A 72,089-nucleotide genomic window follows, 5' to 3' on the forward strand; every position below is an offset into this window, starting at 1 on the left:
TTGTGAGTATGTGATGAAAACACCTTAGCCAAAAAAGGCAAAGGCAATGACAAGGTTAGGAATTGATGATAAAATAGGTAAATGGATGGTGGAAGTTGCGAAGCCAAAGGTTGATGGAGAAGCATCCAAGCTTTCTATTGATAGTTACCACGTGGAAAAAGTTGAGCTTGGAGTTGCTGATGTTAGGTCCCAGAGACAAATGAGAGGGGGGATGAATTAGTTGTGAAATAATTTCAAACCAAAACTAACTTAACCAAACTTAATGCATAATACCGGTAAAACAAACTTTATGTCGGTAGATAGTTTAATAGTTAGTTGCAGTACCGGTAAAGTTCAATGCATGAAATAGAAAGGCAAATAGCATCCACAACACATAACACAAATATTTGTATGTTGAAACACTGTAAGGGGAAAATACACGCTGGGAAACCTTACCCACAATTAGATGACACTACTACAGATAGTATGTGTGTACAATATGGGATCTACACATGCGGAAAGGACAACTACCTAGAGCTCACTGCTTAATCACAAAATGAGAGTCACACTAACTACAATTGGATGGTTAAATCCAATGATAATGTACTAGTCAAAATAGCATCTTCATATGCTGGATTTAGTACTGGTTAAGCTCTGATTTGCCTTCTTCAAAACCTCCTTGAATTTTGAATGATCTTTGCGTGTATAGCTCTGCTTATATTCACATATACCTTATTATATTCCTCTTCCACAATCTTATTAATATCACAAATGAGATATTACATATATACCAAAATCTAAGACCAAATGAGGAGGTCGACTCACTAAAATATATTACAATAAAATCAATTACAAACGAATCAATATGTGATACATCATGTCAGCTCAATGTATTTACAATGATAACAAATCATCTCCATAATGTGTCATGCTGATCTGGAATAGATAATGCTTGCCGGTCCATAACCTAGACCTATTTGCCAGTAACAACAAATATTTAAACCCGATTAGATCAATGACCAAATCACCAAAACAAAGTGTCCAAACATTTTCTTCAACATAACCAAGTAATCTCCAAGTCATGCTTAGTGTGGGTGAACCAGATATCGGTGACTGTGCATAAGACACTAAACATGCCAATGAACATAACCAAGGATCTCCAAGTGCTAATAAGTGTTGACAAGTGTTGACATCAATGACAAAACCAATGCAACACATCCAAAATACCAACAATATCCCCCTTTGGCATTGAGGGAAACATAAGATTGAAAAACCATCTAAATGCCAAACAGAAATGCCAAAAACCAAAAACCAATGATGTCCCAAAGAGATCATTAACCAGAAATCAAACTACAGATACAGAGAGTAACAATCTCTCCCCAATGAATAACGTCTCCCCAAATGTGTTTTTCCATAGATATCTCTCCCTCTTTGACATCAAATGCCAAAGCAATACAAAAACTAGATTCAAACATTTCATAGATTTTTTTACAAAATACCAACTTATCCAATTTATCTAACTACTCCCCCTGAGAAGTAGCTCTCCTCATCAAAGCTGGAAAAAAAATCTTTGTTAATTCTGCCATTTTGATGCCAAGCATTAACTATCTAAGTCTCTACCGGTGGGGGTATTTTTAGGTCCTAGAGACAACTGAGAGGGGGGGGTGGGTGAATCAGTTGTCAAATAAATTTAAACCAAAAATAACTTAACCAACTTAATGCTTAGTACCGATAAACTAGTTAAATATGCCAGTAGATAGTTTTAATAGTTAATTGCTACACCGGCAAGGATTAGTGCATGAAGCATAAACACAAAGTTATCCACAACACATAAGACCAATATTTGTACGTGGAAACCCTCTAAGGGGAAAAACCACGGTGGGAAACCTTACCCATAATCGGATGATACTACTGCAAATAGTAAGTGTACATAAATGGGGCCTACACATGTAGAAAGACCAACTGCCTAGAGCTCACTGCTCAATCACAAAATGAGAGTCACACTGACTACAGTTGGATGGTTAAATCCAATAAGAATGTATTGCACAAAATAGCATCTTCATATGTTGGATTCAGTACCTGTGTAATGCTGATATGCTTTCACAAAACTCTAGCTTCACCTTCAAATGATGTCTGCGTGTATAGCTCTACTTAATCTCGCATATACCTTCACACAATCATTTTTCGCATTCTACATTTGATCTTACAAATAAGATCTTACATTTATACCATAACCTAAGACCAATTTTAGTAGGTCGGCTCTACAAGATATTACAATAAAAACATTTTACAACCAATATAATATCTGATGCAATAACTGATTGAACATGTCGTCTTAATGCATTTACAACAATAATTAATCATCTCCATAGCGTGCCATGTTGATCTGGTAAAGATAAACCTGCAGGTGTAACCCTAGACCTATTTGCCGGTAACAACAAATATGCAACTATGAATATACCAATGAACAAAGCTCCAGGACAAGATGTCCAAATGATGTCTTCGACATAACCATGTGTCTTCCATGCCATTCCAAGTGCTGGTGATCATTATATCTTGCCGGTGTACCAGATACCGATGACTGTGCATGAGTCACTTGCTTGTCGGTGAATGTTGCTAATTCTCCAAAGTGCCAGAGTTGATAAGAGTTTAGTAGGTGTTGACATCAATGACAAAACCATACCAAAATATGAACAATCTCCCCCTTTGGTATTGATGGAACACAAGATGGAAAAACCATCAAAGTGCCAAAACAGAAATGCCAAATATCAAAAACCAACAATCTCCAAAAAGATTATAACCAGAAATCAAAATATAGATATAGAGAGTAATAATCTCTCCTAAACAACAATCTCTCCCCCTGAGAGGAACATGTGGTTTCCTTGTGTTTCTCAAAGTTTTTCCATACCAATCTCTCCCCCTTTGACATCAAATGCCAAAGTTACAATAAAACCAAGTTCATATACAAAATACCAATCAATTCAATATACCAACTACTCCCCCTGAGAAGTAGCTTCCCATTAAAGACCGGAATAAAAGATTTCTCTATTAGTTATGTTGAGTGATGACAATCATCAACTGTCTAAGTCTCTACTGGTGGTGGTATGACTCCAAGATGATCTTTGAGATATTCAAAAGTCTCCTTAGGCAAAGGTTTATTGAAAATATCTGCAATCTGTTCTTTAGTATTCACATAAACCAGTTTTATCTCCTTTGCTTCAACATTTTCCCTTAGAAAATTCAGTTTGATAGAAACATGTTTGGTTTTAGAATGTAATACTGGATTCTTAGATATATCAATTGTTGCAGTGTTATCACAATAGATAGTAATAGGTTCCTTGCATTTTACCTTTATGTCTTTCAACATTTTCTTAAGCCATAGTACTTATGTACAGTTAGTTGCTGCTGCAAAATATTCTGATTCCGCTATTGATAAAGATGTACAACTTTGTTTCTTGCTCAACCAAGAAACTAGTCTATTTCCAAGAAAGAATGCTCCGCCGGTGGTGCTTTTTCTATCATCCACATCTCCTACCCAATTTGCATCTGTGTATGCACATAATTCAAAGTTTTCATCTCTAGGATACCATAATCCAAGATTTATAGTGCCTTGTAAGTACTGAAAAATCCTTTTTACTATTGATTCATGATTTTCTCTAGGATTACTTTGAAATATTGAAACAATACATACTGCATTCATAATATCAGGTCTGGTTTGTGTCAAATACAGTAAACCTCCTATCATAGATTTGTATATAGTTGGATTAACAGGTGTAGATTCATCCCTTTGTGATAATTTGTCATTTGTTGTCATAGGTGTGCTTACCGGTTTAGAGTTCTCCATCCCAAATAACTTTAGTAACTCTTTTAAGTATTTGGATTGACTCAAGAATATACCTTTATCAGTCTATGAAATCTGCAATCCTAAAAAGAATTTTATTTCTCCAATCATAAACATTTCAAATTCTTGCTACATTTTAATAGAAAATTCCTTACATAATCCATCTTCTCCTCCAAAGATTATATCATCAACAAATACTTCTATAATCAAGATGTCATCATTAGTTACTTTATAATATAAATTGTTGTCTGCATTTCCTTTAGTAAAACCAATCTTTAAAAGATACTTATCCAATCTTGCATACCAAGCTCTTGGAGCTTGTTTTAGTCCATATAGAGCTTTTCTTAACCTGCACTCCATATCATTGTCATCTGTCAAAGAAAATCCATCAGGTTGTTCAATGTATACTTCCTCTTCAAGATCTCCATTCAAAAATGTACATTTAATATCCATTTGATAAACTTTGTAGTTCTTGTGTGCTGCAAAAGCCAAAAATAATCTGACTGCCTCAATTCTAGCTACCGGTGCAAAGGTTTCATTGTAATCAACTCCTTCTTTCTGAGAATATCCCTTACACACTAGTCTTGCTTTATTTCTGACAACCTTACCATCTTCATTAAGTTTGTTTCTAAATACCCATTTGGTTCCAATTACATTTTTATCTTAAGGCCAGGGAACTAATGTCCAAGTGTTGTTTTTCTCAAGTTGTTCTAATTCTTCTTCCATAGCTTTAATCCAAAATTTATCTTCACATGCCTCATTAATAGATGATGGTTCAATTTGATAAATAAGACATACCTCTTCATTTTCCAATCTTCCTCTTGTCATAACTCCTTTAAACTTGTTTCCAATTATCTGATCTTCAGAATGATTCAATCTTACATACCGGGGTGTCTTTGTTTGTTGTTGTTCCTCAATTACTATGGAATCCTCAAATGATACCTAGGTAATTGGATCTTCATTTTGTACCAGTGGATTCAGAGTAGGTTCATTTGTCAAAATTTATGTTGCCGGTTCAGAGTCTATATACCTTGAAGTTCCTCTGAATTGTTCATCAATCTTTACATTTGTACTTTCAACAATTTTCTGTAATCTTTTGTTGAAACATCGATATGTCTTTCTCTTAGATGAATAACCAAGAAATATTCCTTCATCACTTCTAGGATCAAATTTGCCAATATACTCATCTCTTCTGATATAACATTTACTTCCAAAAATTCTGAAGTACTTAAGAGTAGGAATATTACCAAACCATAGTTCATGAGGGGTCTTACTAGTTTCACCTTTGATGTGAACTTTGTTAAATATATAGATCGTTGTATTGACTACTCTCCAATATACATGTGGTAGGTTTGCTTCTGATAACATACTTCTTGCTGCATCCAAGATAGTTTTGTTTTTCCTTTCAACAACTCCATTCTGCTGTGGTGTTCGAGGTGTTGATAGCTGTCTTCTGATTCCATTCACTTCACAGAATGTATTAAATTCCTTAAATGTAAATTCACCTCCTTGATCTGATCTTAAACATTTGATTTTCTTACCGGTTTCATTTTCTACCATTGCTTTGAACAGTTTGAACTTTCTAAGTGCTTCTGATTTTTCTCTGAGAAAAGTAACCCAACACATTCTAGAATAGTCATCAATAATTAGCATGAAATATCTATCACCTTGTAAGCTTTTAGTTCTAGCTGGACCACATAAATCAATGTGAATCAAATCAAGAGAATTATTTGATTTTTCTGGAATACTTTTGAAACTAGCTCTAACTTGTTTTCCAAATTGACATTCCTTACATACTGTATTCCGAGGTTTGACAATTTTAGGTAAATCTCTAACTGCCTTAGTAGTACTGATCTTTACCATGCAATCAAAGTTTACATGACAGAGTCTCTTATGCCATAACCAACTTTCATCTATATGTGCAATTAAGCATGTCTTTTCATTGCTATTCAAATGAAAGATATTACCTCTAGTCTGATTACCGGTTGCAATTTCCAAACTAGTTCTATTCATGATTTTGCATTTTCCATTTTTAAATTGTAACTGAAATCCTTTCTCAACTAATTGACCAACACTCAAAATATTATGCATTAATCCTTCAACATAGTATACATTATCAATGTTATGCTTACCATCAAGAGATATTGTACCCTTACCTTTGATTGAACAAGCTTTGTTATCTCCAAATCTCACTAAGCCTCCATTGTATTCTTGAAAGTTCAATAATTTACCTCTGTCTCCTGTCATATGATGTGAGCATCCTGAATCAATGATCCATTCATCCTTTACTTCAACTTTAGCTGCTTGAGCCTATACTACTGGTTGAGTAGTAGGTGCCAGTTGATCTTCTGTTATAGCAACAAAAACCCATCCATTGTCTACTAGATCCTCATCAGAATCATCAGTCACACCTTCATCAACAATGTAACAAGATTTGTCTTTATTCTTCTTAAATTTGTATCTCTGATATTCAGGGTTAGGCTTGTATGTTCTTCTAGCTTCTTCTCTTAGTCTAGCATGTCTATCAAGGCATCTTGAAGCCATATGACCAATCTTATTGCAGTTAAAACATTTAAAAGATGCTTTACCTTCATACTTACTTCCAACTGGACCTTTAGGCATTTTCCTTGCAAATAGTGCTTCAAGTTCTTCATTTTCTTTCCTACTTTCTTCAAGTTCTCTTGCATAAAAGGCTTTCCAATCAGATTTGTCAAATGATGGAGCAGATGATGTTGATGCTTTAAAGGCCAAATCTATCTTTATAGTACCAACATGACCAAATTCTTCATTTTGAAAAGCTAAAAGTTTCCCAATCAATGTATCCCTAGTAATTGATGTATTAGGCATTGTTCTTAACTCATTTATAGCAGTGACTTTCATTTTATATGCCGATGGAAATCCTCTTAAAAATTTTGAAACAATTTCATCCTCACTTAAGGTTCCTCCACAACATTTAATACCCAAAACAATTTCATTTACTCTTTCCATAAAAGCAAAAATCCTTTCATCTTCTTCCATTTTCAGATGTTCATACCTGACTCGAAAGCTTTCAAGTTTTGCAATTTTGACTATGGAATCTCCTTCATTCAGTGTTTCCAAATGATCCCAAATAGCTTTAGTAGTAGACCTATCTGGTAGTCTCATGATTTGTTGATCTGATAATGCGCTCAAAAGTACTTCTCTTGCTTTGCAATCATTTTCTTCATCTTTAGTCAAGTTAGCTGGACTAGGCTAACCTTGTACAACAATAGTATAACCATTCTTTGTAACTTCCCAGATGTCTTTTCCAATGCAATTCAAATGTGTCTCCATTCTGATCTTCCATATGCCATAGTTGGTTCCATCAAGTTTAGGACTGTCCTTCTTGATATAATTAGTAGACATTGGATCTCCTTAAGATGTTAAACTTCTGCAAAAGAGGACTAGGCTCTGATACCAATTGTTAGGTCCCAGAGACAACTGAGGGGGGGGGGTGTGAATTAGTTGTCAAATAAATTTAAACCAAAAACAACTTAACCAACTTAATGCTTAATACCGATAAACCAGTTAAATATGTCGGTAGATAGTTTTAATAGTTAATTGCTATACGGGTAAGGATTAGTGCATGAAACATAAACACAAAGTTATCCACAAGACATAACACCAATATTTGTATGTGGAAACCCTGTAAGGGGAAAAACCATGGTGGGAAACCTTACCCACAATCAGATGATACTACTGAAGATAGTAAGTGTACATAAATGGGGTCTGCACATGCAGAAAGGCCAACCGCCTAGAACTCACTGCTCAATCAAAAAATGGGAGTCACACTAACTACAGTTGGATGGTTAAATCCAATAAGAATGTACTGCACAAAATAGCATCTTCATATGCTAGATTCAGTACCCGTGTAATGCTAATATGCTTTCACAAAACCCTAGCTTAACCTTCAAATGATGTTTGCGTGTATAGCTCTACTTAATCTCGCATATACCTTCACACAATCCTTTTTCACATTCCACATTTGATCTTACAAATAAGATCTTACATTTATACCATAACCTAAGACCAATTTTAGTAGGTCGGCTCTATAAGATATTACAATAAAAACATTTTACAACCAATATAATATCCGATGCAATAACCAATTGAACATGTCAACTTAATGCATTCACAATAATAATTAATCATCTTCATAGTGTGCCATGTTGATCTGGAAAAGATAAACCTGTCGGTGTAACCCTAGACCTATTTGTCGGTAACAACAAATATGCAACTATGAATATACAATTGAACAAAGTTCCAGGACAAGATGTCCAAATGATGTCTTTGACATAACCATGTGTCTTCCATGCAATTCAAAGTGCTAATGATCATTATATATTGCCAGTGTACTAGATACCGGTGACTGTGCATGAGTCGCTTGTTGGTGAATGTTGCTGATTCTCCAAAGTGCCAGAGTTGATAAGAGTTTAGTAGGTGTTGACATCAATGACAAAACCATACCAAAATACCAATAGGTATAACCCCAAGCTGCTCTCTGAGATATTCAAAAGTTTCATTAGGCAAGGGCTTGGTAAAAATATCTGCAATCTGCTCTTTAGTATTCACATAAACCAATTTCACTTCTTTTGCTTCAACATTCTCTTTTAGAAAATTGAATTTGATAGAAACATGTTTAGTTTTTGAGTGAAATACCAGATTCTTAGATATGTCAATTGCTACCTTATTATCAGAGTAAATTGTCATAGGTTATTTGCATTTTACCTTTATGTCCTTCAACATTTGCTTAATCCATAATACCTGGGTACAATTAGTTGTTGTTGCAACATATTCTGATTCTACTATTGATAAATATGTGCAACTCTATTTCTTGCTCAACCAAGAAATTAATCTACTACCAAGAAAGAATGCTCTGTCGGTGGTGCTCTTTCTATCATCTACATCTCCTACCCAATTTTCATCTGTGTATGCACATAAATCAAAATTTTCATCTTTCGGATACCATAAACCAAGATTTATAGTGCCTTGTAGATACCGAAAAATCCTTTTTACTATTGATTGATGATTTTCTTTAGGATTACTCTGAAATATTGAAACAATACATACTGCATTCATAAAATTAGGTATTGTTTGTTTCAAATATAGTAAACCTCCTATCATAGACTTGTATCTTGTCGAATTAACAAGTGTTGATTCATCCTTCAATGATAGTTTACTAGTTGTAGTCATAGGTGTGCTTACCGATTTAGAGTTTTCCATGCCAAATTTATTTAGTAATTCCTTCAAGTACTTAGATTGATTTATGAATATACCTTTATCAGTCTGTGAAATTTGCAATCCTAAAAATAATTTATCTCTCCAATCACAGACATTTCAAATTCTTCCTGCATCGTTTTAGAAAAGTCTTTACACAATTCATCTTCTCCTCTAGAGATTATATCATCAATAAAAAACTTCTATGACCAAGATGTGATTATTAGTCACTTTGTAGTATAAGTTGTTGTTAGTATTACCTTTAGTGTAACCACTCTTCAAAAGATATTTGTCCAATCTAGCATACCAAGCTCTAGGAGCTTGCTTTAATCCATATAAAGCTTTTCTTAACCTACAAACCATATCTTTGTCATTTGTTAAAGAAAATCCATCAGTTTGTTCAATGTAAACTTCTTCTTCAAGATCACCATTCAGAAATGCACATTTAACATCCATTTGATATACTTTGTAGTTCTTGTGTGCTGCAAAAGCTAAGAATAATCTGACTGCCTCAATTCTAGCTACTGGTGCAAAGGTTTCATTGTAATCAATTCCTTCTTTCTAAGAATATCCCTTACACACTAATCTTGCTTTGTTTCTGATTACCTTACCATCTTCATTAAGTTTATTTCTGAATACCCATTTAGTTCCAATTACTTTTTTGTCTTCAGGTCGGGGAACCAATGTCCATGTGTTATTCTTTTCAATTTGTTCCAATTCATCTTCCATAGCTTTAATCCAATGTTTATCTTCACATGCCTCATTAACTGATGCTGGTTCAATTTGAGAAATAAGACATACCTCTTCATTTTCTAGTCTTCCTCTAGTCATAACACCTTGATGCTTGTTCCCAATTATCTGACTTTCAGAATGATTGAATCTTACATACCGGGGTGTTTTTACTTGCTGTTATTCTTTAGTCACTGTGGAATTTTCAGATGATGCCGGTGTGACTGGATCAACATTCTGTACCGGTGTACTCATTGTAGATTCATTCGACATTATCTCTATTGCCGGTTTAGAGTCCATGTACCTTGAATTACCTCTAAACTATTCATCAATCTTCACATTTTCACTCTCAACGATTTTCTGCAATCTCTTGTTAAAACATCTATATGCCCTCCTCTTAGATGAATAGCCAAGAAATATTCCTTCATCGCTTCTAGGATCAAATTTGCCAATATACTCATCTCTTTTGATATAACATGTACTTCCAAATATTCTGAAATATTTAAGAATAGGAGTATTACCAAACCATAGTTTATGAGGGGTCTTACTAGTTTCACCTTTGATGTGAACTTTGTTGAATGTGTAAACCGATGTAATCACTTCTTCTCTCTAGTATACATGAGGTAGATTTGCTTCTGATAGCATACTTCTAGCTACATCCAGAATAGTTATGTTCTTTCTTTCCACAACTCCATTCTGTTGGGGTGTCCAGGGTGCTGATAGTTGTTTCTTGATTCCATTCACTTCACATAAGGTATTAAATTCCTTAGATGTGAACTCACCTCCTTGATCTGATCTCAGACATTTGATTTCTTACCGGTTTCATTCTCTACCATCACCTTAAATAGTTTGAATTTTCAAAAAGCTTCTGATTTCTCCCTGAGAAAAGTAACCCAACACATTCTAGAATAGTCATCGGTGATTAGCATAAAATATCTATCTCCTTGTAAACTTCTAGTTCTTGTTGGACCACATAAATCAGTGTGAATTAAGTCAAGAAAATTATTGGATTTCTCTGGAATACTCTTAAAAGATGCTCTAACTTGCTTTCCAAATTGATATTTAGGGTTAGGCTTATATGTTGTTTTAGCTTCTTCTTTCAATCTTGCATGTCTATTAGGACACCAAGATGCCATATGACCAATTTTATTGTAGTTAAAACATTTAAATGGTGCTTTACCTTCATACTTACTTCCAACTAGACTTTTAAGCATTTTCCTTGCAAATAGTGCTTCAAGTTCTTCCAGTTCTTCATTCTCTTCTCTCATTTCTTCAAGTTCTCTTGCATAAAATGCTTTGCAATCATATTTTTCAGATGATGATGATGATGTTGCAGATGATGATGATGCTTCGAAAGCTAAATCTATCTTAATTGTAGCAACAAGACCAAATTCCTCAAGTTCAAAGGTTGAAAGTTTTCCAACCAAAGTGTCTCTAGATACTGATGCATTAGGCATTGTTATCAATTCATTTATAGTAGTTACTTTCATTTTATATGCCAGTGGCAATGCTCTTAATACTTTAGAAACAATTTCATCTTCAGTTAAGGATCCTCCACAACATTGTATACCCAAAATAATTTCATTTACTCTTTCCATAAAAGCAGAAATCCTTTCATCTTCTTCCATTTTCAGATTTTCATACCTGACCTGGAAGTATTCCAATTTTGAAATTTTGAATGTGGTATCACCTTCATTCAATGTTTCCAATTTGTCCCAAATAGCTTTAGCAGTAGATCAGTCTGATAATCCCATGATTTGTTGATCTGACAATGTGCTCAAAAGTGCTTCTCTTGCTTTGCAATCAGTTTCCTCATCTTTAGCCAAGGTTGGTGGATTAGGTTGACCTTGAGTAGGACCAACATAGCCATTATTTGTAACATCTCATATGTCTTTTCCAATGCAATTCCGATGTGTCTCCATTCTGATCTTCCATATGCCATAGTTAGTTCCATCAAATTTCGGACTGTCCTTCTTAAAATAGTTAGAAGACATAGGATCTCCTCAAGGTGTTAAAATTATGCAAAAAGAGGACTATGCTCTGATACCAATTGTTAGATCCCAGAGACAATAGAGAGGGGGGGTGAATCAATTGTCAAATAATTTCAAACCAGAACTAACTTAACCAAACTTAATTCATAATACTAGTAAACCAAACTTTAAGTCAGTAGACAGTTTTAATAGTTAATTGCAGTACCGGTAAAGTAAAATGCATGAAACAGAAAGGAAAATAACATCCACATCACATAACACAAATATTTGTATGTGGAAATGCTGTAAGGGGAAAAAACATGCTGGGAAATCTTACCCACAATCAAATGATACTATTGTAGATAGTATGTGTGTACAATATGGGGTCTGCACATGTAGAAAGGCCAACTGCCTAGAGCTCACTGCTCAATCACAAAATGAGAGTCACACTGACTACAATTGGATGGTTAAATCCAATGATAATTTACTGCTCAAAATAGCATCTTCATATGCTAGATTCAGTACCGGTTAAGATTTGATTTTCCTTCTTCAAAACCTCTTGAATCTTGAATGATGTCTGTGTGTTTAACTCTTCTTATATTCACATAAACCTTATTATATTCCTCTTCCACAATCTTATTAATCTCACAAATGAGATCTTACATATATACCAAAACCTATGACCAAATGAGTAGGTCGGCTCACTAAAAGATATTAAAATAAAATCAATTACAAATGAATCAATATGTGATGCATCATGTCGACTCAATGCATTTACAATGATAATAAATCATCTCCATAATGTGTCATGTTGATCTGGAATAGATAATGTTTGTCGATCCATAACCTAGACCTATTTGCCGGTAACAACAAAGTTAGACACATTGGCTTGGAGGAGTAGGCGTAGTTGAGCTGAGTATGTGTGGATTAGTCTATTTCTTGAAGAAGAGGAAGGACAAGCAAATCATCCAATGTTAGTGCTTGAGAGGGTAGTGTTTCTGAGGGTTTTCTTTGTACAAAATCCTAGACGCTTCATGCCATGAGTTATTTTTAAGCTTGATTCCTTGTAGGATTTTGTTGTTTACACTGGAATCTGGACCTTATACTCATTCACAGAGGAGAGAAGATTTGGTGGATCCCATCTTTCAAGAATTACAAAACCTTGATTTTTCAAATCCCTTTCCGTCGCATAGATCTAGGAGTAGACCCGCATCCCCTCCTCCAAAGAAAGCCACATCTCTGATTTGCCAAGCTTTAACCTTGCATGGTACAGTTTTTCCAATTGTAATAAAATTTCAACAAGTAACTCACCAAATGGCTAATAATCTGTGCGAAGCTACAGTGGGACCTTTGAATCTTGTAACAAATAACAATCTTCTTAAAGGGGCGAGGGATGTATTACCCAAGTTTAGTGGAGATGGTAAAATTTCATTCGATGAACATTTGAATGCCTTTAATGTGGGCTATGGGATATTAGCTGAGCAACATGAGGGTGTAGCTGTGAGATTGTTTGTTCAAACACTAGTTGATGGTGCAGTTGACTGGTTCTACCACTTGCCCCATGGTGTAATAACAACATGGGATGATATTAAAACTCAGTTTGAAAATAGAAATAGGACTACAGAGGATGATCATACCTTGTTAGTCCAATTAACTCAAATGAAGAAAGAAATACATGAACCAATGAGAGAATTTGTGGCAAAATACAACAAATTAATTCATAAGATTCCTGTTGCCAAAAGACCAAATGATGAGAACCAAAAGACTCTCTTTCTGAATGCAATGCCCCTAGATATAGGTTTTCATCTTAGAAGAAGTCCCATAGCAAATTTGGCAGCGACACAGAATAGAGCAATAAGTTTAGAGGATGACTTAATAACTATTGGAAAATGGAGGAAAGATGTACAAACTCCCAACATGCAACCATCCACATCCTCAGACCCTGTGATACAATGCCTTATGAATGATGTAATTTCTCTTAAAAGACAATTACCAAAGACTAATCCAATATACCAACAACCCTGTCAAGATATTGGGAGAAGGTAGTTTAATTAGCCCAATTTAGGTAGGTTACCCCAATTACCTGTAACTCAACAAAGATTAGCCATTGAAGCCCCACCTGGACAAATAAGTATGTGTGTATTTCATTTGACAACTAACCATGATGGAGCTACTTGTCCTAACATGAAAAGGTATTTGCAAATGGAAGCTACCAAAGATACTTTAGGGGAAGTGACAGCAGAAGAGAGAGCTTCTGGAGTGCCTAGTGACTTTGGAACTTACTTGAATATGATTCAAATTCTGAACAAGGAGGTGATATATTGGTCACTTTGGAGGACCCCTCTTGTGCTATTTTGATGAGGAATTAGAAGTCAACTAAGACACCGTTTAGAATGGTTTCTTCTATCGACTCAGCCCATGAAAAAGACAAGTCGACTCAAAAGACTCTTGAGGATCCTAAGTCTTCCGATGTTAAAATTCTTCCAAGAGGTTCTTTTCCTTCTACTTCCCTATCTTCTTCATTTGATATTGTCGAATTATGTAAAGCATCTACTATTCAGATATCTCTTGTAGAATATTTGAGATTAAATCCAAAGGAGCTAGATAAGTTGGTTAAATATGTTAGGGATGGGAGTTAGGAATACACCAATGACCAAAAACTTGTTTTAGAAAGTTCTGTGAGTATTGAATTACCTTTTCATGATTATAGTTTACAAGACGAATCCAGTTCTACTCAGGGAATTTTAGGTGAACCTTCTCAGGCTTGTGAAGACAAACCCAATCCTTTCTATTTCTCACTACTTCTCAATGGTCATAAACTAAGCAACTGTATTATTAATTCAGGTGCCTTTGATAACATTATGCCCTCATATGTAGCTAAAGCTTTAGGGTTAACCTTGACTAAAACTTTTGGGAGATGCTACTCAATGGATGGTAAACAAGTTCTTCTCACAGATCAGGTTAAAGACGCCCAGGCTGTGTTGGTAGCATATCTTGATAAAAGGTTGAAATTAACAATATTAGTAGCTGATATACTCACCAGCTATGGTATGCTTCTTAGTAGAACATTTTGTAAAGACCTTGGAGGAGTAATTAAGATGGATTGGTCTAAGGCAATTATCTTGGTTGGTAAAAAGTGAGTTAAGTTGGAGCCTAAGGTCAAGAACAAATTTATAGTCTTTCCTTCAGATAATCCAAAGGATCAGATATTGTTTGAGGAGACTCAGTTTGGAAATTATCTGATTCTTTCAACTGATGAAAAAAAGGAGAAGGAGGAGTCAGATATTACTAACGATAGCCTACGAACCATGGAGTTTGATGGAAGTTGTGCTAGCTCAGGTTCGGGTGTAGGTGTGGTTCTGATTTCTTCACAAGGTTATATTATTCCTTTTTCTTTTAGATTGGATTTTAAGAATACCAATAATATAGTAGAATATGAAGCATTATTATTGGGTATTTCAAAGGCTGAAAATAAGGGTATTAAGTTGTTAAGAGTGAAGAGTGATGCTGAGTTAATAATGAAGCAGGTTAGAAATGTCTTTTCAGTTAAGAATGAAAGATTGAAACACTACAGGAATACGGTGTGGGATGAAAGAGAATTCTTTGATGCCTTTTCAATCAAAGTCGTGCGTAGGGAACAAAATACTAGAGCTGATTCTCTATCTATTTCCGCCTCACTTTTATTGCCTCGTCCATATTTTAAGGAAGATGCATATAGGGTGGAGATGATTTACCGACCAAGTGTTCCTGACAACATTCAGAACTAGCAGGTTTTTGAGGGAGATGCACAAATAAGGGATTTTTTGGAGTGTGTCCGATCTTTTATTCACTCTTATTTTAAAGGTTCTGAGGATGTGTGTAAATAATTTAGTCATGATCCTGGGATTGAAGTAGACAAAGACGTTATACAGCTTAAGGGAAATAAGATCCCAAAAGGCTTGGTCACTCTTTAGATTTTTTTCTCTCAGAATGATGTGTTTACTAGTAGTAAGAATATTCTGAATAAAGAAGATGGAAAAGGAGAATGTGAGAAAGTGAACATTGGGAGTGAGGAAGATCTGAAATTGATCACTATTGGTAAATGTTGCACTCTGGAGGAAAAACGTAAACTTATAGAACTTCTTAAGGAATATATTGATGTATTTGCCTGGTGTTATGATGACTTAAAGAAGTTTATAAATGGGTGTTTTTGACATCAGATTCCTTTGAACCCTAGCGCTACCTTTTAGACAGAAGTTGAGAAGTTTCAATCCAATGGTTGCTGAGGTGATTTTCAAGGAGGTTGATAAAATGCTAAAGGCAAGGATAATTTATCCTATACATCATTCCACATGGGTGGTGAACATAGTTCTAGTAAGGAAAAAGAATGGTGAGATCAAAATCTGTGTAGATTTTAGGAACTTGAATCAAGCAAGTTTATAGGATAATTATGCTTTGCCCAATATGGATCATATCTTGCAGACTGTTGCTAGTTTAGAAATGATGTCATTGCTAGATGGTTTTTCCGGCTACAAACAGATTGGAGTTGATAAATAGGAGAAACATAAGACTACATTCTTAACCCCATGGGGAACTTTTGCATACAATAGAATGCCTTTTGGTCTAATTAATGCAGGTGCAAATTTTCAAAGGGCAATGGTTTCTTCTTTTAGAGATTTCAGAGACAGGGTCATAGTGATTTATTTAGATGATCTAACACTATTTTCAAAAGAAAGGAAGAATCATCTCAAAGATTTGAGAGAAGTCCTTCAACGTTGCAGAGATCATGGAATTTCTCTGAACCCGAAGAAGTCAGTTTTCTGTGTTAGAAAGGGAAAACTGTTGGGGCATATAGTTTTGAAAGAAGGAATTAATATTGATCTTGAATGGGTTAAGGCGATTTAGCAGCTTAGATTGTCGTCAAACCAGAATGGGGTAAGATCATTTTTCGGGCAAGTAAATTTCTTAAAAAGATTTGTTCTTGACTTCGCAAAAACTACAAAGCACATTGTTGGGTTGATGAGTGAAAAAAATCCTTTCAAATGGACTGAAGAGGCTAGGGAAGCATTTGAAAGAGTTAAAATTTCAGTTACTGAGGCTCCTACTCTTATCACTCCAAATTTTAAAAAAAGATTTTACTATGTATTGCTATGCATCAGAGCACACAATGTCTAGGATCCTATTGCAGAAAGATGATGCAAGAGTTGAAGAACCTATTGCATTTATGAGCGTTCCTCTCAAAAAACATGAGCTTAATTATTCACTTTCTGAGAAGCAAGCTTTCATAGTTGTTAAGGTCGTGAAGCAATTCAAATATTACATTCTGCACTCTCATTCTATGGTATTCATTCTAAATACTATGGTTAAGATTATCTTAACCTAGCAAGAAGTTGGACTCAATAAGAGGGCTACATGGGTGACAAAAAATTCAAGAGTATTATCTAGACATACATCCTACAAAATTGGTGAGAGATCAGGGATTGTGCAAATTGATTGCAGAAAAAAAGGTAGAAACAGAGGAAGAATTTCCATTAACCTTGTTTGTTGGTTTACAAGACACCTTGTTTTAATCTGGTAGGATATTTTGTATAAGAAGGGCTTAGATGGTACTTATTTGCGATGTGTAGATAAAGTGCAACAACAAAAGTTATTGCACGCATATCATAATGAGGCATGTGGTGGACATTTTTCCTCAACCGTTACTACATTTAAAATTCTCTGAAGTTGTTTCTATTGGCATGGCATGTTTAGGGATGCATATAGATGGGTTGCGGAATGTGAAAAATGTAAAATGTTTACTGGGAGACCTCAATTAGCGGCTCTTCCTTTGAAGCCAGTTGTTGTAGAGGAACCTTTTAAGCAATGGAGTCTTGATTTTATTGGTCTAGTGAATCCTTCATCAAGTGTAGGGCATTCATACATATTGACAACAACCAACTATTTTACCAAATGGGTTGAGGCTATACCAACCAAGAGAACAACCACAAAGGTGGTTTGTGATTTTATGAAGAACAACATATTGGTTCCTTTTGATGCACCACAAAGAATAGTGACAGATAATGCTTCATATTTTACTTCTCAAGAGTTAATGATGTTTTGTTATGATCATGGCATATCCCTAGTGCATTCATTTGATTATTATCCATAGGGAAATAGTAAGGCCAAGTCGAGTAACAAAAACTTGGTCAATATAATGAAAAAATTGGCTGATGAGAATACAAAAACCTGACATAAACATCTCTATGAAGCTCTGTGGGTTTATCAGATAACTCTAAAGAGATAAATTGGTATGGCACCCTTTGAATTAGTATATGGTATTGGGGCTCAAGTGGTGCTGCCATTGGAATTGGCTGCTTTCAAACTTCAGACTGTGATTGAGGATCAGATCTTCAAGGATTCTATTGAGAAGCGGATTATGTATCTCACCAAGTTAGAGGAGGAAAGAGAAGAATTGGTTGACATAATAACTCTGCATCAAGCTCATGTTAAATAGATATTTGGCAAAAAGGCAAGGCCTCAGAAGTTCATGGAGGGTGACGAGGTCCTTTTGTGGGATAAGCATAGGGAGCCGAAAGGTGCACATGTCAAATTTGATTCTCTATGGAAGGGCCCATTCAAGATTCATTAGGTATTAGGCCCGAATTCTTTCAAGTTGTCATATGTTGATGGTATGATCTTGCCCTTGTCATACAACGGGCAAGATCTCAAGCTTTATAGGTTCTGAAGCTGTTCATCCTTTGTATATATATTTTGTTGTTTCGTTTTGTTTTTGTCTTTTTTCTGTGCCCATTTATCCCTTCCTTAGTTTCAGTTACGCGGAACCAGAGTTTGGAGTTCTATGTATTTAAGGCATAAAATCCAGTCCCTAGTCAGAGCCGATGTTGGCAAGAGTTTGACTATATCCTAGGTTTTGCCGTCATCTTTCAATTTTTGTGTTCTAGTTCATGTCATGATCAAGGTTCATTTTAGGCAAGTTAGTTCTATGGTAATTTGTATCCTCGTCTTTAAATGTAAGGTCGACAGTTTATAAAATGTGTACTCTATTGAACTTATGTGAACCTAGTTGAACTAGCATGAACTGCCTTGTACTTTTTGTTTTCGTTCAAGTTGGTTATTTCTCCTTTCTTTTTCAGTATAGTCGGGAGTCTTTCTTGATAAATACATAAACATGGTTGAACATGTGTGAACTATCTTGAACCTTTGTGTTCAATGGGTTCGTGGGGTTCAATAAGGGAATGTTATGATTCATTTTAAACACCTAGGACTCTTCTTTCAAAGACAACAGCTGGCGCCGACTTTTTCAAGGCACATGATTGGATGTTTGTAATCATGGAAAGTTGAGTTAATGACACGCATCAAAATAGTTGCAATGATTGGAATGAGTGAGGTGACGAACATTAAGAGATTGCATTTAATGCTTGTCATATCAAAATCTTCGGTATGTGTGAGGAGGATTTGTTTCTCAATGAATTTAAATTTGACATATGGCACCGTTATAAGTGATGATTTTACCAACAACTCAGTCAGTTTTTTATAAGACACTGGAGGTGGCGAGAGGTAAAAATTTTCTGCAAGCATAGGGATTTTAGGAATTTGTTGACACAAGGTGAGTTCAGTTCTTCCGTTTTCCCATTGGCTTTTACTTCTGGTTTTGTTTTCCTGCTTGGGGAATTGTATTTTAATGGTTGAGTCAGTGAAAGTGAATTCTACATTTCATTTATTCAGAAATGCTGATAGTCTAGAATGTATGCATCCTGAATTTAGTGACACTGCCCTAAGATATTTTGACATGGGCGACCTGTTAAAGAGGTTAAAAAGTCAAATGTCAGAACCATTCATGACTGAGATAGCAAATAGTGGTTTGGTGGAAGCTGGAGCCTTTCCTTTAGCAATCACTTGTCCAGAATTGGTGAGGGAATGGATCAATAGGTTTGATAATAGACACCAGTGTATAAGCAAAGATGATGGTTAGGTCTTGTTAATAGTGAACCGAGAAACAATCGTCTCAGTATTTAGAATTCCTGAGAGGGATGCATACTCTGAATTTACCCCATCTCTCTTTGTTACAAGATTTCATGAGAAGGAAGACAAACATAGAAATGCTATTTCTAGAAGCTGGTTGATTAAACCTCAGAGAGGTGGTTCTCGCTTACTCAAATCCTTGAATAGAGATCATGTGAAACCTTACATTAGGGATTTGATAGTTTTGTTGTATAAGGTTAAGGGAGTGGCTGATTATTATCTGTTCACAGAATGGATGTATCATTTCATTCAATTCACCTTAGAAAGAGCCTGCTACATTGATTAGGGTGAGGTTATTGCAGAAGTGCTCTAGGATCAATTGAAACAAGCGTAGTTTGGGGATAAAGATTTCTACATGTCTTCATATCTTATATATTGTCTGGCATGCACAAAAGAATGGCAAGGAGTACCTTGAGCCCCAATGTTTGAAGGAATTTGGGTTTTTGAATTCTATCCCTATTTTCAGAGTGAAAAGGCTTTGGAAAACTATAGGCGGGTTCATGATGTTTTTACAGGAAAAATGTTTGCAGAATTGATAGGAAATCTGGAAAGAAGGATTTCTAAAGAGGCTCAACAATTAATCAGAGTATACGGGAGATAATATATTTAGTATCCCCACTTCACTTACCTTCAGGTGGGTGGTTTTGAGGAGGAACCCATGAAATTGCCTTGGTATGCTTTTGATTGTTTTCTGCTAACTGAGATTTGTAGGCAATTGGCCCATGTGATTAAAAAGTATGCAGATTTAAGTGATCGTGAAGCCCTCTTTCCCCTTGAATTAGGTTCTTTTTCTTGCAAGTCATTTGCAGATGCAGCCAGTTTTGGAGTTGATTTAAAAAATTTCAATTTTGGTTTCTATCAAGCTAGGAATAGTTTTGATAATAAACTCTTTGTTGTTCAGACCTTTAAATTAGGAAAAAGTTATGCTCCTTCTGCCCATTTGGAAGATTTTTGGGAGGACTGTAAAGATGAGTTTGAAGTCAGGTTAAGAGACTATAGCATATTGAGGATCCAACAGATTATAGATTGGAAGTTGGAGGTGAATGTTGAGGGGGTTACAGATCATGACGAAGACGTCCTTGATCCTGAATTTGATAGAATCAAATCAAAGCCTTTAGATGAGATAAGTTGGTTTGAGTATGAAAGGGATGACATCGATGTCAAGGCAATAAGCATGATTCAAAGAAACATACATTGGCTTTCTAGAATGAGACGATTGGATGCTCAGAGTTCAGAATCACAAATGATTAAGCAAGCTATTTTTAGGGCTCCTAATGCTAACATTTTTGAAAAATATTTGTCTTGCACGAACAGAAACAAAAACCAGGAAATCTTCTCACCATAAGAAACTCACCTCTATAGCTAAAGAGGCTATTAGATCACCTGTTTCTATTCGTCTGACTAGATCAAGAGCCAAAACTGGTAGGAGCGAACTGCAGGTTGCATAACATTTTATTGATCTAGACCTGAGCGAAGAAGGTGAGAAGGATAAGTTGTCAGAAGTAAGTAACTTGTCAAAGATGGATCACTTCGAGGATACTATTGATTTGGATTTTTCTGAAAACCTTGACACTTCTCTTGGTTTTAAATAACAAACTTAGGAGAAGTCTTTAATCCTTAAGGATTCTGTTGTTAGTTCTCCCCAATGGCTGGTGTCTTCTGTGAACAAAAGGAAAAATATTTTTCCCATCGCCTTACCAATCGATGATGTTGTGAGTAAGTATGTGATCAAAACACCTTAGCCAAAAAAGGCAAAGACAATTTCAAGGTTAGGGATTGATGATAAAATAGGTAAATGGATGATAGAAGTTGCGAAGCCAAAGGTTGATGGAGAAGCATCTGAGCTTTCTACCGATACTTACCATGTGGAAAAAGTTGAGTTTGGAGTTGCTGATGTTAGGTCCCAGAGAAAAATTAGAGTGCTGGAAGATTACATTGATGCAATCAGTGGTGTATCTTCTTCTCGTAAGACATTAGCTCAATTTTCCCAATCTTTTGATCCCACATCACCTACTAGTCAAAAGTTATGGAGTCAGATCCAAAGAGGAAAGGCCATCGTAGCTATTTTTGACGATTGGGTGAATCCAGTCATTAATGAGGGTTCCAAATTTATTCAAGAATCTAGAAAAGTGTTTGATGAAACCTCACTATTAATAGCGGACATTCAGTCATAGGTTAAAATGTGGGAGAGTGAAGAAACTAAATGGACATCTGCCTCTTTACAGATTTATGAAATTCAAAGGTATGGAGTGGCTAAGTTTCTAACTGAAAAACCACTTAAAACAGTTGATGAATCACTCTTGTTCACTGGTAAGTGTAATATTGATTGGAGGAATGCAACACTTAAGACAGGATGTGTGGAATTCTTCAAGTGGGAGAAAGAATTAAAGGGAATATGTCAGAATTTGGCAACTGAATTAAGACATATTCATACCACTTATGTCTAGGGCAATGGTCAAGTATAAAAGAGCATGAATGTGGTTGTAAATTTTTTTTGTGATGCTATGAATGAAGTTAAGAAGGATGTAGCACCCACGATAGCTAATTTCACAAAAGTTGCCAGAGTTGAAGTTGTATTATACATTTACGCAGATTAGTTACCTAACTATGTGGATAAAATCATGAAGATATGAAGTCATAAGTAGCTTGAGTTGCATGCAAGTAAATTAGATATGAAGTTATATAGTATTTGAGATCTATCTTTACTTTTTGCAACTACTCATCTAGATTATCACTTATCATTATTCCTCGTTCTATAAACTTATTTATTGCAAGAATGGTTTTTATAAAGAACAACATCCATGGGTGAAATTATTTAGCATCTAGAAGTACCATAATCCTACTGTGGAGAGTCACATAGTCTTATGCAATAATATGTAGATAAGCTCGATGGATAACTTTAATCTACTCAAGTTGGGTTGGCTTCTTTGACTTTTCCATCTAGTTCTCATTTATAAATGCACGACAAAATAACCTAGTCAAAATATCCTATGACACAATATCTCACTGAAAATAACCCATGTAAAAATAACCCCATGTCATCCTAACCTAAGGCAAAAACAATCCCTAGTAAAAATAACCCATCAACAGGATATCCATGTAAGATTATAGAGGAATGGAAACAAAATTTACAAATTACATGTACATTGCCTAAAAAAATTTATTATTTAAATTTTCAATTAGAGTGTCTAATTATGAGTGATACCTCTTAAATAATCTAAAATATTATGGTTGTCATAACCATTAGCTATCCTTTTTATTCTTTCTTTGAGATTATAATATTTTTTATTAACGAATTGCCCAGTGAATTTGGTCATATGTTTCTCTATTTTATTCTCTTAGAGACCCTATTCTTTTTTCATTCTTTGATGAATTTACAAACTAAGTTGTGTGATTCTTGAAGCATTTCACTAAATCCTTTGTGCAATCCTGCAATAGCATTAGTGGTTTTGGAAAGGTCGTCCTGAATAGTTGAGTAGTAATTCAACTTTGTGATTGGAAACTTTGGTGATTATCTACTGTCTCTTTTGGTTAGTTTGCTAATCTAGGCGTCTTTAAAATAATCAATCATGCCTTGTAAATTCTCCTCATTTTTGTACAATAAGGAGATTGTAGAAGTGTTTCAAATGCATCAATTAAGTAAATCCGAGGCACATAAGATAATGCAACAAGTTTATTGATCTCAAATGCAAAGAATTATCAACATTGTAACATTTTTGTAGACCTTATTGAATTTTCCTCCATAATCATTGAGAGAAATGGAAAAACATCTCTGAATATCGACATTTGGAAAAAATTTAGATATAGATCCCATGAAACCTAATTCAAAATCAATAAGTATACTTTTTTGAGTTTAGATCATGTTGAAGCTATTTTAATTCTGCAAGTATTGTCTATAAGCAGTTCTTGTTTTGTTAGTCATAAGAATTTAAATGAGTAAAAATATTATATCAATTTTCAAACCATTGATTGTGTACAAGTATTGAATTTAATAATTGGCACTGTTTTGAGTGTAGCATCATTGAGCTATTTTTTAGATTCTTTCAATAATTGCAAATTTGTGTGGTGGTGATTATTAAAAAGTGATTCTCATCATTACTGTCTTGAAAAATAAACTTTTCTACTCTATCAGTAATTGTATATTAAAATGGTAAGATAAGATATGTTGATGTTTGAGGATTTGGTGTTGGTTCTTCAGACATTAATCTTTTTCTTTGAATCATTCTGGAAAATACATTAGTTAATGGTAATGCTCCAACTGCGAGTAATGAAATATTAAAACATGAAGCATCAATGATATTTCTTGTAGAATCTTGAGTCGAGCACACCATTTCTTTCATCTTGTTCAATTTTTGTTTGACAGTGATCATCTCAGGTTTTGGAGCATGATTATGTTTTGTATTACTTAGCACATCACTGAATTTTTTTTTATATCATAGTAGCACTAACTTGAACATTTGTTTGTAATATAATTTGTACAATGCCAGATCATTTTATTTGTTCTTCGTTGACGAAGAAAAAATGTGTAACCATTTAAAACAAGTAATTTCTTGTCTTTTTGGCTTATTAAAAACTTAAGAGGCATCATCACTAATATTTTGATAAAAAATAGCACACACACTGATTAAAGACTTCATCAACACTGATTAATAGAACACACTTACTAAATACAAATGATTATCATGTGTCAACTCTCCTTTCCACCATTGAATATGAGGTAATTAACATAATGTTATTATGAATATGGGATATTATTACCCTAGGACATTTTGTGATTGAGTTATTGTGTCTTGGGTTATTTTGCCTAGGATTTTTTAGTGGGATACCCTCATTTATGTACCCCATAGGATCCTTTTTATCTTCAAGTAGTATTGTTCTCCCTGACTAATTGTTAGATGTGCATATGTATCATAATTTTGAATATGGAATACATCTTCAATGGTGTTAGGAGAAATATCCAAATGACATCTCCCAAATGACGATATACTCTCCTTTTACTATAATTATATTTAGATGGACAATGCAAGATCAAATTTGGAGATTGAAGTGCTACTAAGAATCTTGGTACTTGAACCAATCTTGACCATACAAATGAGGTAGCCAAATTGCTTCTTCCATATGGCTTGGTCATTCTCTTCAAAAACTCTTTGAGGTCTACATTGTCAATTTCTAAATCCATGAACTCCCTATCTAGGGAATGCACTTTTTGTTGGCACGATTGTATTGTGATGGCAAAACCCATTTGAATCAGAACAATGTGTTTGTTGGTGAAAAGGTGAGTAAATAATATGTGCTTGATCAGAATTAGTTTGCATTAATGTTATGTTAGGAGATCTATTACAAGATGTGACCATAGGACGATAGGAGTAAATGACTGCAAAAGAAGTTTGATAATAGGACCTATAGACACCTAAAAATGTCTCATTGATCATGTACTAATTATTCATCTAATTGATTAAATAATTCTCTAATTAATTTAATTAACTATTTCTTCTAATTTCATATTTCCTCATCATCTTACTAATTATTTTATTTTCTATTTCTATCATCATTTAATCATTAAAACCATTTTCTAAATATTAATTAAATGTTTATTATTTAATTAATTCCGATTAATTCCCCAATTTAAATCATCTTTATTATTTAAATAAATTAATTCTCGATTTCTATCTCTAATCATCTTTATTATTTAATTAAAATTTCATTTCTAAATAATTAAATAGTTTCTTTAAATTGTTTAATTAACTAATTAATTCTTCAAATCCAAATCCCCAAATTCTAATTTCATTTAATTTCATATTCTTCTAAATTCCTCCAAGTTCAATTACATGTGCATGATTTCAAAAATAAAATTGAAAATCAAAGTCAAGTTCTAAATATATTCAAATACTAAATTGAATTAAATGAATTCAATTATTTGAATAAATATCATGCAAAGATTAAATTCAAAATCTAGGTTAAAGTGCAAGCACATGCTAAATTAATTAATTAAATCAATTATCTCTCCAATCTCTATTTCAATCTTCTAGTTTTCTTTGTCATCCTCTTTATTTCCTCCAATCATTCTTTTTCTTCTTTCAGTTAGCTTTTTCTCAATCAGTTAACTCAATTAATCTATTCAATCTATTATGTTTCACCTCCAAGTCAACACTTTAACTATCAATTTTCATTTGAGCTCACCTGTGTTAGGATTAATGACAGTCCCAAAGATACTAAGAGGGGGGGGGGGGTGTGAATTAGTATCTAACAAGTTAATAGAATATTTGACCTTATTAAGTATTTTGCATTCCAAAATAGTATACTGGTAAATAAGAGTTAATGCAGTAAATAAGAACAATACAGACAACATAGAAAACACACCATAACACAAGATGTTTAATGAGGAAACTCGGTGTGGGAAAAACCTCAGTGGGATTTGTGACCCACAATATTCACTCACTCGCCAATGAATGGATATTACTTACAATATGGTGCCTACACACGTAGGAAGGCCAACCGCCTAGAGCTCACTGCTCAATTTACAAAATGAAAGTCTCACTGACTTACAAAATGGATTGTGAGAATCCTATATAATGTACTACTATAATTCAGCATCTGCTATGCCAGGTTTAGTATCAGTTTAAGTTCATACTATAACCATAAACCTTATACAAAATCTGCCTTATGCATTCGCATATATCTTTCTTAATATTCGCTCATTCCTCTTATCTGTCTATTATCTTATGTCAAAATGATTTACAAGATCTCATACATATATGATTCTATTACAATATGCAATGTCGTCTTTACAAAAGATATTTACAATTAAATACAATAAACAAAAGTTTGTTCCTGTCGTATGCATTGTTGTTGCTGCCGGTGAAGTGCCTGTCGATTCCAGTGTCGGTGCTTGCCAGTGGTTTACCAGATGAATGCCACAAGGTTGCCATAAATGACAACACCTTCAATTCTCATTAGAGTGTATAATGCCAACAACCTGAGTTCCACCTCTTGATCAATCTGTTCCACCTTTTAGTCAATCTCATCCAAAAATCTATAAATTGAGCAATCAATCTCCATTTTCTATCCTCCCCAATCCTGGAAAATTTATTCTAAATCACAAACTTTGAATCTTTGTGTCACTTGTAGGTTGCCAGTGCAATATCTGAGAGCCATCATACCACAGAGAAGAGAAGAGAAATGGAAGTTATACACAGTCATAGAATAAGGAGTCTTTAATTGATTTCATTTATAATTCCTATTTTGTTTGATTGTATTATTTCATTGTCTGTTTGTTAGAATTATTTGATTAGATAGGGATTCATGATTTCCCTTTGTTTCTAATTGATATTTTATATGATGAATTTTACATGCTACATTTTGGTGAACTTGATGTTGGCTCCACTCCATGACACACACTTCTCGAGCATGCCAGTCTCTCTATCTGTTCATTTTATCTCAGTATTTCGTAAGGGCCTCATTGAATGGTGTCCACTTTTCAGCCTAAGATTGCATTCTCTTCTTTTTTATGTATCGTTGTGTCAGACTAGTATTGAGTCAGTCCTTTGGGCTATTTCAGACCCTATCCTACATATCTTTGAATTCTTTGAGATTGTTTGAAAAACCAGTTCAGTCGGTTATATTTACCTCCAAACAATTGTTCTCAGACTTGGAAAACCACAAAACTTGTCCTATAGACGGAATTACTGAAAATAAAGTCCATTTTTGAAATGTCAGATAGTCCTGAAAACTCAAGGTTTTACATACTTGTGACCACAGGTAGTCCTTGCATAGTCCTCATATATGTCCTTAGAAGTTGCATAAGTCCTTGCATCATCCCCATTTACATCCTTATTATCATCCTTATTCCTTGCATAGTCCTCATTTACGTCCTAAGTCCTTGCATATTCCTCATTTACATCCTTATTATCGTCCTTAGTCCTTGTCCTTGCATAATCTCTATTTACATCCTCATATAAGTCCTTATCCAGACGTCATATATGTTTGTCTTAGTCTATCATCATTTGCATAATCATCCTAGAAAGTCATACCCCAAATGTCCAAAACACAATCAGAGGATCAATCAAACTCAACCTCAACTCAACCTCAACTCAAACAAGTTGGTCAAGTTCAATCAAACATTGTCACATTCAAAGAAATGGAGAAAATATCTTACATGTTGTTATCCTAGGTCCAAACCAAACAAGCAAACATCATGGATTGGAATTATACAATTCGTAGGGAAGGTGGAGGATTCATCCCTTCCATTCCTATTCCATCTCCATCCATAGAAATATTAGCTCAACAAATCAAAACTTTGCAACAACAAGTGACAGACATGGCTAGTTCTGACAACCATAGGGGGTGGTTAGAAAATATAATGAGAGAAGTGATGACCATGAGGGAATCAGAATCAGGCCAACCTTCTTCTTTTGGTGAGATCATTCAAACATGCCAACCTTCATTCTTCAACAAAATCATTCCTACCTCAGTTCAACCAACATTAGAGTCACGTAAACTGAAGTACCCCTGCCCTAATCAATTTCTAATCTCGGTTTAATCTTGGTTAGTTTATCTTAATATAATAATTATCGTCAGATGTGTTGATTTAATGCATAGTTGTTGATGTGGTATTCACACTAGTTGTATGCAAGTTGTTTAGTATTCCTATTTCGTGGTATTAATATCAGGCTAACGCTTTCATTAAATTTTATATATGTATGCATGTATGACTCTTGGTTGCAGGAGATTTTAGGTACAACGCCACATGAGTGCGAGGTTCGTCTTCACCTGGATTGGCAGGTTTGAGTGTACCTCTTTAATCCTTAGAGTTGGATTAGGTGGTCGTAAGACCCTAGTTGACCTTAGTCATGCTCAGGTGAGCATCGCCAGTCATCGTCGGTAATCCCTTTTTGTTTGGGTTTGTGAGTCGTCTGTTTGGTTGACCTTCTCGGTTTGCATGCTTGGTGTGTATGGATAAATTGATTAATTAGCCCTTAGTAATTATTTTGATTATATATGTGTTTGTACATTGAAGATTAATGGACTAAATTAATCGGGATTTCGTTATGCGATTATCGTTGATTTTGGATTGCTTGTTTTAAATTGGGAGCAAGTTCAATTAAATAGTTAATTTAAATATTAAATGCATTTTGGATATGCTGTTGAAAAGAAAGTTTTGTATTTAAGTGCAATAGATTTAATTGTATTCTGTTGGCTTTTTAAATTTGAAAGGTTAAATTTCAGTTGAGTGAGAAAATCAATTTTAAATGGGAAAAACAATTTAATTTGTTGATATAGTTAGAAAAGAATTATTTTTGGGAAGGTTATTTTAAATAAAAATTTTAATTCCAAAAATGGAATTTTGGTCAACTCTTCCTTATAACCTAAATTTTTGGGAAATTTTGGAGGATGGATGTTTTTGGAAAAATGGTTGTTGGAAAATATTTTTTGGGGATGAAGTTTGGGGGTTTTGGAAGGAGAAGGAAGGTTTTGGGAGCTGGAGATTGGGGCTCTTCAGCAGATCTTGCCAGGAATGCGAGATCAGGTAGGATCTCTTTATCAATTTAGTTCTTGGTTAAAATAAAATAAAATTGGGGGTTTGAATGTTTTCATACTATCTTGGTTCCAAATTCTTCATTGATTGCCAAGATTAAGAACTGTGGTGGCAATTAGTTAGTTTGGTAGATTGTTTGTAATTTTGTATGATGGATGAGTTCCTCTTTGTCCCAAATTGGTTATTTTGGAGGGTTAGTTAATAAACTCCTCTAAATTTAAAAACCTTATCATGCTGGATATAATATTTTAAGTCTCAGTATGAGACTGTTCAAATGGGGGTTTTGTTGTTTTGAAAGAAGTTTATAAAAAAAAAAAAAAAAGAAAACCCCATTTCAATAATTTAAAGAAATCAATTTTTTTTGTTGTTTGGGTAAAACGAATAAAAAAAAAAATAGAGAAGAGTTATTTGTTTATTCCGGAATTTCATTTGAATCGAAATTATTTAAGCAAGATTATGCATTTGGGGTTGGAGGGCGGGGAGCGGAGCTCCACCCGCCTCCTCCTCCCCTCCCCCACGCTTTGTTATTGTTCACGGTGGTTGCAGGCTCATTGTGGTGGCCGCAGGGGCCGTGGTGGCCGCAGGGTGCCGCGGAACCTACGGGCACCACAGTGGTGCCACCCGCATGGGACATCCCTGCGGTTAGGGTTTTGGACGCCCAACCCCCGAGTTGGGAGGTGGGCCCGGCCGTCGCCGCCCCATATAAAATGCTTGTTTTTATTTAGGTTTTTTGTAATATGTTTTTTTTAATGTATTTTTTTTATTGTTCAAAAAAAAAATATATAATATTTTAATATTATCAAATGTTAAATTTTATTGAGTTTTAATTATGATTAATGTGGCGTGAGTTTATAAATAATGATTAATTGGATATTAAGCAATGGTATGAGGGAATATTTACGTTAAATTAATATTCAATTTCATTGTATGATTAATGTACTGTTTCAAATTAAATTCTAGAGTTGCCAATTTTCGCAATTATATACTAATAGGTTATATTTTGATTAATCTTGGAGTAATAGATACATACCTTTATTAATAGCTCATTTGGGTATTTGTCTGATTGAGGAAGTATTGTTTAAAAATAAAATAGAATAATATGTTGTTGGAAAATTGTTGAAATATGACATATTTACTAATTGATAATGTTAAATATTATTCAAGAACATATCATTTGAGTAATTGAGAAGTAAGTGAAATATTTTTATCGTAGGATATTTTGATCATTTAAATGATGTGCTTTTGGAAATTTAATTAAGTACCATTTGGGAAAATTGTTAGTTACTGATATTCTCATTTAGTAAAATGAATGGTTAATTTATATTTTTCCTCTGTTTGAGAAATAGACAATGGTACTATTGCTTATTGTGGTATTGTACTCACTTGGTAACGTTGATTTTCCATTAGTGCATTTTGAAAACTTAGATCAATTAGAGAATTGGATCAACTGTTAATGCTTAAATCAATTTGAGAAAATATTGTCTTTTCCGATTATTGCCTATGCGAGTTTATTTTCTGTATTCGCTTTTGATTATGAAATGGCAAGTCATGCTTTGTTTGCTAGATCCCTGTCATATGGAATGATTTGGGGTACCTGTATCAGTCCTCGGTCCCGAGTTGATTGTGGTTTTGTGGTGGTTTCGTATTTGGTCATATCCTTTGTGTAGGTGTCGAATGATGATTCGTGTTTGACCAAATGAGGGATGTTTCCTCCTTGAACTCCGTTCGTCTGACCATGTCTATTCCTTGGTTTTTGAGATTGTCTGAGTTTAGTCTAGTGTCATATGGGAAAGTGGCTTTCGATTGGGGGCCGCACCCAAAGTGGCTGCTGGGTAACCCGTCGAAAGTGAGTATAATAAGTGATAACCTTTCAGTAGATTAGAATGTAATCTCTAAGTAAGATAATTGTGCCTCACACATGGGACGAGTGCTAACATAGACTCGACATGCTGTGGGAAGGCCTGAAATGGCAAACCACCATCCTTGTCTTCACGAGAGGATGTGTGGGTCCACATGAGGCTTGGATGGGCCGGAAGCTCAGATTAGGTTGCCAGGGTAACCCAGTGTATGGGGTCGGGACCTATGAAGACTTGCCATGGTAACCATACCAGGTTGTGTGATGACACTTGTCCCTACGTTCGCTAGTGTGTTGTCATTTTGTGCTATTAGGAGTACCTTTGTGGGTCGTCCTTTTGTCTCTGCCCTTGTGAGTATCGGTTTCATGTTAGACCTTGGGTGGTGATGGCTCAGTTTTGTGGATACTCCAATTGGACCGTTGTCTTAGCTTTGATTATGTTCAGCTAGATCCTTTTCTTTTCAAAGATCGTTTATGTATTTATTGACCGATGTGGTCGTTTGTATATTGTTTATATTTCGCCTTGATGGTCGGATTGTAATGGTATAACCTCTTGTATTCCTAACTTTATTATTTATCAGAGGGGTCTTGCAGTTGAGCAAACCCGGAGATGTAGCCCTTTAGGGGTGAACTCCAAGATCATTATGGTGTTATGTGATGTTATTCTCTTATGTTCGTCTATTCAGCTTTATCATGTATGATTTGCTTACGTTAGAATGTATAAGTGGATAAGATGGAATTAACTTTAAATGTTTTTATGCGGTTCTTTCTTGAATGCCATTTTGATCGAATGCATAAGTGGTTTAGATGAGATTTATTGTAGATGCATGTATGCAATCATCTTTTAAAATGTATTAAATTGGAATATGAAAGAATGTAACTTAGAGTAATGGAATATATTCAGTTGTTGTTAAGGAAATTAAGTATGCTTGAAAAGATCTCATATGTTTATGATGAAATTCTAGTGTGTTAGAATAGTAGATGTTTGGCTTCTATTTTTAATGAAAAGCTTGAATGAAGATTATGAATAGATCTTAATGGTTGAATCTTTGCTTGTGATTAATATTTCCATCTTGTGAAAGAAATTATCCTGATTAAGAATCATCTCGTTATTAAGATAATCAGCTTATTGGACTAATTGTGTGAGTTAAGTGAATTGTGAAATTTAAGTAATCTCGTTGGGAAATTCTTTAGGTGTTAGTTGATGTCTTCCTCTATGTAAATCTGAATCTTTGATATCTTGTTGTATCTTAATGTGGTGTAACTTTAAAAAAAATAAAAATTATTGCACTCTAATCTTTTATTTTGGCTTATCCCTTCGGGGTTTCCTGGCGGGGCATTACATAAACCTTATTTTTCCTTAAACCCACTATATCAATCATACCAATCATATTAGCCCAGCAATCAAACCCCTTTCAACCAAAATCAAACCCCATTCAACCAAAATCAAACCCCATTCAACCAAATTCTAAAACAAAATTCACATCAACCCAACATTCAAATTACCTCTTTCAACCAAAATCAAACCCCTTTCAACCAAAATCAAACCCCATTGAACCAAAGTCCAAATCAAAATTCAAACCTCTTTCATCCAAAATCAAATCCCTTTCAACCAAAGTCTCAATAAACCATATCTATCCACCATTATATCATCCCTTGAAGTCACACAAGACCAACCCATGCCATCTCTATCCAATAACACAATCTCCCAAGTGGTATCCATAGCACAAATCCAATCTAATCCAATCCAAGTCATTATTAAGAGAGTCTCATTCAAAATCCTTTCTCATCAGGCCAAATGTTGAAACATTCCAAGAATCTCCCATGCATTTCCAAACTCCTTCCCCATGTCAAGAGGATGATCCAAAATCAAAAGAAATGAGTCCTGAAATAAATAAAGATCAAGAACAACCACTTCCATCCTACCCAATTTTTGATCAAGATCCCACTGACCAAGAATCTTTTGATGATCCCATCACTCTTTTCTATTCCATTCATAATGACACCCTTTCATCTCAAGAACAAAGTGTCCTTTTAGGTCCCATCCAACATCCACCTCTTAAGCAAGATCAAGACATCACTTCCATCCTCCCTAATAATCCCTTTACAAACCAAGATCAAAGCATACCTTTACCTTCATGTCCTAAACAAGATCCCATTATTTCTCCAAATCTTGATCAAGGTCCCTCCATCCCTTCATCTCCATGTCATAATCCTCCATGTTCCTCACAAGGTTCCCTCTCAAACAAACTTACCATTTCTCCTAGTGATCCAAATCCCTCTCCATAAGTTGTTCACGAAACCCTTATCAATGAAATCACCAATCTAGGTCATACTACATAGAGAAACTTGTCAATAATTGTATGTGAGTCATCATCAAATGCCAATGTAGTGACAAAAAAACATAACACCGGCTAATAAGATCAACACCTAGTTGGTTTCATCATTCTCTTCTAGTGTATCAATAAAAACAAGCATAACACCCGCTCATGTCATAACTTCGAAACCAAAATCAATTTACCTCATATACCCACACTTGAAAGACTGGGGGAAAGAGAACCTACCATAGTTGGATTTTAAGGCTATATCTGAATTCAGGGGTTCCAAAGATGGATTTCCCTTTGATGATCCATAAAACCTAAAAACTAAGGAAATCAACATTGGAGATAGTGAACATGTACACTTATTTGAGTCCTTATATCCTATCAAAAAAGACATCTTTATCCGACTCTTCAAACAAAGACCAGTGAACTATCTACACAAAACTCTCTGACCCTATGAACAACATGCACCTTAAATGATATTACATCTAAGGGTTGGGTTAGTTTACGTTTTACTTTCTACATTGCATATCATTTTATTCAAAGCACTGCATCACATATAGTTTATTTTTTTAATGCATCGCATTCTCAAATTTTTTGCATTTTCATATAGCACCATCAATAAAATAAGGCAATTGTTCAAGTTTATCATCTGTTTGCATTTAAGAGAAGCAACGATCATCTCCTTTCTTAGATATTTGGGGTCTTTGAGATCCTAAGGTCATTCATTTTCAACATCACCCTGTGACGACGCTTTACTTATGGTTGAGTAGTGATTTCACTATTTGAGACTTGTTAACCCAAAATCTATCAATTGCTATATCTCAAACATAATAAATCTCTAATTCATTCTAGACACCTAGTTGATCATATGACTAGTGAAAAATCTAAAATTCTACTTTAGCGTTGTTGTAATTGTCACACCCAAGTAGGTTTAATTTCTTACAAGTCAAGGGAAGAAAACAAAAATAAAAAATGCTATGCCAAATATTCATCTCAAGGAAAAAGAGCAATGATATATAACTCAAATATCACACATATGAGTGCGATAAAAAGCTTGACTATGGGAACATGCAAGTAACTCCATTAGGGCTATGAACACCTACTGGAAATGGAGCAATATTTGAGAAATTATAGTCTATAACCTCGTCGGAGCTCTCAAGGCTTGCTAGAAGTGAGGCTCTATTCAGGATGCTTTTGAAGTTAGGATAATCCATGTAGCTAGTCATATAGGATGCTAAGGGTCTTTGGTGAATACAAGATAGAGAATTAACTCATCTGCACACACATGGGCAAAAGAAGATCAAAGTTTCAAGAACTAATGGGGAAGTTTTCCGCGTCTCCATTTATAAATCCTAGTCACTACGTGTGTTAATTTGGATGTTTCAAATAACCTTAAAGATGGATTGACTGCTTATCTATGAAATGTTTTGCACCTCTATTTCAATAGGTTTCTTACTAATGCTAAAACAAACACAGTCAACCTTGTTCAAATAGGAAATGCATCTTCATCATGCATATTGCATTAACATAGGTCATGTTAAAAGTTCATTGTCTCCACATGCATTCTGCAGATCATCATGTCACATAGGTCTCCACACTAGGGGCATAACTGAAAAAATCCTAAAAATCAAATAAGATCATGAAGAAATCCTAAAAATCATATACGATCATGAAAAAATCCTAAAAATGCAATACGATCCTGAAAAAATCCTAAAAATCCAATATGATCCTAAAAAAATCCTAAAAATCATATACGATCTTGAAAAAGTCTTAAAAATCATATAAAGTCCTGAAAAAATCCAAAAAATTCATATAATGTCCTGAAAAAATCAATCAAAAACATTCAAATATCGATCTACATAATCCAAAAACATTGGAAAAGCTCTTGGAAAAGAACTAAAAATCGACAATCAATCAATTAGAAAAACTTGCAATAAAATGTCTTGTGAGAAACAAATACCATAGTAGATATCCAACAAACACTTCGCATGAAGTTAACAAAGGATATGACTATCCAGTCAAACATTTGCAATCAACTAATCAAACTGTTATCAATCATATCATATTCATATCAAAGTGATCATTATCTTGTCTTAAACAGAAGAGGATATACTCGAAATCAAACAAGTCAGTCTTAAACGGTCCGCAACTTTTTGAGATCAGACATTATCAACCATCATATCAAGCAACTGGGAACAAAGGCACAAGGTCAGTATAGCTACTAAATTTTGTCTGGGTCAGTCTTTATCTTTTATCATTAGGCGACAGATTATGTTCCTATGCTACTCAAGGATGTCCGCAAGTGACTAGAGGAGCCATGATGGGCATTATCTTTTTCTTTTCTTGTTGCTTGTCTGCTACGTGTTTGTTTCTACCATGAGATATATTTACATCTCGGTTCCTTATACCCTGGTGTGCTAAGCTTCATTGTTCAATAATAAGGCTCAGTGATGCATATATATTGCAAAATAAAATAAATGCCACAGGTTCGTGATTCATTCAATTTCATTCTCATCTCATTTGTTTATTGCTAGTTTGCAGATTCTTTTCTCGTCATCTCTTTCTAAATCATTTTCAACCTATCATCTTCATATCAATAATCTTCAATTGCTTCTAGTTCTTTCTAACATAATTCTATTTCATTCTAAGGTTCATTCTCTCATATTCTATCTCAATATCATCTTCACATCACCTATCTCTATCTCTAATCAACTAACTATTATTCTATCTAACATTCTTCTTTTTTCGAGAGATCATTCATGTCTTTAATGTACAAACAATCTCTCAAGAGGGCATTACACCCTAAGTATCACTGGGGCATACTCAGGCATAATTTTCATTTTTCTTTGAAACAATATCATTCTGACACTATCTCAAAGAGGGGAAAATGTAGACACCTAAAAATGTCTCATTGATCATGTACTAATTATTCATCTAATTGATTAAATAATTCTTTAATTAATTTAATTAATTATTTCTTCTAATTTCATATTTCATCATCATCTTACTAATTATTCTATTTTCTATTTCTATCATCATTTAATCATTTTAACCATTTTCTAAATATTAATTAAATATTTATTATTTAATTAATTCTGATTAATTCCCCAATTTAAATAATCTTTATTATTTAAATAAATTAATTCTCAATTTCTATCTCTAATCATCTAATCATTTAACCCTCTTCTAAGCATTTTTTTTTTTTTGATCGGTAATTGGCCGAAGCCTGAATAGCTTTTGACTGGAGCTATGAACCAGTGGGGACATAGTAGGGGGCCCCATCCCTATTACATATCTTTGAATTATTATTATTATTATGTTTGATTAGATTGACCCCAAGACCTTCCCCATCCTATGGAAGGCCAAGAGTCACAACTTAGAATTCCACTTCAGATGTCCCTATTGGGAATTAAACTTGGGTCTCCATAGTGAGAACCTAATGTTTTAACCAGTTAAGCTCAACCCCTTGGACAACCCTCTTCTAAGTATTAATTAAATATTTATTATTTAATTAATTGTGATTTTATCTTTTCAATTAAATAATCTTTATTATTTAATTAAAATTTCATTTCTAAATAATTAAATAGTTTCTTTAAATTATTTAATTAACTAATTAATTCTTCAAATCCAAATCCCCAAATTCTAATTTCATTTAATTTCATATTCTTCTAAATTTCTCCAAATTCAATTACATGTGAATGATTTAAAAAATAAAATTGAAAATCAAATTCAAGTTCTAAATATATTCAAATACTAAATTGAATTAAATGAATTCAATTATTTGAATAAATATCATGCAAAGATTAAATTAAAAATCTAGGTTAAAGTGCAATCACATGCTAAATTAATTAATTAAATCAATTATCTCTCCAATCTCTGTTTCCATCTTCTAGTTTTCTTTGTCATCCTCTTTATTTCCTCCAATCATTCTTTTTCTTCTTTCAATTAGCTTTTTCTCAATTAGTTAACTCAATTAATCTATTCAGTCTTTTTTGTTTCACCTCCAAGTTACAGTTTAACTATCAATTTTCATTTGAGCTCACCTGAATTCCACCTCTTGATCAATTTGTTCCACCTTTCAATCAATCTCATCCAAAAATCTATAAATTGAGCATTCAATCACCATTTTCAATCCTCCTCAATCCTGGACAATTTATTATGAATCACAAACTTTGAATCTTTGTGTCACTTGCAGGTTGCTAGTGCAATATCTGAGAGCCATCATACCATAGAGAAGAGAAGAGAAATAGAAGTTATACGCAGTCACAAAATAGGGAGTCTTTAATTTATTTCATTTATAATTCCTATTTTGCTTCATTGTATTATTTCATTGTTTGTTTGTTAGAATTCTTTCATTAGATAGGGATTCATGATTTCCCTTTGTTTCTAATTGATATTTTATATGATGAATTTTACATGCTATAGGACCTATGCTCATGAAGAAGAGAAGATCATTTGTATTGTGCAGTTGAGTATGGTTTGGACAACATGTCTTTGAAATCTCATACTTAAGGTGTATGTATAATTTATAAGCATGAAGATGTGTAATATACATAAGTGCAGAGAGAAGTAAAAAATATGTTGGTTCTAAAAACGGGGGCTTCACTTAGTGAGCTTGGGTTATAGCATGTGCATTTATGACATACTAAAGAATCCCCCTATTTTCAAAAAAATATTTCCCTAAACTCCCTTTTTGTCACCCCTTTTCAATACATAGCCTGAATTAAAAACCCCCCTACTTTCACCAAATATTGTATTTTTTCATAGAGAATATTAAAAACCCCACTATTTTCATTGATAGGCAATATAATGCAGCCTCATTTTGGGGGATATTAAACCCCCCAATATAAATGCACGTGATATAATATCGCCTAGCTAGTGAAACATCCGTGGGTCTGAACTACAAAGTTTCTTCTTTCGATGTGGTATGAATTTTTTGTCCTATCACTCAACTCACAAGAAGAATGAGAACAAGCTCTAGAACCAATGAAGATGACAAAATGAGTTTCTGTTTTAGAGATCATTTTGACAGAGATCATTTTCAACCGCATAATGGGAAATGAGATTTTGTTTTGTTATTTTGGTGTGATAGTCAGCTTCAATAAGACACTTTTAGCAACTAGCCAAAGTTATGTATTCATATTGAAATGTCATATTGGTAAGAGATTAATCTTTTCTGGGTGATAAAGATGTCGATGAGACATTAGAGTTTGGTAAGAGAGTTTTTAGGACATTGTGAAGTATAATTCTTTGCTGATAACCTTTGAGTCTAAGGTGGGGGCCACGTTTGACTCATTTAGATTGCTGAGTTGGAGGCGTATGATTGGTCCAAGCTAGATTTCAATGTCAAAGTTTAATCTGCTTAGTATAGAAAATATATATGGTTTTTGCACTTCTTCCAAGCATGTTTAGATGGACAAATCTGTATTTTGTAATGAAAATCTTGTGTTTGTAATTGATCAGAATTTTGCAGTTTGAGAGAAATAGTTCAAAGATAGTTTACTAAGAAATAGAGAAAATAGATTTGTAACTAATCAATGATAGTGGCTTTTTGGTAATATAAAAGGTGAAAATGTTCCTATTGGGGGCATTTTGAAGATAAAAAAATATCAGTATATGTGCATTCTTAAAAGCATCTGTCAAAAGGGATTTGCATTAGATTTTAAGATCATTCTAAAGTGCTAAAGATTAAATGTTTTAAGGATTATCTAAAAAGTGTGAAGATCAGTTGTATATATTTTTGAGGGTATCTATCTTTGCATATGTTCAAAGTGAGGGAGAAATTTGATTTTCATGGAAAACAAAGGTCTGTCTCTATAAAGAACTTTTTTTTTTTTCTAAGAATTCTAGATGTGTGTTTATAGTCAATGAGGTACAAAGTGTAATCAGTGAGATACATTGATGTCAGTGAGACATTATATTGGTCGGTGAGTTTTTTTTGTTGTTTAAGCCAATGATGCATTTTATTTATTCTCCATGATGGTTTTCCACTCATGAGATCATTGTGTTATCTTCTATAAATTTTGAGTTTTACATATTGATGTGCCATATAATTTCACTGCATTTGTTGCTATAAACTTATGTCTTCAGTTCACATGCAATTTAGATACATTCTGTAAACAGTTGAACCAAGATTTAAATTGAAGGTGTTTTTTTAATCTTGTCATTGATTCAGTCCCCCCCTCCCAGTGACATTAGCATTCCATCAATTTTGTTGGGGCAAGATAGTTGTTGAACTTGTACTTTATAGGATCCACTCTTGATTACAACATCACCAAATTTCTAGTCAAAACAAGCTTAATAGGAGCCTCATTAAAGCAAGAGAATTAAACTGATATTTTGATTAACAATGCCTTATTAAAAGCAAATAAATTAAAATAAAAAACATGATGAGCGTTCATCTTATTAAAGAGTGTAAAACTCCATGGCAAAGTCAAATCCTATTCTATACACAATCTGAGGTTGAGGTTAATGGCATCCCCAATCCCTAGAAAGAGAAGTTCACTATTATTTCTCAAGGTTCGAGGATATCATTATCCTTGATCTTTGTTGAGATGTTAAAATGAATGGGGGTCGGGGGTATGATTATCCTTGACGTCCTCTTCATATATAAAATCGAAGGTAAGGGATGAATACATCTCTTATCCCTGCATATATTTTTCATGGAACAACCTTTTGGAGGTCAGGGTTCATTCCACCCCTGATCCCCTTTGATGGAAATAAGGGATGGAATAATTCTCAATCCTCAAAAAGATAGAGCATTCAAAATTTGGGGTTGGGGAAATTGTATCTTTGATCCCCACTTCAAGAATTAACTAGAACAACACTTTAAGGGAAAGGACCTTAGTTGGGGTTTTAGGTTTTCTGAATCCTCGACTAGGGCATTGATCATCTTCATTCATCTTGCAGAAATAGCCAAAATTAGGCATAGAGATGAAAACACCCAAAACTACAACACAAAATAATAAATACAAGGAGAGACAAATTAAATAAAACCAAAATTAAAACTATCCATGGCCAACACAATGAAAGCACTAACAAAAATGCTAGGGAGCACACAAAAACATAGAGAAAAGAAAAAGGAAAGAGAACCAACCTCAACACAAGTCAAATGCTCCCTCAGAGACTAAATTTGCTCTAGGAAGCTCAACATAATCACATGAGAAAGTGAGAATAATATATGTTAAATTGATTAAACAGGACGTAAAGAGTGCAATAAATGCATTGGTCATGGTAGGTTTGACATCAAAGGTTGGGGGTTAGGGGTTTCCTATGTCACCAAGGTGGTGGACTATGACATCCTTGATCCCTAAACTTTTCCTAGGAGGCATTGGAGTTTGGGGGTATCTCTACCTCCAATCCCCAAAAAGATTGGCCTAAACAACAAAAGCAGAGAGTGGGGGTCGAAGGTTGGGGGTAACAATTTCCAAAAGGAGAAGGGATCTCTGATCTTTGATCCCTGCAAGCCTAAAAATGGAACAAGAAACAAAAAACAAAGGAAGAAAATAAAAGAAATGAAATGAAGAGGGGGGAAAAAGGGAAAAAGGGAAAAAAGAAAGAAAACAAAACCAAAAACGGAAGAAACAAACACAACCCAAAGGAGGAAAATAAAGAAAATGAGAAGGGGAAAGAACACAAATGAGAAAACAAAAGAAGAAAAGGGTCTCTTGTTTTTCCAAGCAAGGAAACAAGGGTGTGTGTTGTGGAGAAACAATAGTATTCAATCTAAATATTGACAAAGAAGACATAAAAGGAACCATATTAATACCAACTACCAAATCTAATAATTTAGAGATTGAACAAATAGATACTCTTAATTGTTAATTGAGTTTATAGTATAGAAATTTCAAGTAACTTATTGACATGTTCAATAAAGTAGGTTGGCATTTTTAACCACCTCGAGGTCTTGCTAAAATCTATCTACGTACCTTCCTTATTATTTTGCTTAAAATTAGATATTAGCATTTGGATCATCCAGAGAATCCACATCTTCCAAAGGCAAGAGAATATCTTTGCTCTCTATTTTATGCCTTTAGGGTAATGTAGAGAAATCAAGAAGCTCTTTATACAGAATTATAATGTAGTACCCCTCCTTGATCAAACTTTTTTTGTATGTTTTTTATTTACTTCAGTGGAACATTATTATATATTAATTCAGATTTTATGCGATGTTATTTCACGCTTTATCTAGATTTATGGTGTATGATTTTATACAATATCTCAGTGCTTATGATTAATGTTATTTTATGGATCATTATCATGGACTGACACTCTTACCTTATATGTGTGATGTGTTATTTATGTTTTGCATGTGTATGAGATGCGAGGAGATGATTTTCCTTCACTCACTCTAGTGAGACAGGGAACATAATGACTCTCCTTCATTGGTGTACGTGTCGTGTCTGTATATACATATATAAATATATATATATATGTATTTGTCTGTATGCACATGTGGTTCTTTGGTGTAGGACATTGCAGGTACAGGTACTGGGTAGGTATGGGGTATCAACTCCACCTGGTTTCACAGGTGTGAGCATGTCTTATATGTTCGATGGGAGTGGAGGAGATAGTTTTTGGACCCTAACTTGACCCGCAGTTACACTCGTGTGAGTGTTGACAGTCAATTGTCTTTCCCGTCTTGCTAGTATGCGAGTCATAGTTCTTTGGTTTGGTCATTTGTGAATCATCATTTGATCATTCTTCATTTTGCATGCTTCCGTTCATGTGAATGGTTATTTAATTGAATGGATGATGTTATCTTATGTTGGCGTAATTAGCTAATTATCATGCTATGAGATTATTGATTTAATTAAATTAATGATTTGCTAGATTAAATGGTTAAATGGCTTATTTCATTTTGTAATGTGCATTAATATATATTGTGGAAGGAAATAAATAATTGCCTAATCCATTTAAATGTTAAATGATTATGTTAAAGGAAAGTATTATGAAAAATAGAAAATAAAATTAAAATCTTTTCTTTTTACCTTTCCATTTGACTTTTTCATTTTATGGTTGGAAAAGAATTATTTTTAGAAAAAAGTAAATCTGATTGCTTTTTATTTATATAATAATTTATTTTGATTGGTGGAGAAAACTTTCAACCTAGATAGTTTAGGTTGAAATTAGTTTCCCATATAATTCTAGAAATTCACGGGAATGGGAGGGCAGAAAATTTGGAAGAGAAATTTGGAAAAACATTCTGAAAGAGGAGCTGGAAGTTGATTTGGTTTGCAACGACTGGGATTCTTCCACCATTTTTCTTGGTAGTTTGCTTCAAGGTTGGATGATCTCTTCTTGTTTTAAATTTAATTTTGATTTTGCAGTTGCTTCCTGTGTATGAAAGAAATTGCAAATCTTCTTGGAGAATCTTGTGGAATGATTGGAATGGAAGAAGAAATGCCTGTTATTGTTGATTTTGTGAGGCTTTTATCATATGTTTGTTTATAGGAAAGAAATGGCTCATTTCTCTATTTGTTGTATGTTTTTGTGTTCTTGAAAATCAATTTCTTGGATTGCCTCTTCTATTTGGAATAGAATGAATTGGATTTAGTTTGTTGTGTGCTTCCTATTATCTTATTGCCCAAGATTTGGGGTTCTTGTGTGATTGTATTTCACCATTTATCATATTGGTATATATCCATTTGAATTGGATATTGGCATTGTGTGTGTGCCCGTGAAATGATCTGGAAATGAATCGTTTTTATGTTTAAATGATTAGTATCTTGTGATTTTTTTTAAATGCTTAAGAAATTTTACTATTTTGGACTTTACCTTACCCCGTGGTAGGCAAGTCCCACCACGTGGGTCAGGAGTGTCTACTTGAAGTAGGTAGCAGTACTACCGATCGGCAATATTGCTACGTGGTAGCCATACTACCGGTCAGTAGGACTATTACCATTTGGTAGGAGTACTACCGATAGGTAGGACTACTACTGGTCGATAGTAGTGCTACCAATCGGTAGCAGCACTATCGGTTGGTAGGACTGCTATCGGTTGGTAGTTGTGCTACCGGTCAGTAACCTCTGCTGCCGGTCGACAACAGCACTACTGGTCGATAGTAGTACTACTGATAGGTAGTGTATGTGGCATCGACAACAACACTACTGCAGGTTGGCCTCGACCCTCGTGTAACCTTGTACCCTTAGTGGGACAAATTCCTTTATGCGATGAATTTAATTTTTTATTAAATGAATATTTTAAAGTGGATTTTTATGTTAAATAAATAGTGATTTTTTAGTGATTTTTATTATGTGGATTAAAAAATTTATCAATGGAAATCAAGGCATGAATTAGTAATGCAAATTGGTAATTTCGGTATGTTCCGAAAATGAAATTAATGACTATTAGGAATTCATCTTTTTATTCGGTTGAGTATTTGACGTGAGCTTTATCTTTGATGGAATATTGATTTGGAAATTGAATAGATGTGAATGGTAAAAGAGTGTTTTATTTAATTTTCAATCAATGATGTTGGAAGTGCTTATGATGCTGATTTTCTCAAAGATTGTTTGAGTATGGAATTAGTGAAATTAGCCTTCCTTGTAAGAGTCATATTGTGTTATTTCTGGTTTGTGGTTCAGTCGTCCTGTGGTGGCATATTTGGTACCTTTGACCAAGTGATATATGATGAATTTGTTGTCTTAACCATGTAGTGTCTTTGCTTTATGGTTAACCAAGAGTCAGTATGTCCTTGTTTGACTACTTGTTTCTAGATAGTGGTGTTATGGCTGTTTGCTTCATCATAGGGTCCTCAAGGAGTGACCATGTTTGTTTAGTGTCCTTTGAGAGAGTGGCTTTCGAAAAGGGGTTGCACCCAAAGAGGTTGGAAGGATGACCCTTTGAAAGTAAGATAATAAGTGATAATCTAATTAATTGATTAAGTGGGTAGTTCTCAAACATTAATAAAGATATTGTACCTCACGCATAGGTGAGTGCTTGTACTAAGGCTCAGAATGTAGTGAGAAGGCCTGGAATGGCAAACTGACCACCTTGTCTTCATGAAAGGCTGGTAGGGTCCACATAAGACTTAGTTGGAGTTGGAGGTTCGGAAAAGGTTACCAAGAAAGTCAGTCAGGACCTATGGAGGCTGACCATGGTAATCATCGTAAGCTATGTGATGACACTCTCTCTTTAGGGTCACTTGTGTTTTGTGAGGTCGAGTCACTTGTGTGTGTGATGTTGGTTCACTTGTCTATTTGTGATGTTGAGTCAGTTAGATTATTGTGGAGTCATTTGTTGTTGTCATGGAGTCATATTGTTTTGTTGACCATGTCATTCTTTTTCTTGTTTGAGGGTCCTCAGCTATCTCCTAGCATGGTGGGGTGATTCCAATTTGGGAATTACATGGTCAAGTGGTAGTGCCACTTCCCATTGGATTTTCTTCTTCATACCTCCATGCAAGGATTGGCTTTGCATGTGTTTCTGTGGTTCATGGCCCATGCTTACCTCATCTTTGGAGATTATTGTTATTTGGAGACCTATGTGGTCATTGTATCATGATCTTTTGTAACCTTGTTATTGGTTAAGTCATATCTTTATATGTATATTGAGAAGCCATGTATTGGAAGAGCAATGTAATCCTAAGATTGGGATGTTTTGATCAATTTCCTTTATGTTATGTGTACATGCTTATTGAAGAGAAATTATATTGTATCCTTTCAATCTTTCAATGGTGTAATATGTTATTGCATATGGCTTCTGGTGATCATTGAGTTAATGATGGATTATTGGATTAACCTTAATTATGGAATTTATCTTTTGGCTTTAATTCTTCATTGGTAACCCTTAATGAATTCTGGTGTAAGTCTTCCTCTTGTGTTATCATGCATGTTGTTTGTTATGCACTTATTATGTTTATACTTAAAAAAAAATAATTGTTTCACTATTGTTGTAGGTTTTCCTTCGGGGTTCTTGGCGAGGCACTATATTTGGTATCAGAGCCCATGTTTCAATGCTAGGTACTCTGGGTTTTTAGTGAGCCCATTCGCCTTGACCTTTTGTGGAGGTCTTGTGGTGTGACTTCCTTGCTTCTTTCCTTGCCTTTGATCTAAACTTTTCTCTCCTGTGCAGTGTTAGGTCATGGCTAGGAAATCCAAGGGAGGTGGCCATGTTGGTGGCCGCAGCATAGGCAAAGGAAGAGGATGGGGTCGAGGTTCTGACTTCCATAGTCCTTCACCACCACCCACTCATGCGAGTGTGGATTGGGATCAGTTGGTTCATCAGGAGGGACCGCATTCAAGAGAGAAGGTTCCTGAAAGGGAAGAGTTGTGGCTGCTGTTTTAGGAGGTGCTATCTAGACTAGGCCCTAGACCTGAGGTTGATTAGCCCATCAATGCCCAGGTAGTGGAGTCCCATCAGCAGAAATGGAGAGAGAGAGAGAGAGAGAGATCTCCAAGAGGGAGAGAGGTCCCAGTGGACCAAGACCCAGCTAACATGGGGAACATGAGGGACTTGATGAGGTCCAATCATCCTTTCTTTGATGGTAAAGGTCTTGGTCTTGAGGAAAAGACTTGGCTTATCAGTTTAGATTGGTTTTTCGTCATGTATCCATATGGTAGCAACACCAAGGTGAGATGCGCTATCATGCATCTCGAGAGTTTCACATCTATCTGGTGGCAGTTAGAGGAGGAGAGGATCAATGTGAGGATTAACACTGTTTCATGGGAGATTTTTCTAGAGAGATTCAAGGCATGATTTCTCTCACCCCAGTGGAGGCAGTCGTGTGCAGATGAGTTCTATGCTCTGCGCTAGTTTGGGTTGGCAGTAGACTAGTTTGAGAATAGGTTCTATGAGCTCAAACAGTATGCTGGGATCGACAATGATGAGGCTATGCTTGTTCAACACTTCTTGAGGGGTCTTAATGACCGCATCAGTGGAGGAGTGAGAGTTTTTGAGCCTACTTCAGTAGAGGTAGTAGTGGTGAAAGCTAGGCTAGTGGAGCAAAACCTTAGCCATGCTCATGGTGGCCAGTCTAGAGTTCAAATTGGGAATGATACATTCACTGGGTCTAGAGGGAGAGGGAATAAATCCTAGATTGTTGTACCTCTTAGGGGTCCTTAGGAACTTGCTAAGGGTGGTCAGTAGCAGCATTCATCGAGATAGAAGCAGTCTCAGGGCCAGCAGAGTGGCAACTCTTAGTTTTGGAAGAGCAGGAACTAGCAGAAGAGTAGGCAAACCTTTCCAGGGCAATCCTCGCAGGGTGCATCTCAGGCCCCTAGTGGGGAGAGCTTTCAATAGTCTAGTGGGTCATCTGGAAGTAGAGGACCTGTTAGAGGAGCTTTCTTCTCCTATGGTCAATTTGGCCACAAAGCCACTCAGTTCCCTCTGCATCCTCACTAGATGAGTAGCCAGAGGCCAACCACATTAGAGCCAATAGTGGGGGATGCAAGTAGATCGTATAGAGTATTTACAGTGGTGGATGACCACCAGGATGAGCATCAAAGTACCGGATTGAGACCACAGGTGTGTTGTGCTGTATTCCTATCTATGTACTTTTTTTATTATAGTGCTTCAGATTCTTTTATTTCTTCATCCATTGTGGAGTGGTGTGAGCTCGTGTCTTCTAAGAAGGCGGATAGGTGGCAAGTAGATTTGGCTACCGGTGTGCGTGTGCTTGTAGATGCCTTCATTCCCAGTTGTGAGTTGGACCTAGGACCGTTGTCACTTCAATTGAACTTCGGGTCATTCCCTTGGGGTCCTATGGAGTTTTTTTGGGGAAGGATTGGTTATCATCTCACAGCGCTCATGTAGAATATCATCAAAAGACAATACAGTGTTTAGATGACCATGGCAAGAGAGTGGGGATCATTGGAGTTAAGCGATCGATATCCTTACGTATGATTTCTGCTATGCAACTTAGGAGGTGCATGCGTCAAGGGTGCCAACTTTTTGCAGTTTCTCTTGAGGATGTGGATGAGGAAGAGAGTCAAGAACACACTCTTGATGGTCACCCTATTCTTTGAGAGTATGCTGATGTGTTTCCTTTGGATATTCCCGGTATGCCTCCGGAGCGAGACATAGATTTTTGCATTGACTTGGTTCCTGGTGCAGAACCTATTTCGAGAGCACCATATCAGATGACTACTCAGGAGTTGAGTGAGTTGAAGTTATAGGTTGAGGAATTATTGGCCAAGGGGTTCATTCATCATAGTGTTTCTCCTTGGGGTGCGTCAGTTATCTTTGTTAAGAAGAAGGATTGTTCTCTTCAGTTATGCATTGATTACCGATAGTTGAATAAAGTAACCATTCGGAATCGATTTACATTGCCTCTGATAGATGATATTTTTGATCAGGTGAAGGGAGCCAAGGTGTTCTCTAAGATAGATGTGAAATTCGGGTATCATCAGTTGTGCATTCATGATGCAGACATTCATAGGATGGTGTTTCATACTCGTTATGGTCACTATGAGTTCACAGTGGTTCCATTTGGGTTGAAGAATGCGCCTTCAGTGTTCATGAGTCTTATGAATGGGGTTTTTTGCACCTACCTTTACCACTTTTTCCTTGTGTTCTTGGATGACATATTGATTTATTCAAGATCTATGGAAGAGCATGAGGGTCACTTGCATTAGGTATTGCAGTGCTTGAGGGAGAATGATCTTTTTGCGAATTTGGCAAAGTGTGATTTCTTCCAGTCTGAGGTGAGCTATCTTGGTCATATAGTCTCGGGAGAAGGTGTATTTGTGGATCCTTCTAAGATCCAAGCCATTGTTGATTGGATAGTGTCGACCAATGTTTCTGAGGTTCGAAGTTTCATGGGTTTGGCCAGATATTACCATCGCTTTGTGTAGATCTTTTCTCGGATAGGCCACCTGATTAATTCTCTTCAGAGGAAAGGGAAGAAGTTCATTTGGTTAGAGTAGTGTGAATTATCTTTTTGTACCTTGAAGGAACTCCTTGTTAGTGCTTTGATTTTGGCAGTTCTTGATCCATCCAGAGATTTCATGGTATGCACAGATGCCTCTTTAGAAGGTATAGGTGTGGTGCTTATGCAGGATGGATGTGTGGTTGCCTATGAGTCTCGCAAACTCAAGGATCATGAGTTGAACGATCTAGTTCATGACTTGGAGTTGGCAGCTGCAGTGCATGCATTGGTTAGATGGAGACATTTCCTGTTGGGGCCTCGGTTTGAGCAGCATGGTGATCACCACAGTTTGCAGTATATTTTCATGAAGCCAAACTTGAATGCTCGACAATGAAGATGTATGGAATTCCTCTACGAGTATGATTTTGAGGTTCATTATATTCAAGGGAAAGAGAATGTAGTGGTAGATGCTTTCAGTTGTAGGTAGCACGAGGTTGCAACATTGTTCATTGGTGTTGACTTGAGTGAGAGAATTCTTGGAGTTCTTCCTCAAGACACCTGGTATCAGGATGTTAGAGTCGTGGCAAAGTCTAGAAGACCATTGGAGGGTAGATATTTTGGATATAATCTTGAGTCAAATGGTCTTCTTTGACATCTTGGAGGGATCTATGTACCTCCTTTGGAGGGTCTTCACATTTTGATCATGACTAAGGCCCACCATGCACCTTATTCAGCACACCCTAGTGTCAAGAAGATGCACGCAGATCTTAGACACATATATCATTGGGCTAGTATGAAACATGACATTGCTGATTTTGTGTCGAAGTTCTTGGAATGTCAGCGAGTGAAGGAAGAGCATTAGCACCTTGCAGGGCTTTTACAGCCTAATTTGATATTGGATTGGAAATGGGATATCATTTCCATGGATTTCATTGTGGGGTTGCCTGTTTCTTTGCATCGTCATGATGCCATCATGGTCATTGTTGATAGATTGACCAAAGTTTCTCATTTTGTTCTGATTCAATCTTCTTATAAAGCAGTAGTGGTGACATGAGTCTTCTTGGAAGATGTGGTGAGGTTGCATGGGATTCCAAGGTGGATCATTCCTAATAGATACCTTTTCTTTACTTCAACCTTGTGGACCTCACTTCAGCATGCTTTGGGAACCCAGTTGAACTTCAGTTTAGCTTATCACCCAGAGACTGACAGTCAGACTGAGCGTGTGAGTCAAGTTTTGGAGGACATGCTTCACATGCATGTTATGGACTAGCAGTCACGCTGGGAGGAATATCTTTGCCTTGTGGAGTTTTCTTATAACAACGGATATCACAACTCTATAGGCATGTCTCCCTTCCAGGATTTGTATGGTCATCCTTTTTGTACTCCTTTGAGTTAGGATCGGTTGGAGGATAGGGTGTGTTTAGGACCAGATTTTCTTCATGAGATGGAGTAGCAGGTTGAGCAGATTCGTGGGCATTTGGTTGCTACTCAAGATAGGCAGAAGAAGTATGCTGATGCCCATAGAGTAGATCATCAGTTTTCTGTTGGTGACCGTGTGTTTTTGAGAGTGCATCTGCAGAAGAGTGATCCGTTATGGAAAGGGTTCTAAGTTGACGCCTCATTTTGTAGGCCCTTATGAGATCCTTGAGAGGATAGGACCCGTTGCCTACCATCTTGCCTTGCCACTGAGTCTATCCCACATCCACGATGTCTTTCATGTTTCTGTTCTTTGACCTTCTCAACCTGATGTGACCCATGATCTTGATTGGAACGCTTTTCAGGTCAAGGACGGGCAACTTTCCTTGGATCCCATGTGCATTCTTCAGCATCGGGAATTGACCCTCAAGGGTCGTATCATTGAGTAGGTAAGGGTCCTATGGGACACAAGCGATGAGACCTCAACAACATGGGAAGATAAAGTGAAGATGAGAGATATTTATTGTTATATTTTTTAGGCTTCCAGGAGTAAGCCTAGGCTTGGGGGGGAGGATGTAGTACCCCTCCTTGATCAGACTCTTTTTGTATATTTCTGATTTACTTTAGTGGAACATTATTGTATATTGATTCAGATTTTATGTAATGTTATTTCATGCTTTATCTAGATTTATGGTGTATGATTTTATGCAGTATCTCAATGCTTATGATTAATGTTATTTTATGGATCATTATCATGGACTGACACTCTTACCTTATATGTGAGGCACTATTTATGTGTTGTGTGTTTTGCATGCGTATGGGATGTGAGGAGATGATTTTCCTTCACTCACTCTAATGAGATAGGGAACATCATGACTCTCCTTCATCGGTGTACGTGTCATATATATATATATATATATATATTTGTCTATATGCACACATGGTTCTTTGGTGTAGGACATTGCAGGTACAAGTACCGGGTAGGTAAGGGGTATCGACTCCACCTAGTTTCATAGGTCTGAGCGTGGCTTATATGTCGGATGGGAGTGGAGGAGATAGTTGTTGGACCCTAACTTGACCCGCAGTTACACTCATGTGAGTGTTGTCAGTCGATTGTCTTTCCTGTCTGGCTGGTATGCGAGTCATAGTGCTTTGGTTTGGTCATTTGTGAGTCATCATTTTATCATTCTTCATTTTGCGTGTTTTTGTTCATCTGAATGGTTATTTAATTGAATAGATGACGCTATCTTATGCTGGTGTAATTAGTTATTTATTATGCTATGAGATTATTGATTTAATTAAATTAATGATTTGCTAGACTAAATGGTTAAATGGCTTATTTCATTTTGTAAAGTGCATTAATATATATTGTGGAAAGAAAGAAATAATTGCCTAAGCCATTTAAATGTTAAATTATTATGTTGAAGGAAAGTATTATGGAAAATAGAAAATAAAATTAAATGCTTTTATTTTTACCTTTCCATTTGACTTTTTCATTTTATGGTTGGAAAAGAATTGCTTTTAGAAAAGAGTAAATCTGATTGCTTTTTACTTATATAATAATTTAATTTGATTGGTGGAGAAAACTTTCAACCTATAAAGTTTAGGTTGAAATTATTTTCCCATATAATTCTAGAAATTCACAGGAATGGGAGGGCAGAATATTGGGAAGAGAAATTTGGAAAAAATTTCTGAAAGAGGAGCTGGAATTTGATTTGGTTTGCAAGGACTGAGATTCTTCCACCATTTTGCTTGCTAGTTTGCTTCAAGGGTGGATGATCTCTTCTTGTTTTAAATTTAATTTTGATTTTGCAGTTGCTTCTTGTGTATGAAAGAAAATGCAAATCTTCTTGGAGAATCTTGTGGAATGATTGGAATGGAAGAAGAAATGCCTGTTATTGTTGATTTTGTGAAGCTTTCATCATATGTTTTCTTATATGAAAGAAATGACGCATTTCTCTATTTGTTGTATGTTTTTGTGTTCTTGAAAGTCAACTTCTTGGATTGCCTCTTCTATTTGGAAAATAATGAATTGGATTTAGTTTGTTGTTTGCTTCCTATTATCTTATTCCCCAAGATTTGGGGTTCTTGTGTGATTGTATTTCACCATTATCGTATTGGTAAATATCCATTTGAATTGGATCTTGGCACTATGTGTGTGCCTATGAAATGATCTTTAAATGAATCGTTTTTATGTTTAAATGATTAGTATCTTGTGATTTTTTATAAATGCTTAAAGAGTAAGAATTTTTACTATTTTGGACTTTACCTTACCCCGTGGCGGGCTAGTCCCACCACGCGGGTCGGTAGTGTCTGCTGCTCCCAGGTAGTAGTGTTACCATTCGGTAGCAGTACTACCAGTCGGTAGGACTACTACGGGTTGGTAGCAGTGCTACTGGTCAGTAGCGGCTGCTACTAGTGGTAGTAGCACTATCGGTCAGTAAGACTGCTACCAATTGGTAGGACTGCTACCAATTGGTAGCATCTGCTACCAGTCGGTAGCAGTGCTATCGGTCTGCAGACCTACTATCGGTCAGCAATAGTACTACTAGCAGGTAGTGTCTATGACCTTAGTAGCAACACTACCACAGGTTGGCCTCGACGCCCGCGTAACCTTGTACCCTTAGCAGTAAAAATTCCTTTATGCTATGAATTTAATTTTTTATTAAATGAATATTTTTAAGTGGATTTTTATGTTAAATAAATAGTGATTTTCTAGTGATTTTTATTATGTGAATTAATAAATTTATCAATGGAAATCAAGGCAAGAATTAGTAATGTGAATTGGTAATTTGGGTATGTTCCGAAAATGAATTAAATGCCTATTAGGAATTCATGTTTTTATTCGGTTGAGTATTTGACCTGAGTTTTATCTTTGATGGAATATTGATTTGGAAATTGAATAGATGTGAATGGTAAAAGAGTGTTTTATTTAATTTTCAATCAATGATGTTGCAAGTGCTTATGATGCTGATTTTCTCAAAGATTGTCTGAGTGCGGACTTAGTGAAATTAGCCTTCCTTGCAAGAGTCATATTGTGTTATTTCTGGTCTATGGTTTAGTCATCCTGTGGTGGCATATTTGGTACCTTTGACCAAGTGATATATGATGACTTCATTGTCTTAACCATGTAGTGTTTTTGCCTTATGGTTAACCAAGAGTCGGTATGTCCTTGTTTGACCACTCATTTTTGGATAGTGGTGTTATGGTGTAGCGTCCTAAAATTGCGACACTTGCAATTTTGACTGCATTTGGGTCTTCACGATGGTGATGCAACACGGAACCTGGATGGAGACCCCGAAACTTGTTCATGACATCAAAAACTACATTTTTCAGCACCCTGGCCTGATCCTCCTTGCACCCCACTGTCCCTGGAGGTGGGACCATGGCGCACAGCGCCCTGGTCCTTCAGGACTAGGGCGCCCAGTGCCCTGGTCCCCCAGGACCATAGCGCCTAGCGCCCTGGTCCCTGGCCCTATTTTTGGGCCCGGTCTCTTTTGGGTCTCGGGTCTTTATGTTTGCAAATTGGAAAATAATGTTTCCTGGTCGGCCTAAGGTCGGGAAAATCAGTCTATCAGCCCTAATTGACAAGTATATAAACTACATTTCCTCTCCCATTTTGGGGAAGAGGGGAAAAAAGGTAGAAACGATATTCAAACATTCAAGCATTCAAGCATTCAAGCATTCAAGCATTCCTTCAAGCAATTGATCATTCTAAGTCTCCATTCAAGGCTAAGTGTTGCATTCAAGACAAGGATTCAACCATTGAAGAGGAGATCACTTACAACACATTACATACTACATACATTACACCTTCACATGTAAGAATACAAACATTCTTACAACAAGGTATCAGTTCTTGTTTACATTACAAACATTTACATTTACAGCATTCTCATTTCTTGGTTAATTCCAAAACTGGGGTTTGACCTAAAGGCAAACCCCTCATCCCTAACCCCCCAATCGTCCTCTCTTTTCTGTGTGTAGGTTGCAGGTACGCGGCTATAATTGAAGATCTGGAATCCTTGTGCAGAGACGAACAGATCCCCCTTCATTTCGCGGATTTTTCGGAGGACCGTGTGCACGCCGGGCACCATCGTCCCGTTAACTTTCGCTCAAATTTGCAGAACAACATCGTCTCGACATTTTACTGCTAATTCCGGGTCTGCAGCTTCATCTCATATCCCTATCTCAGTTTATAAGCGAATCTTTCCTATTTTACATGCATTCTTAGTTCAATCTTTCTATCTACATTCTCTACAAAAGAGGGTATCCTTGATGTCTTAACCCTTGAAACTCATTAGAATCCAATCTTGCATTGCGTGGGATTGGATCTTGTGGGTTTCAACCCCTCTTTTGAATGTAAAGTCTCCCCTAAGTGAAAACCATCAACCCTAGTGACTCTCCCTTCTCTCTCCTCGGAGTTGGGGAGGGGAGAACGACTAGGGTTCAATTTTTTCCGCTTTACATTTTGGTGAACCCGACGTGAACATCCTCATTCTGATTATTCATAGTTAGATCTGAAAAATTTGCTTCCTTAATTACATTTCCATGTTTGATCTTTTGCAAATTTTAGAGGTTGATTGCATAAAATCCCTAAAATTTTATTTTAAGTAAATTAAACTTGTGAAACGTTTAATTGTTAATGCTTGTTTCAGATCTACCCTTCTATTGCAAATTGTCAATTCATATTTGTGCCTTAATTCTAAAAATTAAGTGGTTAAATGTCAAAACCCTAATTTTTAAGACCTTCTTGATTCAACCTTTGACTGATAATTTCACTAATCAAAACACCTCCAAATCGGCTGTAACTTTGGATTCCGCAATAAAATCACAATATCTTTCATCCCTGAAAATTTGGAAAAAAGTTGCGAGGACCGTGTGCACCCCGAGCGCCATCGTCCCCGACATTTTTTCTGAAATTTCGGGAGCTAGATCTTACTGTATTTTTCTGCTAAAATCCAGAATTTTGGCTGATTTTATCAATTTTAACACCTTCAAAATTAAAGTCAAAGTTGGTCTAGCGATTGCTTGGATTGAGGCTTCTAATCATTCAAAAATTGTTGAAATTGAAATTTGTATCAAAATTGTGTTTCTTACTGTCCTAAATCTGAAAAGTGTGTTAGCATTCATTCAAAATTTCAGTGTTTTATTCAAATTTTTGCAATTTATGACTTTTGAAATTAAGTGTTTAATTGCAGCAACTTTGATTTCCACTTTCAAATTCGAATTTTGCATGAAATCGAGTCAAATTTTAAATTTCAAAGCCTGCATTGCTTTCAACGTTCCCTCTAAAATCATAAAATTCAAAATTTCAGTTTCCCTCTCTTTTTCAAAATTCAGATTTTACATTTTTCAACAATCTCGGTAGGGTTCAATCTTGAGATTGCAACTTTAATTTGGCCTATCTACAGATCATAAAATCACTCAATTTTTTCAGATTAGCTTTAAAATCATCATAACTTTCATCCCTGAAAATTTTGAAAAAAGTTGCGAGGACCGTGTGCACTCCGTTCGCCACGGTCCTAGACATTTTTTCTGAAATTTTGGGAGATTGTCCTGATTGCATTTAACAGCTTAAATCTAGGAGATTGGCTGATTTTATTGAAATTTGCTACCTCTAAAATTCAAAATCTTCTCTCTCTCTTTAGTGCATGAGTTTTACAACAATAAGCCCTACTTACACTATTCCCATTAGACGAAGCCTTAGAATTAAGTCTTTCCAAGGTGTAATTACCGAGGAGATGGAACCTAATTTGAATGGCCTTTTTAACGAGGACATGGGTAATTCCTCTAATCCTCTTAATGATGAAGAAGCTCTCCATGAGGTTTCTATAGAACAACTTTCAAAATTGGATAACCAATTTGATGATTTTCGACAATGGATGTCTCAAGAATACCCTGATAGTCAAGCTCTTCCTTTAATTGAGGGTCTAAAACGTATGGTTCAAAATGATAAGAATGGAATTGATATTTTGCGTGGTATTGCACACATTGTGGATTCGAATGTGATGCCTATGAAAAGTTGTGCCGAAACCTTAGGTTATACACAACCTCCTACTCAAGTCAATCATTCTATTCCTTTGACGACTTCTATTGCTAGTATACCTACTTTTACATCAAACATAATGACTACTTCAATACAAGACATTCCTCCTATGATCACCAGTCATGGGGGCAATCCCTCTTCTTCAATCAACCCTCTTCCTTCATTCAATCCAACTTCTTCATTCATTCCTTCAATGAGTGTTCCTCTTATATCTCCACAAATGAACATGATGCAAGGGGGCAATTCATTTAATCATTCCATTCCTCCTTGTAGTGTTCCTCCTTTCCAATCATCTCCTATGACTAACTATCATAGTGTCCCACCACCTTACTCTCTACCTTCTTTCAATAACATAACACCTCCATCACAATCTAACACGTCTAATATGAACTCTTCGACTGAAGCGACCATTAACAATCTTGCACAAACTGTCTCTTCTTTGCAGCAACAAATTGCCTCTATGAATCAATCTAAGTTTAGTGTGCCCACAATTGATGTTGCGAGCCCACTTTCTCTTGACATTGTTTGAGCTATTCCCCCTAAACATGTTGAAATTCCGCATTTGGAGCTTTATAATGGTAAGGGTGATCCTCTAACACATGTTAAGACCTTTCAAACAATATGTATTGATTTTGCTTATGACCAAAGGTTGCTTGCAAAACTATTTACTAGAACATTAAGAGATAAAGCCCTACAATGGTATTGCTCGTTGCCTTCTTATTCTATTACTTCTTTCGAACAACTTGCAAATGCTTTTATTCAACAATTTCAAAACAATATAAGTCCTAAAGTTACTTTGATTGATTTAATGCATTGTAAACAAGGTGTTAAAGAAAAAGTGACTGATTTCATCGGTAGATATAAGAATTTGTATGCTCAAATTTCTTTTCCAGTGCCTGACAATGATATTCAAAGAATCTTTATTTCTAATTTACAAAAAGACATTAGAGAAAAACTTCTGTTTTCTGAGTTTACTTCGTTCCAACAGTTGTGCGCAACTCTTCACAATTATCAACTGACTGTGAGTCAAATGGAACAAGCAAATCCTATGGCTCCGAGTGATAAGGGTGATAGTAGTCAACAACCATTTGGGAAGTTTAAACCAAACAGAGAGTCCATTAAATTCAATGAAAACATCATCAACAACAATGTGAATGCGGCATCAGGTGTGCCTCCTATTTCTAAGTTTTTTAAGCAAGAAAGAAAGTTCACTCCTTTGAATGAATCATTGCATAGTATTATGAATAAGTTATTGGAACAAAATGTGCTTACTCTTCCTCCTATAAGGCAAATAGACCCTACAAAGATTAATTCACCCTATTTTGATAACAAATCTTTTTGTCAATTTCATCGTCATCCTGGGCATGATACTGAAAAATGTTTTGCTTTAAAGGGTAAAATTCAAGATTTGATTGATAATAATACTATTTATGTTTCTGGAGTGAATGATAAAGGCAATACATCTGTAGCTCCTCCTAACCAAAATCTTCAGATTTTTACTGATCCATTGCCTTCTCACACCTCTAATGCGATTGATACTATTGATTCCTCTGTCTCACCTGATGATCTTGTGTCCATGACTCCGAATGTGATTAACTTTGTAGAGCAGTAGAAAATCCCTAAAGAACCTTCCATCACCTTTGAATCCAGTGAAACTATTAGGGCACCTGATGGTCCTTTATATATAGTTGCAAAAGTCAAGAATACACCTTGCCATGGGGTGCTTATTGATCCTTCTTGTATGGTTAATATCATTACTGAAGAATTTCTTTTTACTTTGCAATTGAATCAAGTGATCTATGATGAAACAAATGTGATTGTGAAACTATTTGATGCATTTTCTTCTCCTGCAATTGGTTCTATTACATTACCTTTTGAGGTCCATAACAAATCCCTTGATGTAGACTTTTCTATTATTCCATCATCCGAACAATTTCGTGTGAAGCTAGGCTATCCCTAGCTATCTTCCATGAAAGCTATTGTTTCTCCTATTCACAAGTGTTTGAAATTTCCCCATAATGGTGAAGTTGTTACTGTCAATCATAGTCTCTTTAAACCAGCTGAAAGAACTTCTAGCGTTCCTATTGATTACTTTTGGCCTAAACAATTCCAATCTCTTCCTCCGCGAAGTGATCATCTTTTTAAATCTTATCAAAAGTGGAAAAAAGATATGATCCTATCTCTAAGTGAACCTAGAACACCCAAACTTGACATTCCTATCATTCTTGAGAAGGAAGTTCTTCCTTTGAAAGATAAAACTAATGTCTTTCCTCAAGAAGATTCCCAACCCATTCCTATGAATGTGACTATGCCTATATCTAATAAACTTCCTAAAAGTAGACCTATACCTCCTCGTCATGATGGACTTAGTCTCCTTCCTAAACCGAATATTCCTCCCTTATATGGAGCAGTTCCTCCTCCTTCCTCTTATGGAGAGAAGAGACCTTCCTCTTCTCCTATTGTTCAACCTAAGAGACCACAACCTAAACACCCAAGTGATAAGGATGAGAACATTCCTCCTCCTCAATATTCACAACTTCCTACTAAGACTAGACGAAATCGTTCTGCATGTGAACGCCGACGAAAGCGTCGTCTTAGAGCTCAGGCAGCTGCTTCTCAAACTTTGCAATCCCCAAAAACACCTTCAGCCAATATTATTCCATTTTCTCCTCAGCCAACGATTGAGCCGAAGTCTCCTAAATATAAGATGCATGATGGTCTTGATCCTATGCGAGTTAAAGATTCTATTTTTATAAATCTTGATGATGATATAGATGAAAATGTTATTCATGATGAAAATGTTACTCCTCTTTCTTCTGATAGTGAACATGAACATGTTGATGTTGATAACCATTTATCTAACGAATTTTCTAAAGCACTTATCCTAGCTCCTAGACAAGAACGACGTGGCTCAGAACATGAACATAGCCCTTGTTTGGATCTTGTGATAGCTCCATCTGCTGTGTTGGATGTTCCTCCTCTAGCATGTTTCCTACCTTCCCGAAATATTGATCAGCAAGATCAGGGGGTAGATGACATGCTAGACTAGTTCATTAGCATAGCAGATTCTCTCCTCCTCTCTTTTGTTACTTCTTCTATGTGTTACTCTCATTCTTCTATTTGTTGTCCTTAGTGTTGTCTACTTGAGGACGATGCAAAGCATTGAGATCTCTTTTGGTCTCTCTCATGTTGACTCAAAAGACACACGTGTTCCCTTCTTCTAGGTGACCTTCCTTAATTGGGGAATGAAGAACAATTATGCATACATACATATGATATACATGAATTATCATACAGCATACTGACCCCGAGGAAAGCGAAGTCACCTTGTGCTTTGTGTTTTGTGTCTATTATCCTTGGGCTTATCTCACACTTGGGGGCTAAATCCTTGTGATAATGTGCTCCTTTCCCTTCTCATTTTTATATGTATCACTACCTTAAAGCAATCACCCCCGGTGAGGCATGTGCGATCGCTTTAACGTAGGGGGGCATACATCCCGTTCATATCTTTTCAAGATACTTGAAAATTTCTTGACAAATTTAGCTTTGCCTTGAAAATTTTTGATATCTTTCTTGCATGACTCATAGTGAGGAAACCTTACTACTGATAGTCATGGTTCTCCCTCATGATCTTCCCTTTTACTTTGTCAATCGAAGTCGTAAGATCATTAGTCCACTGGGGGCTTGGTATATCTTGCCTTCTTGACGTGGTGAAAGTCTTTCAATGTTGTTTCCTTGTACTTTACCGGAAGTATGAGCATACGCTTATACTCCCGCTAAAGTGGGGGCTAAATGCAGCGTCCTAAAATTGCGACACTTGCAATTTTGACTGCATTTGGGTCTTCACGATGGCGATGCAACATGGAACCTGGATGGAGACCCCGAAACTTGTTCATGACATCAAAAACTACATTTTTCAGCACCCTGGCCTGATCCTCCTTGCACCCCGCTGTCCCTGGAGGTGGGACCATGGCGCCCAGTGCCCTGGTCCTTCAGGACTGGGGCACCCAGTGCCCTGGTCCCCCAGGACGATGGCGCCCAGCGCCCTGGTCCCTGGCCCTATTTTTGGGCCCTGTCTCTTTTGGGTCTTGGGTCTTTATGTTTGCAAATTGGAAAATAATGTTTCCTGGTCGGCCTAAGGTCGGGAAAATCAGTCTATCAGCCCTAATTGACAAGTATATAGACTACATTTCCTCTCCCATTTTGGGGAAGAGGGGAAAAAAGGTGGAAATGATATTCAAACATTCAAGCATTCAAGCATTCAAGCATTCCTTCAAGCAATTGATCATTCTAAGTCTCCATTGAAGGCTAAGTGTTGCATTCAAGACAAGGATTCAACCATTGAAGAGGAGATCACTTACAACACATTACATACTACATACATTACACCTTCACATGTAAGAATACAAACATTCTTACAACAAGGTATCAGTACTTGTTTACATTACAAACATTTACATTTACAGCATTCTCATTTCTTGGTTAATTCCAAAACCGGGGTTTGACCTAAAGGCAAACCCCTCATCCCTAACCCCCCAATCATCCTCTCTTTTCTGTGTGTAGGTTGCAGGTACGCGGCTATAATTGAAGATCTAGAATCCTTGTGCAGAGACGAACAGATCCCCCTTCATTTCGCGGATTTTTCGGAGGACCGTGTGCACGCCGGGCGCCATCATCCCGTCAACTTTCGCTCAAATTTGCAGAACAACACCATCTCGACATTTTACTACTAATTCCAGGTTCGCAGCTTCATCTCATATCCCTATCTCTGTTTATAAGCGAATCTTTCCTATTTTACATGCATTCTTAGTTCAATCTTTCTATCTACATTCTTTACAAAAGAGGGTATCCTTGATGTCTTAACCCTTGAAACTCATTTAGAATCCAATCTTGCATTGTGTGGGATTGGATCTTGTGGGTTTCAACCCCTCTTTTGAATGTAAAGTCTCCCCTAAGTGAAAACCATCAACCCTAGTGACTCTCCCTTCTCTCTTCTCAGAGTTGGGGAGGGGAGAACGACTAGGGTTCGATTTTTTCCGCTTTACATATGGCTATCTGCTTCGCCATAGGGTCCTCGAGGAGTGACCATGTTTGTTTAGTATCCTTTGAGAGAGTGGATTTTGAAAGGGGGTTGCACCCGAATAGGTTGGCAAGATGACCCTTCGAAACTAAGATAATAAGTGATAATCTAATTAATTGATTAGGTCGGTAGTTCTCAAACATTAATAAAGATATTGTACCTCGCGCAAAGGTGAGTGTTTGTATTGAGGGTCATAATGTAGTGAGAAGGCTTGGAATGGCAAACTGACCACCTTGTCTTCATGAAAGGCTAGTAGGGTCTGCATGAGACTTAGTTGGAGCTAGAGCTTTGGGAAAGGTTACCGGGATAGTGGGTCGGGATCTATGGAGGCCAACCACGGTAACCATCGTAAGTTATGTGATGACACTCTCTCTTTAGGGTCACTTGTGTTTTGTGAGGTCGAGTCACTTGTGTGTGTGATGTTGGTTCACTTGTGTATTTGTGATGTTGAGTCACCTGGATTATTGTGGAGTCATTTGGTGTTGTCATGGAGTCGTATTGTTTTGTCAACCATGTCATGCTTTTGCTTGTTTGAGGGTCCTCAGCTATATCCTAGCACGGTGGGGTGATTCCTATTTGGGAATTATATGGTCAGGTGGTAGTGCCACTTCCCATTGGATGTTCTTGTTCATACCTCCATGTGAGGATTGGCTTTGCTGGTGTTTTTGTGGTTCGTGGCTCATGCTTACCTCATGTTTAGATATTATTGTTATTTGGAGACCTATGTGGTCATTGTATCATGATCTTTTGTAACCTTGTTATTGGTTAAGTCATATCTTTATATGTATATTGAGAAGCCATGTATTGGAAGAGCAATGTAATCCTAAGATTTGGATGTTTTTATTAGTTTCCTTTATGTTATGTGTACATGCTTATTGAAGAGAAATTATATTATATCCTTTCAATCTTTCAATGCTGTAATCTGTTATTGCATATGGCTTTTGGTGATCATTGAGTTAATGATGGATTATTGGATTAACCTTAATTGTGGAATTTATCTTTTGGCTTTAATTATTCATTGGTAACTCTTAAGGAATGCTGGTGTAAGTCTTCCGCTTGTGTTATCGTGCATGTTGCGTGTTATGCACTTATTATGTTTATACTTTTAAAAAAAAAATTATTTCACCCTTGTTGTGGGTTTTCCTTTTGGGTTCCTAGCAGGGCACTACATATAACATGTTGACTACCCAACTAAGGTGCCACATGAGAGGAAAACCTAAGAGTAGGTGGCTAAAGATAATAAAAACTACTTAATCCCCTTGCCGTACCATCTTAAATCCTAACATGTAAGTAATGGATACCCTTCAATAAGATTTAAAACTAAAGGGATTCCTAAGGACTCTAATTAGAGTTAAAAATCTCTTTCCAAGCATACTTTGAACATTGAAAAGCAAATCAGATTCTAAAAAAATGACAATGTTTTCAACCATAGGTTAGGTATAATGTAATTTATAATGGTATCTAATGAAAATAATTGGCATACCCTAAAAAATGTCCACAAATCATCCGTAGATAAGGTCAAGATGATCAACCATAATGAGAAATCCTAAGATTCAACTACCAAAATAACATACAAACAACCTACAGATAATGTGTTATCCTACCATGTTTCCCACTAAATACTCCTTGTAAACCTAGTAGGCTACAACCCCCTTTACAACACAATACTTAGCAAATTAAGATAAAAAAATCACCACAAAGTAGATTAGTGGATTAATGAGAATGAAAAAAGCTTGATGAATTAAGTTCAAATAAAATATGTACAACATGGGGAACAAACTATGCAAAGCTAAAGTGCATGGTAGGAAGGATAAAGGAAGAGTTAGTTACAATAAGAAAAAGAAAAATATAAGTAAAGGAGGCCATCATTATAAAGGAATAGTGAGTTGCAAGATTGAGGAGTGATTGGCTATTGACAAGAGACATAAAGAGAGATATCCCAAATAAAAATAAGCATATTCACCTTTTAGAGAGTGTGAGAGATGGTAGTTTTAAATAGCTCAAGACATCCCAAATAAAAATGAGCATATTCCCCTTTTAGAAAGTGTGAGAAATGGTAGTTTTGAATCATGCTTATTAATACTTGTCATCAGCTAGGTACTATTGAAATGAGTTACCACTTTTAAACACTTAAGTAGTTATTAACAAATTTATTTTAAAAACGAAGCAATTATTTTTTTGTTTATAAAATTTTTGTATTTATAATTTATAAACATAATTTTTTTATCATATGATTGGCTAAATTCATTTGGGCCTTATACATGGAATTTTGAGATTGTAAAATAAGAATACAAAATATTTGAAATGAACAATTTTATTTTTAGTATTTTTAGGCCATTGTATGATTCTCCCCATTATTTTTACTCCTAAACTTTATGGATGCTTTTCCATCCGCTCTTTTACAATGCATATTATTGGCTGCAAGTTGTGTGGATATAACAAGACTTCCTATATGCCTAAAGAATATGACTTTATACAAACTTTCCTTCATAAATGAATGGTCACATAGTGCTTGTACTAAACCATGGCACTAGGGAAAAAAAAATATAGGTTGTATACCACCTTTGTTAGGAAACATGTCCTTTTTAATTAGGCTCAATTTGGCTGAAAATAGACTCCAAGGTGGTATTTTTGCTGACTTGGGTATGCTTAGGGTAAGGTCCCATGAGGGGGGCTTCAAGATCTATTTTCATGGAGTAGGAGGTCCCATGAATAAAAAAAAATTATGCTACAGGATAATTTTGAATTTTCTCCTGAAAAATAGTAGCCCCTACAATCTAGGACAACATATTTTAGCAGACGCAATTGGGGTGGGACTAGAAATTGCCCCACTCGCTTAGAGGTTTTTTCTGCCTCTACCCCCACTAGCTTTGGGATTTTTTTTGCCACTTGTCAAATAGTTACTATTTTAAATTACCGCCACAAAATAAATAGAAGGAAAATAGTGTTCATTTATTAATTTTTTATTTGTAGCATTTTTCATGAGATCACTAGCTTCCTGAAACTTTGGAACTTAAACTTTTAAGTTGATCCACACAACTAAATCATGGGTCCATCAGCTTCAAAATATTCTTAAAGAATATAAGAAACACCCTTTGAGATTTTTTAGGAAGCCTCCCCTCCATAAAACCTTACCCTTAATTAGCAAAGCTGACTTAATCTTTAGGCCAACAAGTTTAACATGATTGATCCAAATGGGTTTCCCTTTCAAATTTCACGTATCTCCAAATATTGGGGCAAGATGACAACCACTTAATTGGCCCGATTCCATGGGAGATTGGAAGGCTATCAGAGTTTCAATATATGTATTTATGGGGAAACCAACTCACTCAATAAATACCCACCCTCACTAGGTAATTGGACTCACTTGTTAGTGATAGTTTTAAATGACAACCAATTGAGTGGCATAATACCTCCGGAATCGAGGAAAATCTAACAGCTAATATGGTTACTTTTGTGAAAAAAAATTTGTGAGTGGGAGCAATGGTTTGTCTATTCTAAGAGTGTTAATTAATTGTTCCAATTTGGAAGAACTTAATTTCGCATTTAATAATCTCATTGGCATCTTGCCCACTTCAATTGGTCAACTTTCAAATTCACTCTCTTTTCTATCACTGGATTCAAATGAAATTAGAGGAAACATACCATATGAGATTGGCAACCTCATAAAATTGGCATACATAAACTTGGTATATGTAAATTTGGCATGCATAAACCAATTCAATGGAACCATTGTTACAAGTGCAGTTGTCGTTGCACCAAAATATCGACCCGTTAATGCTCGATACAACCACTAGACTTATAGAATCCACAAGAGGTAGTTAAGCTATGTCACAAACTCGAGATTTGCATTGCACAACACAATGAGACCAAGGGTGCGCTTCTTGTAATAGTTCCCCCCCAAGTGCAAGTGAGGGGTATGAACATGTGACCAAGATCTGATACCACTTGTTACAAGTATGGTTATCATTGCAATAAAAGATCGACCTGTTAATGCCCGATACAACCACTAGAGTTATAGAATATGAGCCATGTCACAAACCCAAGCGTTGCACTGCACAACACAAGGAGACCAAGGGCACACACCTTGCAACAATCATTTCATCTGCACTCATTAGAACTCCACATCTGGAACAATTGCATCTAGACACAAACAATTTACACAAAAGAATTCCAGGATGTTTTGGCTAATAAAGACTTGAACTATTATCACTTAGTAAGAACATGCTTTCAGGATAGATTCCACATAGTATTGGCAACTTTCCATAATTGAGAAGGCTTGTACTTAATCACAATCAACTGTTAGGTAAAATACCTACTAGTTCAGGGAGATGCAAAATTTTGGAAATGGTGGACTTGGTGCACAACAAACCAACATGATAAATACATCCTGAAGTTGTAGGCCTTCATAATCTCTAGTTTTATTCCAATGTTTCTATAAATTTATTGCAAGGTTCTATTTTGGCAATGAGAAAAATGGTCATGGTTTTAGCTATAGATGTTTCTCAAAAAAATTCTTTGGTACCATTCTCAGTGCACTGGCAAGCTGCAAGGGGCTAGAACATCTAAATCTTTTGGGGAATGCATTTGAGGGGCCAATCCCAACTTCATTGGAAAATCTGCAAAAGTCTAAAGTACATGGATCTTTCTTGCAATAATTTATCAGGTACTATACCAGTGACTTTCAAAAACATGAAAATTCTCCAATATCTCAATCTCTCTTCAAACAAGTTAATTAGAAAGGTACCAAAGGGGGGGGCTTTTGCAACACTTGATGCCTCAAAAATTATGGAAAATCTTGGCCTTTGTGGTTGATGGATAAACTTTCCACCATGCTCTCATTTCAATGGCAAACATCCATCAGTCTCCAAAAAGGTAATAATTTATGTTGTAGTTTGCTTTGCAATATTTATCATGTTTCTTCTATTGTTAGAATTTTCCTATAGATCATTTGAACATTCCAATGCCCCTACTCTCAAATTATGGCCTCCAAAACTTTCATACGAAGAACTTGTAAATGCAACTAGTGGGTTTAGTGATGAAAAGCTTTTAGGAATTGGCAATTTTGGGTCTATTTATAAAGGGATTCTAAATAATGGCACAAATATTGTTGTAAATGTCTCAAGTTTCAATATGAACACGTTCATCAAATGTTCAACAAAGAATGCAATGCATTAAAAAGATTTCGGCATCAGAATATAATTAAAATCATTTCAGTATGCTCTAATCTTCATTTTAATAGCCTTACTTCAATTCATGTCAAATGAAATTTTACAGAAATGGATAACCCTTTTGAAGGGGATAGATGAAAATTAAATTTGAATGATCGAATAAGGATAGCAATAGAAATAGCACAAGGAATTGCATACCTTCACCATTATTGTTTTGTTCAAGTGATTCATTGTGACCTCAAGCACAACAATGTTCTATCGGGAGATGACATGACTTCATACATAGCAGGTTTTGGCCTTTCCAGTATTATTTTTGGAAATTTTGTGGATACTTTGACTTCAATAGATGTACTAAAAAGATCTGTTGGCCGCATTGCATCAAGGATAAATTTTTTGCGATTGCACTTTACATTCATTGGTTTTCTTTATTTTTCTTAAAAACCATTGAGTGCTTCAAAGGACTTAGGATTAATTTCTTCTTCTTTTTAATTGTTATTATAAAGTATGGAATGGAATAAATATTACTACAAAAGAAGATGTATACAGTTATGGAATTTTAATTTTAGAGTTGTTGACAAGGAAGAGACCAAGAGATGATATATTTGATGAAGGAATCAATCTATAAAAATAGATACGAATGCGTTTTTCTAATAGAATCTCGGATGTGTTGGATAATTACCTACTTATAGATGCTCTTGAATCAAAAACATAAATGGTAATGGAATGCCTTACTCAGTTTATGCAAACTGGGTTGTTCTACACAAGAGTGACCTGATATGATTGAGATAGTTGATAGATTAAATACAAATAGGGGTGCATTTATGGGTACCCCTAAAACTCCTCAAATACCAATAGATATCACACTTTTTAATGAAATTAGTGAGTTAGTTTTACAAGACTTTTATGAAGGACTCTACAACTAGGGTCGACTGAAGGGTTGAGATTGCACGGAAGGGTCGACCTTCATTCTTTGCACATGGAGGAGTGCACTCAGACTCCTCCACGTAGGACAACACTCCTTCCCTTTCTTTTGGTCTCTATATTTATTGCGTTCATTTACTTCTACCACTGTTTGTTTTCCTTCTTGCATATGGTGGTTGTTCATGCATGCCTCCAGATACTAGCACTTTAATAACAAGCGAGCCGAATGGTGGCCCTCTTGCCGAGGGAACAAAAAAATTTAAATCCTTTAAGTCTGCCCTTCTTGATTGCGACACTTCACAGATCGCAGACTTTGCCAAATTTGAAATGAGGGTTTTGAGTGTTTTTGCAGGTATTGATGGGGTCAAAGGAGGAAAAGGTAAGCACCCTAACCCTTCTGAATTTAACCTTTCTATGAATCCTAATTTTTAAATGATTAATTTTATCAACAATGAAAAATCTACACTTAGAGACATTGCTATAATTTTGGCAGCCACGAATATTTCCAATTGCCTGGCCCACAAGTTTATGGATGAATGGCTCAAAAATGTATGGATTAAAAAATTAGGTCTACATTTCTCGTTTTTCTATATGATCTAAAAGGGCTTGTTTATTATTTTTTTCAGACTCGAAATCATAGGAACGGGTAGTTAACAAACAATTTTGGTCTATAGGAAAATACACTTTTAGGGTCATTAGATGGTCCCCTGAGGTGGTTAATGATGAAATTATCACCCTTTCATTCTCTAGATGGGGTGGTCATTAAAAATATCCCCCCTTTATTTTGGAAATTTATTCCTCAATTTCTTGAACCTATGGGTAGGGTTATTAGAGTGGATAATTCCCATTCATTGGTTCCTCATCTTGATGCTCAGGTACTCATAACCTTGGACTCGAGGAAATAAATTCTTAAAATTGTTAAGATTATGGTGGATGATGACCTTGTTTTCTACTATATTGAAGTGTGAGTAGGCATTAATGCGCGATTTTTGTGTAGGCATGAAGGGCATGTTCAAACGAATTGCACAATTCTGGGTAAATGCGGGCTAAACCCTGTGCCTAAACTAATTCTCTATGAAAGTGCCAAGGAGAAAACTCCTTCTCAACCTAGGGATTCTTATAACCTTATCATGAAGAATTTGAATGATCTCAATGATGTTGTTTCAGAGGCAATGCACATGCCTTTTGACATCCTCCCCTTTTGATAAGGCCGTGATATTTGGTAAGTTTAATGTGTCGATCCTCCCCCAAATTCAGATATTGATATTTCTCTCTTAGATAAGGGAGAACAAGATTGACTCGACCTCTCCTAATCCCAGAGTTGGCAAAATTAGGAGGAATAACGCTCAACAAATTGCTATTGATAAGATTAGAAACTCTGTTAACCCTATGACTATTGATAATCTTCCTGCGCAAACTTCCATGAATAAAACTTCCTTAATTAAAAACTCTATTGTTAAATCTATGGAAAAATCTTTTGAAAATAGGAATAGTATTAATGATAAAATGGAGGAGGATATTGGAAATGTTACTTGTAATGTAGATTCTCATTTTAAATCTATCATTGTCAATGAGCATTTTGACAATCAGAAATCTCATAATATTATAGAGAATATTGATAATGGCAATATGCCCCTTATTTCTAAATCTCACACCATTGTGTGTGATCTTGATGTTGCTAGTATTGAGGTTATCAAAGTGGTTTCTACTATTAGAAATCAATCCTTTAGTAGCCCCCAGGTCCAACCCACCTCCAAGTATGACCTTACTAGGACTAATCCTTTGTTTGAGGACTCTGACGGGGATCAAGTATCCTTTTCCAGTGAGCTTGCCAATTATGGGGAGCTCATAGACCAACATAATCTTCCTATGTCCTTGGACTGTGAAGATGGAGATTTATTTAGCATGGGTGGAGAGGCCACTTTCATAGAGGTTAGAAGGAATAGGGGAAGGCCTTTGGGGAAGAATAAGTTCTCTCCCCCCCCAAAAAAGAAGGATAATAGACAAGAACTTCCTAAGCAGTTTTAAAACTGCCAAGGACTCCTCTACTCAATAGTTGTTATGGATTTAAGTCTCATCTCTTGGAGCATTAGGGGACTATAATCGCCTGGCAGAAAATATAACATTAGAAAATTTCTTAACTAGCATAAGAATCTGAACATTCTCCTATTGCAAGAAGTGAAAGCTTCAAAATTTCTATTAGAAGTCAACCTCAAATTCATTTGGAAGGATGCCTTATAGTTCACCACCCATAATGACAATGGAAAAGGTGGTGTTGTTGTTTTGGTGAGTAGCAAATGGGCATCTAAGGTTGTTGATAGGGGCTCTTTCCCCTGTAATAGATTTGCCTGGGTTGTCCTATAAGTGGAAGGATCAAAGGTGGGTATATGGTCTACCTGTGCCCCTAATGATTACAAGGATATAATTAGTCTTTTGAAATGGATTACTTGCCTCCCAAATATCCCATGGATACTAGGTAGGGAATTTAACATGATTGAGAATTCTGAAGAGAAGAGTGGGGGTCTCAATATGGATTGGAAAAGTGGAGAGAAATTATTTTGGGATAGGATGAAGTCTAAATTGAATCTCTTCGATCCGTTGGTAAGAAGTACAAAGGATTATAACAACATTTGGTTCACCTGGTGCAATGCTCAACAAGGAATCACGAGAATCTACTTTAGGTTGGATTGGTTCTATGCCAATTATTTTGCTTGTACATTCAATCAGGACCCTAATGGGTGCACTATCAGAGTAATCCCTTTTAGTCTCTCTGGCAATCATCCTATTATGCCCTAGATCTCTACTAACTCTTTTATGGCCCCTACTATTAGGAGACCATATAAATTTAAGCTTAACAATAAGATGTTATAGAATCAATATATTAGGAATGATTTGTATATTATCAAACAAATTAATAAATGGACTCATTCATATATCTCAACTCTTTCTAAATGGAACATGAATGTTAATAATTGGAGAACCCTTTGCTAGACCCTAGGCACCAAATTTTCCAAAGATGATAGAAGAACTCAAAGAGAAATCATAGATCCACTCCTTGAATAAGAAGATCTTATTCAGAATGATCCACACAATACTTATCTGTCTTTAGTTATCTCCCATTCTCAAGATAAACTTAGCAATATTAAACACAAGAAAACACAAGGAGCTAAGGTCAGGTCCAAGATCAACTGGATACAATTTGGTAATAAAGGTTCCAAATTCTTTTTTAATATGTTCAGGAATAAGGAGTTCAAGGAGAGAGGATAGAATTTGGGAGGATGGCAAGGAGTTGACTGATTTGGAAGATATTAAAAAAACCTTTTTCCTATATTATGAAAATCTCTTCACTTTAGATTGTGACTCCTCCCTCAACAAGAATGCTCTTGATTGATGTAGAGCCCTTATTCCTAAGAGATTGCTTATGCAAATTCTACTATGCTCAATAAAACTTTTACCCTTGAGGAGATTAGGAATTTCATTAATACTATGAGCAATGACAAATCCCCTAGACTAGATGGGCTCCCTATTGAATTTTACAAAGCCAACATGGAGTGGATTATAGAAGACCTACTTTAGGTTTACCTAGAAGCCTTCAGTGATGGGACTTTGGGTGTTGAGATTAACAAAGGGGTCATCAATTTGATCCCAAAAGGTGGGGATAAGTCCCTCATCAAGAATTAGAGACTGATTACCCTCCTTAATGTGCCTTACAATATTTTAGCCAAGATGTTGGCTCTTAGACTAGAAGGAATCCTTCTGTATATTGTTAGCAATACTCAGACAAGATTTATCAAAGCGAGGTATATTCTTGAAAACCTAATAACCAGCTAGGAGGACATGCATTGGGCCAAAGATACCAATCAAAATTTTTCTATGTTTTTAATACACTTTGAAAAGGCTTATGATTGGGTGGAGTGGGGTTTTCTGATTATGATGTTGGAGTCATTTGGTTTTCCTAAGGACTTCTGCCACATGTTATCTATGCTTTTTATGGACTATTTAGCTCAATCTAAGATTAATGGGTCTCGCTCTCAGCTTATATCCCTTAGCAAACCCATTAGGCAAGATTGCCCCTTGACCCTGACCCTTTTTTTGATGGCCTTGGATGCTATCTTTTTTCTTCTTAGAGAGTCATCTCTCTCCCCAAGAGTGAAAGGCATTACTCTGCCCAATAGTATGGACTTGGTGAATGTCTAGTTTGTGGATGACACTGGCTTCTTCCTTTAGTTGGAGGAGGAGAATTTTCCTTCCTTGTTGTGTAAGCTGAATATATTTTGTGATGCATATGGTGTAGTACCCCTCCTCGATCAACCTCTTTTCTATATTTTGATTTACTTCAGTGACTGTTTAGTGGAACATTATTGTATATTGATTCAGATGTTATGCGATGTTATTTCATGATTTATCTAGATTTGTGGTGTATGATTTTATGTAGTATCTCAGTGCTTATGATTTATGTTATTTTATGGATCATTATCATGGACTGACACTTTTACCTTATATTGTGATGCATTATTTATATGCTGTGTGTTTGCAAGTGTATTGGGATGCGAGGGGATGATTTACCTTCACTCACTCCAGTGAGACAGGGACCATCACAATTCTCCTTCATCAGTGTGCATGCCATGTTTGTTTATATATATGAATATTTGTCTATATGCACGTATGGATTCTTTTGGTGCAGGATATTACAGGTACTAGTAGCGGGTAGGTACGGGGTATCGACTCCACTTGGTTTCATAGGTCTGAGAATGCCTTATATGCCCGATGCGAGTGGAGGAGATAGTTGTTGTACCCTAGCTTGAATCACAGTTACACTCATGTGAGTGTTGTTAGTCAGTTGTCTTTCCTGTCTAGCCGTTATGCGAGTCATGGTGCTTTGGTTTGGTCATTTGAGTCATCATTTGATCACTCTTTGTTTTGCATGTTTCCGTTTATTTAAATGGTTATTTAATTAAATGGATGATACTATCTTATGTTGGCGTAATTAGTTAATTATTATGCTTTGTGATCTTTGATTTAATTTAATTGATGAGTTGCTAGATTAAATGGTTAAATGGCTTATTTATTGTGTAGAGTGGCATTGATATATTTTGTGGAAATAAATAATTGCCTAGTCATTTAAATGTTATATGCCTATGTTGAAAGAAAGTATTTTTGGTAATAGAAATTAA

Source organism: Cryptomeria japonica, chromosome 4 (genome assembly GCF_030272615.1).
Source record: "Cryptomeria japonica chromosome 4, Sugi_1.0, whole genome shotgun sequence".
NCBI classification, from domain to species: Eukaryota; Viridiplantae; Streptophyta; class Pinopsida; order Cupressales; family Cupressaceae; genus Cryptomeria; species Cryptomeria japonica.